General features: G+C 45.8%; 2 protein-coding genes across 4 annotated transcripts; one reads left to right on the plus strand and one right to left on the minus strand.

The window, feature by feature from the left end:
• The first annotated feature begins 2322 nt into the window (after positions 1 to 2322).
• On the plus strand, positions 2323 to 38778 carry Cep72 (centrosomal protein 72). Of its 3 annotated transcripts, XR_009382001.1 has the most exons (13): positions 2323 to 2426; positions 4280 to 4407; positions 6469 to 6661; positions 10033 to 10138; positions 19507 to 19685; positions 24365 to 24574; positions 26062 to 26366; positions 28505 to 28643; positions 30119 to 30315; positions 33122 to 33248; positions 36290 to 36401; positions 37764 to 37987; positions 38486 to 38778. XR_009382001.1 is itself a non-coding variant. In XM_059276119.1 (12 exons), exons 1-12 carry the CDS (start codon positions 2348 to 2350, stop codon positions 37927 to 37929), a joined length of 1941 nt encoding a protein of 646 aa, XP_059132102.1. In that variant the 5' UTR covers positions 2323 to 2347; the 3' UTR covers positions 37930 to 38778. The 3 variants fall into 3 exon arrangements, 2 of the variants coding, with proteins under 2 accessions (XP_059132102.1, XP_059132103.1); XM_059276119.1 differs by having other exon boundaries at positions 37764 to 38778; XM_059276120.1 differs by lacking the exon at positions 38486 to 38778 and having other exon boundaries at positions 33190 to 33248; positions 37764 to 37875.
• A 6828-nt stretch (positions 38779 to 45606) lies between these two features.
• Tppp (tubulin polymerization promoting protein) lies at positions 45607 to 56499 on the minus strand. The gene is made up of 3 exons (XM_059276608.1): positions 56186 to 56499; positions 46597 to 46750; positions 45607 to 46337 (listed from the first exon to the last, which is right to left on the minus strand). Exons 1-3 carry the CDS (start codon positions 56497 to 56499, stop codon positions 46143 to 46145), a joined length of 663 nt encoding a protein of 220 aa, XP_059132591.1. The 3' UTR covers positions 45607 to 46142.
• Between the last annotated feature and the right edge of the window lie 14396 nt (positions 56500 to 70895).

Here is a 70895-nt window from a genome sequence, read left to right on the forward strand (position 1 = left end):
CATGAGCACGGGAGGGTACCTTTCAGCATTGTTAGCAGGCTGGTGTGGCTCCTGCTTGGCTTTAGGAGGAAGTACTGTTGTGTGCTTCCCTGTGGTAACACACAAGCCCATATTTTGTAACAGGAAAGAAAGACCTAACTCAGCTAACTTGGAGCATACTAGAGTACTGCTCCTATAAGCAGGATGACGGGAGCCAACAGAGCCACCCATTGCTCTATGAGGCCCACAAGGACACAGGGCCAGGGGGGCCTGGATGAGCCCTCCTCCTATCTAAAATCCCCAGTCAACACCACAGCCTCCTCCTGTTAGCATTTAGGCATCTGTACTGGTCTACCTTTAGGGTCCTGACAGGATACATCCTCAGCTACAGCCACTAAGAGCATACCCTGCGCACATTCACTACTTTCCCTTATAAAAGGCAGGCCTTACCCACCTCCTGTCTCTTTCTCTTCCTTAGCTCTGGTCCGCCAGGGACAGGTCTCTGCCCCCTTCTCTGCCCCTGTTCTCCTCTCCCCCAATAAACCTTCCATGTGGCCCTATTGTATGGTGTGACTCCTTCCTGCGGTTTTTAAATTACAACACCTCCTTCTACTCCTATGGCCAAAGACAGTCATGGAGAAAGGCAAAAACCTTCAGAGGCCAGCTTGAACCCACATTTTCTTCTGGCATACATGGGTCACCTGCACATTGCCCTGCTTCCTTACTGGTCTTTTTGAAGATGGCTGTCCCTATATTTTGGAGGCCCACAGGTTCAGGGATTCAGGCTGGGGAGTGAGAGCCTCCATGGAAGATCCTAGAAAACTGCAAGGGGTATCAGGTAGAAAGAGTCAGGGAGGCCTCCTCTATTCCCTACTAATTCAGCTGGCCTCACAAGAGGCAGTCCTCACAAGCCCTATACATAGCTAGAGTGGCTCTCCTTACTCCATCTCAGACATCTAACAAATGCCAAGATTGGAGACAGCATGGGAGAGAGAGTATGTGAGATCGAGAGAATGTTCTGGGTGGAAGAGCTGCCTGCAAATCTCTAGGTGGTAAGGAAGATGAACCTCAGGAGGGAGTGGGGGGAAGGTGAACGGAAGTGGGAGTGGACGCGAATACCTGGGGCACTAGCAGCTGCTACTACAGACACCAGCTAAGGAAGGTTCCTGCTAAGGAAACTTCAGGTCTAGATGGGAAATCTTTATGAGCTAAGAGGCAGAGGAGATAGCTCCTGATGTGGCCCGGCCTGGTTCACCATCTCTGTCTCCATGTCACATCACTGTTCCCTGCTCTGTGTTTTCACCAATATCAAATCCATTTCCAGTGCTGTTGGTTCACTTGAAAACACCTCAGATGGAACTTAAGGACATTATCCAATTAGACATTCACCTGAAAGAAGAAGATTTAGGCACATTAGACAGCTTAAATACATTGGGTTTGGCTCACAATCTAATGTTACCATTGTGGATGGTATTTAATGAACCGCCTTAAAGAGTACTCAGTAGTAGTAACATTAGCATAACCTCCTACTGAGGCTTGTAGGAATCTCTGCAGGATGCATAGCTAACCCTTGTCCTTTCCTCAATGAAGATGCAAAACTTTAGTAAGCAGAAATGTTATTTCCAAAGTTTCTGCTGGCACTTCCATTACTGGAAGAGCTGGTCCCGGATCTCTGTCCCAGACAGACTATTCCTCTCCCAAGGGCCCTCTTGGACTCTGACCTCAGTCACGCAAAATAGGATGAAAGAGGGTGTTTGGAGGTTGTGCTGTGCCCTGAGGTGCCATTCTCAAGGTGGCAACCATAAAAGCTTTTATTTTGCTTCTGAAAAATTTAGGTATCTATCTGTTCACTGCCTGGAAGTCAACTAGATGGACAAAGTTCTACTCAGTAGACCCCATGTTTGATGAAGGGACTTTCAATGTGTCCTAGGCAGGGGAACACTGTGAAACTTTTGCACCCTGCCTGTCTCTCCAACCACAGGGTGAGGACTAATAGAAGCCTCTCTGTGAAGGAAACTGGTGGAAGGCAAGAGCAGCATCCTAGGGTCTGTGTAAGAGGGAATCTCAGGAGAGGGGGCGGGTGGGGGGGGTGAACGGAAGTGGGAGTGGACGCGAATACCCGCGGCACTAGCAGCTGCTACTACAGACCACACTGTGCCCAATGGGGCTGTCTTGGGGAGGGTCCAGAGCAGGGTGAGGTTGCATACAGCCGGTGAGGGTGGCGTGGGTGAAACTGCCTCAGAGAAAGTTTTGGATTCAGCCCATGCTCCGCCCTCCCCCTCCGGGGTCCGCCCCTTGCAGAGTTGGTCCTGGCCATCCACTTCGCCACACTGCGCAGGCGCCGCGCGAGGGCGTCCAGTTTGAAAACATGGCGCCAGGACAGCGGTTGGTTTTGTGTGAGGAGACTGTCCGGGAGCGCAGCGGCCTGGGTCCCCACCGGGACCTGGGTACGTGTGGGACCGACACCTGGGGTTCAGGGTTTCCCGCGGGAGGCCTGCCTGGTCTGGCAGTTGTGCCTCAGTGCGGACGCCGCTTCGCCGAAGACGGTCTTGGCCGGTTGAGGGGGTGGGGTGGGGAGGGCGTGGCTGCGGTCCCTGGGAGCCTGTGGGCCCGGCCCGGTTTGGAGGTGCTGCGGGGCTCAGGCTGGGCTAGCGCCCCGTTTTTCTCAGCAGCTTCCTTCTCTGCCTTCTTGGGTTCCTACGTGGTATTTCGTTGAGGGTTTTTGTATTTGTGTTTCTGAGGGATGCAGGTCTGTTTTTATATGGTTTGGACATCAGGGCCTCATGTTTTGTGCAAGAGTTAGTGTAGAATTTGTGCTGATTTTTTGACTTTTTTTTCATGGACTTTTCCAAAATTCTGTTTTTTAAATTATTGTGGTTTCACCTGAGTGAATTTGTGTTACTTTTTTTTTCTTTTAACTGAATACATGTTTTTTCTTAGTTGTCAAGCATATGTATATAGAGATGTCTGTATTCTCTTACTAGTTTATTAATGCTTGTGGGGGGTCTGTAAGGATATCCCCATTTTCATGAATGAGGCTGGTAATCTGGCTTTGTTTTTCAGTCATGTTGGAGATTTATGATTGTTATTGATTATTTCAATACACTACTTTTGGGTTGGTTGATTTGTCTCCATTGTTTTTAAATTTTTCCCTTTTTTTATTTTTATTTTTATTTTTTTTTAGTTTTTGGTTTTTGAAGACAGGGTTTCTCTGTGTAGCTTTGCGCCTTTCCTGGAACTCACTCTGTAGACCAGGATGGCCTCGAACTCACAGAGATCCGCCTGCCTCTGCCTCCCTGTTCAATGACCCTGAATCTGCTTTCTATTAGAGAGTGTTCCAAGTACACTTGAAAAGTGTGCTGTTGGATGGAATGAGTATCAGGTTGATCTTCTTGGCTGGTAGTGTTCATTTTAGTCAGAGGATTTTCTGTCTAGTGATTTTGTTATTTACTAAGAGAGTATATTAGTTGTTTTTTAAATTTCCTGTATGAAATACCTGATAAGAAGCAACTTAAAAGAGAAAAGGTTTATTTTGACTCACAGTTGGAGGAGATAAAAGTCAAGTGAGGAAGGCCTAGTGGCTAGAGTGTAAGCCTGCTGCTCACATTTGCATTTGCAGTTAGGAAGCAGACAGTGGAGAATGCTAGTGCTCAGCCTACTTTCCACATTATTTATTATTTATTTATTCATTCATTTGTTGATTCTTTTGGAGACAAAGTCTCTCTATGTAACCCTGGCTGTCCTTGAACCTGCTAAGAAGTAGAGGTGCATACCTGTAATCCTAGCACATAGGAGTCTAAAGCAAGAAGATCTGGCATTAAAGGCCATCCTTGGCTGCCTAGATTTGCCTCAAAAACAAACAAACAAAAAAAATCAAGAACATTAACGAAGACACTATTCAAGGCTGTTGAGATGGGCTCAGGCCCTGTTGCAGTACGGTTTTGCAGTGTGAAGAAAGAAGATTCTGTTCCCAGTATGATATCAGGAAGTAGATGTTTTAGCTGACAAGTGACAGGCAGAGATCCATAGATGGACCATTACTGAGAGGAAAAGAGGGAGCAGAATCTTGCACTGGGGGATGAGGGATGAAGGTGAGCAGACACTGAGGGCAGGGAATTCTTGCTAACCTTTGATTTATAGGAAGTGCACTGGTGGACCTAGGACAGCCTAATCACTTTGGTCAAGCAGAGTGTCTGACAGTATCTGCTGTGTTTCTAAAATAATCCCACCAAATTGAATTTTCTATTATACTATTTTCAATTTTAAAAAGGATTAAAATCTTACAATTTTCTATTTTTAGCTGAGCTTCGATCTCTGTCTATTCCTGGAACATACCAAGAGAAGATTACTCACCTGGGGAACTCTCTGATGCGTTTGACAGCTCTAAAATCCTTAGATCTCTCACGTAACTCCTTAGTTAGTCTTGAGGTGCGTTTTAGGCTTGTTAAAATTTATCACTATCAGTATCAGAGGAACATACTTTAATGGTTAAAAAAATGCAACATGTTTTGAAGCTGTAAAAGAATGCTTATAAACTGTACATTTAGAATGATTGTGTTAATGTTGTCACTACTGTTCATCTAAAGCTAAGTGCCTTACCCATCCCATTCTATCTTTAACCTACTTTGAATACCAAAGTAATGGATTTCTAAAGAAGATGGATTATCGATGACTATGGGGGTCCAGTCCCTCGATAGTCCCCTCCCAGGGTCTGGGAAGAATCTACAACCAGCTGATAATTAATCTTTAATGAAAGAAAGGAATCTATGTACACGAAACTCCTTAGTCCATACACTTTATTCTTCTGAGTCAGTTCTCTCTCTGTACAGCTTCTATTCTGCTCTCATGTCTAGCTCCTTTCTTGCTTGATTTCTCCCTACATTAACCTGCTGTCCCCTCTAAGGTCTATCTTAATTCTCTCATCTTAGTTCTGCCCCATCTAGGTTCTCATCCACCTAGTTCTTTCCCATCTTAGCTCCTCTCTCATCTCCTTCTTTCTATCTTGTCTTCCTCATCTTGTTCTTCCCCATCTGGCTGTTCCTCATCTTCCATCTTGTTCCTCTATTACTCTCTTCTCGCCCTTCAGTCTAGTTCTTCCCCAACTCAGTTTGTTCCTCTCAAGTTCTTACCCATCTAGTTCTTCTCTTTTCTTCTCTGTCTCCTAATTTTCTCAGTTCTCTCTAAGTCTCTCTAGAATCCAGTTATAAACCCAAGCAATAGCAATCCTCTGGCCTAGCAAAGTCACCAGGTTTGAATTCTATGGGGTCATAAAGATAGGTAAGAATTTTCCTCAGGTAGTGACTGTCAGGTCTTTTACAACCCAAAATGGGAGTGGTAAAAGAGGAAGTCAACTGAGTGCTAATGACCGGTTAGTATATCAAAAGGGGATCTATGTGCTTAGTCTACATTCTTAGAAGTGGTTAGGTAAGAAGTTAGGGGTCTGTTAGTAAGGTTGTATAAGAAAGGAGGGTCTCATCCTAAATTGCACAAGAAATAAAGCTATCCTCCTGACCTAGGAGACAAGTATTATTTTGTATGGCCTTGGTGGATGCTTGATAGGCACGCAAGAAAATCATTTTAGGAACCAGCTAATACACACACACACACACACACACACACACACACACACACACACACATACACAAAAGCTAAATTATCACCAGACTTGTTAAGCCATGGCTTGACCTTTGGAGAAGTCCTTGACTTTTCCAAGTAGTAGCTTTTGTGATAGTAGCTGAATTCCATTATGTTTTCCTGCAGCTTGCAGCAATGGATTATCTTTAAATGGAGTGAAACAAGATCCCAAAGACTAAAGTGTGCATGCCCATCCCTCTTCATCCTTTCATCTGCTGTGTTTCCTCTTTCTGTACTTTATGTCTATTCATGGCCTGGCATTAGCCTTCAACCCTCAATGGCAAATGTGAATTTGAGGCTCGTTGCAGGTGCCCAGTCATGATGAGAAAGTAAGGAGTCCCCCAAAGTGACGCATGTGGGAAGTTTGTATAAACACTACTTATGGCTCAATTCAGAGAGGAGGGCCTTACCTTGAAAGAAACATGTCATTACCTGGGAAGATGTTACTTGGTAGAGATCATTCTTAACATTGGTTTCAGAGTCTGACTCAGGTACAAGCTCCAGCTTTGGCTAAATCAAGGGTTGGCTCCTCTCTCAAACCCTAAACATTAGCCTCCTGATCTGGGTGTGTGCAGAGTAAATGAAATTGTGTAAATTATATAGCTTGATTCATAACTGAGCACTCAGGAGAGAGTATCTGTGCTTACTGCTATTGGGACTCACAGACCCGTATTCAGACACCCCATATGGTTGCTGTCCTATATGAAACATAGAACTTTACAAAAGAAAACATGTTGCATTGTTAGTTTTTTCTGAGAATAGTATGTGTTCATTTTAAGTGTGTTTAAATTGGTTAGCTCCTACCAATGTTTTATTTTTCATGATGCACTAATTGAGATATTTTCTTATTAATAGGGCATTCAGCATCTGGTCTTCTTAGAGAATCTCAATCTCTACTACAACTGTATTTCTTCATTAGCAGAAGTATTTAGGCTCCACTCCCTGACAGAGCTCCAGGATGTGGACTTCCGGCTTAACCCCGTTGTGAAGAATGAGTCTGACTATCGCCTATTTGTTGTGCATATGCTCCCCAAGCTCCGACAGCTAGGTAGGTGGAGGAGCCATTGTACTCACATCCTCATGCAGTGGAGTCATTTTTATGCTCCTGGATAGGTTTTGCTGTTTTTCCCTGATGGAAACTGAAGCTTTGTTCTTGCACTGATGGCCTAAATCCCTGTTAGCTCTGGGATATCCTTCATCCTCACTGGCTCAGTCTTTCTAGCCAACCAGCCCAGCCTAATCACCAAGTTCCAGGCCTAGTGAGAGGCCTTATGTCAAAAACCAAGATGGATAGCTCCTGAGAAAAGACACCCAAGGGCAGTTTACATTTGACCCCCACATGCACACATACATGTACATGCACTAGCAAGCACATGTAATACACACACACACACACACACACACACACACACACACACTCACACCACCACCACCACCACCACCAACAGCAGCAGCAAAATGCCAAATTTACAGGCCATTCCTGAGTTCATATCTTTAAGTTCCCAGGATAGTTTCTTGTAAGACAAGGAGCTTGTAACCATTTCCTGGCATTTCTGTTGTTATCGGGATCAGACCTCCTGTCATAATGGCCATTGGAAACCTTGCCCTTCTAAACCCAGAGGGTCATCAAAGTAATAGAACCACTGAAGGTCTATTAGAAATATTAGAAAAATAGACTACTTTTCCTTTATAGCAAATGCCTGCAAGCAAAGATGCCATTCAAAGTCTTTTGGAAAAAGTAAAGTTTAGATGCCAGTCTTTGGGTCAGTGGGTAAGGGTGAGTAAAGATACTTGCTACCAAGTCTGATGACCTGATTTAATTCCCAGTAACCACATGGTGGGAAGAGAGAACTGACTGCTGCAAGTTATTTTCTGACCTCCACATATGCACTGTGATACAATTGCACCCACACTCATACACATAAATATATTCATAAATTAGATATAATTTTAAAAAGTAGATGCTATTTTTCAGTTAACAGTAGCAAAAAGAGACTGGTGTGGCTTGAGTGTCTACAAGCTTCTCTAGGTAATTCTGCCTGACCCTTGTATGTAGACAGGCATGGGTTGGCCAGATCTGAGTCAGCCTCGGTTTTATACCCAGTACATAAATGCAGGAGAGACATTGTCAGTCAACCTTCCCATAGATAGTCTGCATGCCAGCCTTGCACAGCCACTCTTCAGCCCTGGGAGATGGGCACTATGTAAACCCTGTCCTGTGGGTTTATCAGTAGGTCAAGAGCGTTTATGAGGAAACATCAAATTGAATTCATCCATACAATCTGGGCTGTCATGTCTTAGTGCCAAGGACTAGAATGTTTTGGTCATGAACTAGTCTTTCATGTGTAAATGGTGTTCTGATACCTTAAACTCCCTTTCTCTGTATCTTGAAGATGTTTCTAGAGATAACAGAAGAATTTAGCAGCATGAAAGCACATGTTCCTTTTATTTCATCCTTCTGTAACAGTATAAATTATTGGGGACGCATTAGTCCTTGCAAAGCAGTCCTTTCTCTGGTCAGCTATAATTTAGCTATTACCAGAAGTCACCTGTTTAGTAACTCAGTTGGAAGTGTATTCTTCAATCCTCTGAAGGTGATTTGAGGACCTCACGTAATAGCCCTGAGTAAATGAGCTAGCCTTTCCTAGCCCAGCAGGTTTCATTTCCATAAGAGCTCAGCTCCTAGGGCAGAATGGGCCGGTAGCAATGGTGGGCAGACCTGTCTCATTTGTGGCTGGTAGTCCATTGCCCCTGCAGTGGCGACCATGTGTCTCTAGCCTCAAAGTACAGTTGTTGGTCAAAGGCTGGAGAGTGCTTAGTGCCTGCACCTTCTGTGTATTGATCCAGAGAGCCCAGCTCCAGCACATTGTGAGCACTGACACTAATGTTCCAGTCCTCATGAGAAACCCCATGTCCTACATACAGTTCAGTTTTGACAAAAGCACAGGTGTGTACTGTAGACCTTTTGAGGGCATGGACACTGTTAGACCACAAGTGCTGAGCAGATGGGCTATGTGCCCAGAGCACACTGTTTAGTTAAAACATACTTGGAATTTCTATGTTTAATCTGAAGACAGTTGGGAGGGATAAGTGCCTATGCTCTATTCTTTATTTGACTGTTTAAGTAACTTATAAACAGTTGAGTTTGGCTTTGTTTTTAGAAGCATTACAACTATGAGTAATCTTGAGATTCTTCAGTTTTAACTCACTGCCTTCCCCTTGCCAAGAAAGTTTAGATCAGAATCATAAAGAGTTTATATGGAGAAAGAATGTAAGAGGTATTTTCATACAGCAAAGGGATGTTACTGAAGTCATAGTCATTGAGAAAATCCTGTCTAAAGGCTCTGGATCAGCAGATGCTAGAAGAGGAGCTTCTTGATCCTATACAGGGCCTGCAGAGGGGCTTGGTTCTGGTTGTAGGTGGGAATTTGGAAGGCTCTGGATAGGTTGTAGAGGAAGTAGCAAAAGAGTAGCCTGGGGGTTATAGGATACATTAATCCTATACATTTCCTGCTGCAGGAAAGGATGTGGAAGGGGATGAACTTTATTGGCTTTAGAAGTTTTGCGTTTGAGTTCTGGTGGAATAGTCCAGGATTTGTACTGCCTCTGAGGGGAAGGTAGCTCAGCTTAGATGCATCCTGCTAGTCTAGAGAAAAGACATGTAATGATACAACATTGTGAGGTTTTCCCTCACTTTTTACTATTTTCTATAATTTTATTCCATAGGGTAAATACCGTTTAGGAGATAGCATGGGAACTTAACCACATGTCTAACATGAATGATGTGATAAAATGGGAAAGTTCCAAGAGCGAGGGCCTCCTCATCCTCAGGTATTTATGTAAGAGGTTCCAGGAACTCTTGATCAAGGCCTTCTGAGGCCTCAGATCTCTATTTGGGACATTTGGAATTTCTCCTCTGTCTTTGCGTTCCAGCATTAAGATTCTGAGGACTTAGTTCCCCCTGAAGAGCAAACTCACGTAGTCTCAGTCTTCTTCAGTATGTTTCAGACTCATCTATGCAGACCCTTTAGTTTGCTTATGTGACAAGACTCATCCAGTGTCTGGCATGCACATGTTTAATAAACATTTAAGAAGCACGTCTCAAATGTGTGTGCACCTCACATGTGTCCTACTTTTACAAGGGCATCCGCCTATTACAGTAGTAGCTCATGGACAGTAAGCTTTGAGGGCATAGGATAGCCTCTTGGCATTGCACTTGGTATTGTTGGGAAGCTAAGTGTAGCCACCAGAGCTCATCATTCCAGGAAGATGCATGCCATTTGCTGATGAGAGTGTGTGGTCTGAGTCAGCCCTGTATTATGAACTCTAGAGTTGGGGAACTAGGTGTGTCCACACTCATGAAGAACATGGCAATCATCTGGCCCTGTTCTCTATAGTTCTTGGGAATTTTCTCTTTAGATGACCGTCCTGTGAGAGAGAGTGAGCGGAAGGCTTCTCAACTTCATTTTGCTTCAGAGGATTCACTGGACTCAAAGCAGAGCTGCTCAGCTTTAACAGTTGGAAGGTATGGACTGATGTGGTTCTACTCAGATGGATTTCAAACTTGCCTGTTGACAGGACATTCAGCCATCAGGCATGAGTGTCTATGTGCCAACTGTCCCTGAGCGACAAGTGTGCGTAGCAGATGGAAGAAGTCCGCAGTACTGATTGGGGCTCTGGTGGGTGGTGGTAGGTACAGTCTGTCTCTTGGTTTCTTCAGATGTTCCTTCAATACTGCCAGTCCATTTCGAGCAAGATAGCTGCTGTGTAGACAGCCATACCACAGAACATTGCATTTTGGATCTCTTGGTGTCTCTTGGGTCGTTTTTCCCTTTATTTTGCTGTTCACATTACGGCACTAAGGGAGAACATTAGCATATCAGCCTCATGTCTTGACCTCAATCTGTAGTTTATGGAGAAAATATTTTCTTTTTGTTTTTAAAATTTGCTTTCCTTTCATATATGTATATTGCCATAGTTAGAGTTTCTGTTGCTGTGATGAAGCACTATGTCCAAGGCAACTTGGGGAGGAAAAGGTTTATTTCAGTTTATACTTGCAGGTGACAGTCGATTGACAAAGGAAGTCAAGGCAAAAACTTAAACAGGGCAGGAACCTGGAGACAGGAGCTGATGCAAAGGCCATGAAGAGTGCTGCTTACTGGTTCCCTTCTCAGCCTGTTTTCTTATAGAACCAGGACCACCAGCTCAGGGATGGCACCACCCACAGTGGGCTGGGCCCTCCCCTATCAATCACTAATAAAGAAAATGCCCTACAGGCTAGCCTACACCCCTGATCTTGTGGAGGCATATTCTTTATTGAGGTTCCCTCCTCTCAGATGACTTACGCTTGTGTCAAGTGGACATAAAGCTATCCAACACACATATATTTCAGAAAACTTCTTCAGTAGCAGATTTTCATACAGCTCCTCAAATGGCTTTTAGTGTTAGTTGTCCCTCCTTTACCCTTCCCTTCTATCACCAGGCCTGTTTAATCCTCCCACTCCAGTCTTCTCCCTGTCTTCCCATAACAATGTGTTCTATTTCATCTTTGGGAGATCCTCTCTTCCCTTCTCATCCCTTATTGGTTTCCTAACCTCTGTGATCATGTGGGTTGTAGGATACATATCAAGGGCTTACAAGCTAACATCCACATTTAAGAGAAAGCATACAGTATTTGCCTTTTGGGGTTTGAATTACTTTACTTAGGGTGATTTTTTTTTTTTTGCACTATCCATTTACCTGCAAATTTCATTTTCTTAACAGCTAATAATACTCCTTTGTGTCGATGTACCACATTTTCTTTATTCATTTTTCAGTTGATGGACATTTAGGCTGTTTCCAATTTCTGCCTATTATAGATAAGCAGCAATGAACATGATAAGCAAATATCTCTGTAGTAGGATGTAGAGTCTTTTGTGTGTATGCCCAAGAGTGATATAATGGGTAGATCTATTCCCAGCTTCCCGAAGAACCACCACACTGATTTCCATAGTGGCTGTATAAGTTTGCAATCCCACCATTGGACATGTTAGGACACGTCTTCTGTACGTAACACCCCTTCTGGCACTGCTTATGTTACAGGTGAGAACTTGAGTCACTGGGTACTTCCAGTGTACAAATCCTCACATTTTGGTTGTGAGCCTAGCCTTTAATGGCTGAGCCATCTCTCTTCAGCCCTGTACAGATTCTTATACCCTAGTGCAAGGAATTATACCAGAACACATGGTTAGAAATAGGGAGTTTATTATGAAAGAAAAGTAGGCTCATGAGCATGAGGAAAGCATGCACTCCAGAAGAAGAGTCCCATGACCCCTTATCTGACATTTACATAGTACCTACCTCTACCAGGTTTTACATCGCAGACCTTTCTTGCATATGATGTATTCATTATATATGATGTATTCATTACATGAAGCCCAGGCAAGAAAGGACTTCCAGCCTTTCTCTGCAAATTTTCATCTTTTATATATTTTAATCTTGATGTTTCAGTTGTAGCCCCTACTCTCTTATCATACTCCTTGCTGAACTCTGTGTCTGGGATATCCAACTTCCTTTTCACTGGTTTAAGGCTGTTTCCCTTTTGTTTTTTTTCTTTTTGAAGATATTCTCAGTTTATCAGTGGCAGTAGAAATCCATAAAAAAGAAAAATAAAACTACACAAATTACTAAATGAATGATATTCCATCGTGTCGATGGGCCACATTTTCATTATTCTGACACTGCTTATGGTACTTGCCAATATTAATTGCCTATAACATCTGGTAGATATGGCTAAGAAGTCAACAATATTTGCTCTGCAAATAATTAAAAAACTATAACTGATTAATCAATCTCCATTAAAAGTACAATGTAAGTTAAATTAGTAAGGTTCAAGGAACCGCCTACCACATGTAACAAAATAGTCTTAAAAACAAATATCATTTACAAATTGTTCATTTGGTAGCTCCTTGGATAAAGGTGGTTACTGCAAAAACTGACAGCTTGAGTTCCATCTCTGGAATGCACAAGGTAGAAGAGAGAAACAGATTCCTGAAAGTCATTTTGTCACTTCCATATGTATGCTGTGGCAAATAAGTGCTCACAGATACACACAAAATAAAATTGCTTAATTTCCTTTGCAGCATTTTGTATATAAAATTTTTAAGGTAGCACATATTTTCTGGGACATATATAAATGTTATTTTATATATGTCTTTCCTATCAAATGCCTGATGTTTCTTCATTGTCAAAGTCTTAATTTGTACTCCTGGCTTGATTCTTCCTCTCCACTTTGATGGTCTGTATCTATGGGTAAATTTACTTGTAGGCTGTTTGTCTCTTTATCTTTGAAGTAGGTTTCTTTGAGACAATGTGTGCGCACAATTTGTCAGAAACATAGAACATGTTTATGTCTTTCCATAATGTTAGAATTTATTGAATAACAATAAACTTATAAGATATAACAGCAATTTGTGAAGTAGTCCCATTTTCTCAAGTAGGCTAGCCAAGGAAAACACAAATTCTTTTATTCACCCTTAATTACTAATATTAGTTGTCAAGGCACACATCACACAGTAAATATCTCTCTTTCTGTGTGTGTGTGTATGTGTGTGTGTGTGTGTGTGTGTGCATCTGTATATATATATAAATAAATGTAGGTTACAGAATGGCTACAAAGAGTTAAAGATGCTACTACATCAGAGATTAGTTTTGAAGAGGCTGGAGAGGCAGAAGGTAGGAAGCCAGTAGAGATGCAGAAAGAGTCTCTGTGGGAATAAGATAATGCACCCTGCTGGAGGTGCTATGTAGAGTCAGGCTGCAAGGTCAGAGTTTTATGAAGTTCTAGAAATGAGCTGGGAGTGGTGGCACACGCCTTTAATCCCAGCACTTCAGAGGCACAGGCAGGTGAGCTCTGTAAGTTCAAGGCTGCCCTGATCTACATAGTGAGTTCGAGGGTAGCTAGGGCTATGTAGAAAGACCGTGTCCCTCTACAACAACAAAAGACTTTATTAAAATGAGATGTGGGATTGTAGGAGTTATAGAAGCAAAGAGCAGGACCATAGACTATGTAACATTACAATTTGTGTAGGTCACATTTATAATGGGATTGAGCTAAGCTAAAGTTCCTAGGAAAGTTGGGAGTTCTCTGCCTGTCAGTCACTTAACTCATCATCCAGAGGAGTCATGGCAGGTCAGTGGACCATTGCTGTCTGTTAGGTGTCCTCCTCCGTGTGTGGTTCAGCTGGAGTGTGTTGCACCCTTTCTTCAGTCTGGTAAGTTCTTGGGCCTAGCTTTCCTGATAGTATTATCATATGCCAATGTGTTCCTACTGTCCCAATTTGCTTTGATAATTTATGGGTGGTAATAAATTTATAGGTGGTACCCTTTCTACTTTTAGGGATGAATTATTTATAGATCTGTGTCTTGTGGGTGGCACCAGACAGATGGTATTGTTTATGTGTGCATCAAGGTGTAGAATCCTCCTTCATCTTCAAAATGGAGAAAAATGCTACTTATAAAACAGAGTCTCAGGGCAAGGCACAGCCTGAGGGAATGACAAGAAATCTCTATAACAACATATAAGTGGATCTTTTTTGTTGGTCTTTGTATGTGTGTGTGTGTGTGTATAAATCTATTATTTTAAATCTGTTTCTCTTAATTGGTATGTTTAGACTATTGGTATTTAAAGTGTTTTATTAACATCTTTGGACTAATTACTACTGTAAGTAAACTGCAAAAACTCTGGGCTTGGTGTCCCCGGTTTCGGCACCAAAATGTTAGTAAATTGATGGCTGAAACTGCAAGGACACAGTTCAGCCCTAGAGGGCGAGGTATCCCGGACACCTCGAACTACTTAGAACAAGAGCTCTTGCCCTGAAGATGTCCTGGACACCTGGAGCTGTTTAGCACAGCTCTGATGGCTGGGACTGCAAAGAAACAGCCCAGCCTTGGAAAGGAAGGTTTTCTGACTTCTCGGGAGAGTCAGGCCTGAAACTGCTTCAGCAAGGAAGGGTATCCTGACTGTTCGGGAAAGTCAGGATATACCTGGTGTAATGGGGGATGGTCTCCCCGCAGGACACAGCAATCCTGCTCCTCTCCTGGAGAGCCACAATCTTTGGCTCAGTGTTACCAGCTCTTTCTCACTCAGTCCACTATGGGACATCCCAGCAAGGTTCTTCTGTTCAGCTCCCCCTTGCTCAGTCCACTATGGGACGTTCCAGCAAGGTTCTTCTGTTCAGCTGTCAATGAAGGTCTTCACCCAAGACTCTTTTGAGAAAGACGTTTATTTGGGAAGGAGGAGTCCAGGAGAGTAGTTGCTTCTACCAGGGTGGAGAGAACAGCTCACAACTGACCTGGCAGGGCAGTTTATATAGGATGTCTAGGGGGCAGAGTCAACTGTGATTGGTTAGTTTATTTTCTGCCCAGGGATTTGGGCCAAACTGTGTTTCTTTCACTGGCCTTTCTTGGCTTTTTGACACTACCTCTAAGGCCAGGGCACATTTCATTCACTGACTCTGATTCTAGGGGCCAAGGGTGTTATTTTGTTACTAGTTTCAGATTCAGGGCATATTTCCTGGGTTCTGGGTTTGGGGATAAAGTGTTCATTTCTCTGGCTCAGGTCCCAAACACAGGCTGTGTTTCTTTCCCTGGTCGTGGGCCCTGGGGCCAGGATTCTACTGTCCTGCTCTGTGATTGGTTGATTTCACAAGTCAGTTGGACAGGGGCAGAGATGGCTCTGATCTGAGCTAAACTGTGTTTCTCTCACTGGCTTTATCTGAGCCATCCTTCCCTAATTCTACGCTCCAGGGTCAGGGTGGGTTTCTCTAGCCAGCCCCTTTTCCCTACACATTTGACTGGAAAAACTTTTCCCAACCCTTTACTTTGAGTTATGTCTGTTTTTGAAGTTGAGGTATGTTTCTTGTATGCAGCAGAAGGATGGATTCTGTTTTTATATCCATTGTGTTAGCTTTTGTCTCTTTATGGGCAAATTGAGTCCATTGATATTAAGAGATATTAATGACCAGTGATTGTTAATTATTGTTATTTGTTGTTGCTGCTGGTGGTGGTAGTGTGCATTTATGTGTGTTTCCCTTCTTTGGGTTTTACTGGTATGTGATTATCTATTACATGTGTTTTCATGGGTGCAGCTAACTTCTTTCGGTTGGAGTTTTCTTCTAGTACCTTCTCTAGGGCTAGATTTGTGGATAGGTATTGTTTAAATCTGGTTTTGTCATGAAATATCTTGTTTTTTCCATCTGTGGTGATTGAAAGTTTTGCTGGGTATGGTAGTCTGTGCTGGCTGGTATCCATGGTCTCTTAGTGTCTGTATGATGTCTGTCCAGGCCCTTCTGGCTTTTAGAGCTTCCATTGAGAAGTCAGATGTAATATTGATAGGTCTGCCTTTATATGTTACCTGGCCTTTTACTTTTGTAGCTCTTAATATTCTTTCTTTATTCTGTGTATTTAGTGGTTTGATTATTATGTGGCAGGAGGACTGGTGGGGTTTTTTTGTTTTTGTTTTTGGTCCCACCTGTTTGGTGTTCTGTAAGCTTCTTGTACCTTTATAGGCATGTCCTTCTTTAGGTTGGGAAAGTTTTCTTCTGTGATTTTGTTGTATATATTTTCTGTGTCTCTAAGCTAGGATTCTTCTTCTATTCCTATTATTCTTAGGTTGGTCTTTTCATAGTGTCCCAGATTTCCTGGATGTTATGTTAGGAATCTTTTAGATTTAACATTTTTTTTGACCAATGAATCTATTTCCTCTAGCGTATCTACAACGCCTGAAAGTCTCTCTTCCATCTCTTATATTCTGTTGGTGATGCTTACATCTGTAGTTCCTGTTTGCTTACCAAGGTTTTCCATTTCCAGAATTCCCTCTGTTTGTGTTTTCTTTATTGCTTCTATTTCATTTTCAGGTCTTGAACCATTTCCTTCACTTGTTTGATTGTTTTTTTGTTTTTTTTTTTTTTTTCTTGGCTTTCTTGGCATTCTTTAGGGGATTTATTGATTTCTTCCAACTTTTTGTTTGTCTTTTCCTCGATTTCGTTAAGGGAGTTTTTAATTTCCTCTTTAAGGACCTCTATCATCTTTTTTTTTTTTTTCCCCTGAGACAGGGTTTCTCTGTGTAGTTTTGGTGCCTGTCCTGAATCTCGCTCTATAGATCAGGCTGGCCTCAAACTCACAGAGATCTGCTTGGCTCTGCCTCCTGAGTACGGGGATTAAAGGCGTTAGCCACCGCCACCCGGCTATCATCTTCTTAAACTTACTTTTAAGGTCATTTTCTTGTGCTTCAGCTGTGTTAGAATGTTTAGGTCTTACTGTATGTTTTCACTCCTTGACCTATCCTTCTTCACTCTTCCCTGCCCCCTCCCTCCTAGCCCCTGGGAATCACTACTTTCTCATTTTTAAAAAAGATTTATTTATTTACTATGTATACAGTGTTCTGCCTGCATGCTACAAAGGAGCACCAGATTTCATTGTAAATGGTAGTGAACCACCATGTAGTTGCTGGGAATTGAACTCAGGACCTCTGGAAGATCTGCCAGTGCTCTTAACCTCAGAGCCATCTCTCCAGCCCCACTACTCTCTAACTCTGTAAGAGCAATTTAATAATAATTTACACAGCAAAAAGGTACAGCAGGGGAACTGCAAGGAGGCAGAAGGAAAGAGACAGTCATCTGGGCAGACATAAATAAACAACTCAATGAATTAAGAAATCATAGTGTATGTTTCCATCAGTACACATAAAAAAAGAAATACTTGTGTATAAACCTAACAAAAAAATGTACTATGAAAAAGAACCACAAAACTGATGGATGGGCTTGGTTGACTACAGTGATTAAAACCAGAAAGAGCAAAGCCACAGGTAAGAGGAAACTACTGGATAGTGAACGATCAGCTCCCCCAGTATTCCTTTAATGAACAGCTTGGAGAGCTACTTTCTAAACCCAGGCAACTTGTCCCTTGGCTGAACCATTTTCAAAGTGAACTGCGTGTGTTTGGAGGTCTTTTCCAAGTTGCAGTCCACCTGTGAGCTAAAGAGATGAATCAGCAGCTAAGTGCTGCTCTTGCAGAAGAGCTGAGTTGGGTTCCCAGGACCCATGTTAAGCAGCTCCCAACCACCTCTAACTACAGCTCCATGGAATCCAATTCAACACTTTCTTCTACACTCCATGGTACTTGCACACAGGCACGCATACCCAACACACATATTAAAGGAATAAATCTCTTTATTTTATTTATTAATAAAAAAAAAAAGAACATTCAGGTCTTGCTGTTGTAGGATCACTGGATTCTGGTGGTGCCATATTGCCCTTTCTGTTATTGAGTGTGTTCTTACACTGGCATTTAGGCATCTGGATTTGGGATGGTTATAGGTCTAGGTATTGATTCTTGCATTTTTCTTTGTTGGATGGGTGTTTTGTTCTTTTGTTTTCTGTTTCCTCTCTTGACTTCTGGCCTAAGTGGCCAAGAGTTCTGGTGATTATCAAGTCTTGGGGTCAGTAAGGTGTCTCTGCTGATGTTTTTGGGGCCTTGGGTGCCCAGATCCAGCTTGGCCTCCTGTAAAGATAAAGTCTTCTGGGCCTATAGAGTCTGCTCTTCTGACTAGTGTGGGCTGTACCTGTGCCTATGGAGTCTGCTGGAGTTGTAGGGCAGGGCTGGCCACAGGAAGGATGATGAGGTAGGTAGAGTTGGGCAGTAGAGTGGGTCTTGGGGGAACAGAATCCAGTGGGTGGTGGTGGTTCAGCTGGCAGGCAGGTCACTCACCTGCTAGCTGGTTGGTGGGGACTGTACCAGAGCAGTGGAGTTGCACCAGAGTTGGGGGCAAGGCCAAGCAGTCTTGCTGGTGCTGAGATGGGGGGGGGGGGGGGAGGAGCCACAGGATTTGCCCTGAGGTTTAGGGTCTGGAGATTGGGACACCTTAGGTGAGAGGCCAGTCACTCACCTGTTCTTCAGACTGATATGGGCTGTACCTGTGCCTATGGAGTTTGTTGGAGTTGCAGGGAAAGGCTGGCCATGGGGAGGATAATGAGATGGGGTTGGGTGGCTGAGTAGGTCTCGGGGGAGCAGAATCCAGTGGATGGCAGCGGTCCAGCCTGCAGGCAGGTCACTTACCTGTTTGCCTGTTGGTGAGGACTGCAGCAGAGTAGTGGAGATCCACCAGAGTTCGGATGTATTGTTTTTGCTCATTGAGGTTGTCATTGTTTGGTGGCAATTCTGAACCATTTCTTTGAATTCTCTTCTTTGTCATATGTGATCCCTGAAGTCTCTGTTCAGTTAGTTTAATGCCTTACATATATGGAACCCAAAAATTAAAGGCCCTGTTAGTCATGCCTCACTCAGCTGTGGGTAAATATAAGCATCAGGAACATGTAGTCTTTTAACTTTCTTGATCACATGTATTTCTTGTGGATGTTCCAAGGAAAGAACAAATTGATTTTGTTTGTTTGTTTGTTTGTTTGTTTGTTTGTTTGTTTTGAGACAGAGTTTCTCTGTGTAGCTTTGGTGCCTGTCCTGGATCTCACTCTGTAGCCCAGGCTGGCCCTGAACTCACAGAGATCCGCCTGCCTCTGCCTCGAAGTGCTGGGGTTAAAGGCGTGTGCCACCACTGCCCAGCGAACAAGTTGAATTTTACTCTGTTAGAAGATTATAGGAACAGAGGAATATTCTAGAACTTTTGTTTTCATAGCTAATTCTAGTGGACTTCTGTTTAATGCTGGGATAATACGATTGGTGGCAGCTCATGACTTCGCTATTGGTTGTCAGTTGTGCTAGGTAAGTCCCTCTTCCAGGTTACTTCGTAATGAGAGCCATCCTACCACTAAACTCTTCCCAAGAGATGTGTGAGGGTCTCCTGCAGGCTGTAATACACATAGGCCTGCTGACACTGAAGACTTCTCTTTTTCCTTGCAGACCACACCACTCCAGAACCAGATGTGCTGGTACTTCGGCTAAGAAATGCTTGGTTATGGATGCTGATGATGAGGCTGTCTTGAACCTCATTGCTGAGTGTGAGTGGGACCTAAGCAATCCTCCTGGGAGCACGAACTCCAGCCAAAAGGAACATGAGGCTGACCTTCATTATTCCCAAGGTGCGCTGCTCAGCACAGTGAAGGCTCCATGGTTTAGGCAGGCTCTGGCTTCAGCATGGACTTGTGATGCTTATAGTATTGGCTTTGAATACTGTGTATTTGGACTATGGAATTACAAAAGGAAAAGTTAATGGATCTAAGTTGAGTCTAGCCATAATTGCAGTTTGAATTTCATTTTTTCTCAGAGCATAGGAAAAAAATCAGATATAAACAAGAAAGCTAGACATCCACAGCACCTGTGAGGAGGAGCAGTCAGTCACTTGGCTCTTATGATATGCCAGTGCTCAGGAGCCTGATTAGGCCACTATACCTACCAGGATGTCAGAACTTCTCACACTGTGTGAACTTAATATGCACCAGAGACTTGCTTATAAGTTTTAATTCGATGTCTTCTACTCCACGATGAGCTTCCTAGAACCATTCATGCTGGGGCCAGCAGCTCCTGAGCCATATCTTCCCAATCCTGGTATCCTCAGTCCTCTTAATCCTAATTCCTCTCATGGGTATGTTTATAACTTTACCTTGCCTCTTCCTTAAGGGTTTTGATACAGTGTTGGCCATTTGTGTATCTTCTCTTGAGGTACTTTAAAGCCTGCCCATCCTGTTGTTTAATGGGCTGGTCTCCCTTTTTGGTGTTGTATCATACAAATTATATGTGGATTTTAGATCTAAGACCTTCCTCTCAATCCATTGATTGATTGCCTTTTCACTTTCATAACAGTGCTTCAAAGAACAAATAAGTTCAATTAGTCATTTTTTTCTATAATAGAATGTGCTTTATTGTGTCCTAATATGAGACCTTTTTCTCCTTCATGCTATAGAAAGACTGCCCAGGTTTGCACACAGTCCACAATTTGAAGTCAGTGCTGAGTGACAAAAGTACTGCATTACTGGTTAAGACCTCTCTCTGTAGTTGTTTTTTGTTGTTGTTGTTGTTTTTCACTCTTATTCTTTGCTCTTTGGGGGCCCACCACCCAGCTCCCAGATAATCACATAGAGACTTATTCTTCCTTATGAATGTCTGGCCTTAGCTTGGCTTGTTGCCAGCCAGATTTTCTTAATTTAAATTATCCCATCTACCTTTTGCCTCTGGGCTTTTACCTTTTTCTATTTCTGTATAACTTTTCTTTATTTCTTACTCTGTGGCTTGCTGTGTAGCTGGGTGGCTGGCACCTGGTGTTCTCACTCCTCCCTCACATTGTTTTCCTTCTATTTATTCTCTCTGCCTGCCATCCCCACCTATCCTTTCTCCTGCCTAGTTGTTGGCTGTTCAACTCTTTATTAGATCAAAACTCAGGTGTTTTAGGCAGGCAAAGTAGCACAGCTTCACATTGTTAAACAAATACAACATGAAAGAATGCAACACATACTTGCATCATTAAACATATATTCCACAGCATAAATGAATGTAACACATCTTCAACTAATATTCCACAATATTTCCCCCTTCTTTTCTAAATACAAATTAAAGGTTTTACCTTTAACATAGTAAAATTATATACAATAAGAACAATTATCAAGGATTACATTCACAATGTCCAGTCTATTTGTGTCTGGCAAATTTAGAGAAAATACTCCATTATCTATCCTATCTTAGTGAATCCAAAGTTTTATACATAATTTACTTTCTATCATAACTAAAGTTAAGGCATTCTTAATCTATCTAGGTTGGATTATTTCAGCAGTCCCTTTCAGAAATTATTTAGGTCCAGCCTCTTTAATTTCCTTCCCAGGGCCCAGAAAAGATGTTACTAACGGCAGGGGTATTCTTTGGGAAAATGATCTAAGTACACCATGTGCCTTCATCTGTCTACTTTATTCCTCTGAGATTATAGCTACACAGCTTCAATTCTATTCGATTTAGCTCCTTTCTGTCTCTTCTCCTTCTGTCTTCTTATAACTAACCCTTTTCTATCCTCGTCCTCATCTTCAACCTCATTCTTCTCCATCTTGGTTCCTTCCCTCCTCATCTGAAACTGGTCTCTCTCCTACCAGCAGCTTGACCTGACAATATAGTGCAAAGCTTCCAAGGTATCTACAAGAGCTGTGATAGCCAGCTTAATTTGCAATCCAAAAGGAGAGTGAATAGAGGAGGTGAGGTTAGATAAGGCCTGGAATAAATCAGGAAGGGAATTTATGTGCTCAAAATATATTCTTATAAGTGGTTAGGTAAAAAATTACTAGTTTATAATAAATGTGCTCAAACTACAATATTACAGGTGGTTAGGTAAAAGAGTCTATAAGTCATTAAAATAAAACTGCTTTTATTGTCCTATGCAGCCAAATACTGGCAGGGTGGGGTGACTCTGCTCAGAGCTAGGAAACCTGTCTCAAAGCTACTTTGCACCTTGTATGCAAAAAACCAAAAAAACAAAAACAAAAAAAAACAACAAAAAAACCCTTTTATTCTGAGTCAGTTGCTCTGGAATGCCATTTGGGCTGTGAGAGAAAGGAGGCTCTCAGCTTCATTTGCACAAGAAACAAAGCTATGTCTAGGATGCTAGAGAAGAATTTTAGGTAAATGCACTGTTAGAAATTCTTGGAAGCATATATAGCACACAAGAAAATTATTGCAGGAACTGGCTAATATATATACAAAAGCTAAAATATCACCAAGACTTCTTAAGCCATGGCCTGACCTTCAGAAAAGTCCTTGACCTTTCTAAGTAGTAGCTTTTGTGATAGTAGCTGAATTCCATTCATTTTCCTGTAGCTTGCAGCAAGTCCCTCTTTCAATTCCATGTCTCTTAGCAGCCATCATTTGCTTATCAGCAATCAAAAAAATTCAAGGTCAATACAGCAACATACAGGATCCAGACTCCCTGTGTATATCCCATCTCTATGTGGCTTATTTGTTTTTTATTATTTTACTTCTTGATTTAAAGACTTTATTTATTTATTTATTTATTTATTTATTTTTGGTTTTTGTTTTTTGTTTTTCCAAGACAGAGTTTCTCTGTGTAGCTTTGGAGCCTGTCCTGGAACCCATTTTGTAGCCCAGGCTGGCCTGGAACTCACGGAGATCCACCTGGCTCTGCCTCCCGAGTGCTGGGATTAAAGGCGTGCGCCACCACTGTCTGGCAAGACTTTATTATTTTTAAACTATTTCTTTCTTTCTACGACTGTCTATATCCATTTTTCTTTTCTTAAGCCTACACACATTGTTAAACATACTGTAACCTGTTTAGAAGTTTTTTTCGTCTGGATCTGTCTTTACTGCATATCTCTAGTCTTTTTGGACCGCATTAATCTTTAAACTGCTAAGTGGCTCAGCTAGGACCTCTGCACAGCTTAGATGGCTGTTTCAGCCTGCTTCAAGGGTCATGAGAGCCTAGCCTAAAGTTCAGGGCCCAGTTGGAGGTGTGTTTGACTAGGAACTGCATTCAACCCCCCAACTCTGTAATTGATAGGAATTCCAACCACGCCCCATGGTCATGCATGCCCAGCGGGACACTTAGTCATCTCCGCCTTGTCATTTTTGGGTCATACGTCCTGTGTGACCCATGCCCCGTGGTAATGCGGTCATGTAGTCGCGCAGACAACCACGTGATCTCTGCGTGTGAGCCTGTGTGCTCGGGCACTCTCTCCCCCCACCCCACCCCACCTTCCCCTCCTAATAAAGCTCTAAACCACTGGGTTCTGTCATGATCGTGGCCTTCCCACGCAGTAACCAGCGCCAGCCACCAGCGCCGTTTTTCCTTTCAGGAATGCCAGTGCACTGCACTGTGGCAGGCATTTTTCACTTAGAGTGGAAAAGGCTGTTTCCGTGTTCTGCTGTAAGGCAGAGTTTCTTAAGGGAGTCATATCTGTGTTTTTATTTTGGTTTTTTTTTTCAGCTTTCTCAGGCCCTAGGGATATTCAAGCCCCAAGTTAGGTGTCAAAATGTGGTTGACTTTTTTCTTTTTTTTTTAATCTCTTACTTTGCTCTTTGGGGGTCCACCACCCAGCTCCCAAATAATCACACGAAGGAGACTTATTCTTTCTTCTGAATGCCCGGCCTTAGCTGAGCTTGTTGCTAGCCAGCTTTTTCTTAAATTATCCTGTCTACCTTTTGCCTCTGGGCTTTTGTCTTTTTCTATTTTTTTTTCCGCTCCTCTTTATTCTATTCTCTCTGCCTGGCAACTCTACCTATCCCTCTCCTGCCTAGATAATGGCCATTCTGCTCTTTATTAGACCAATCAGGTGTTTTAGGCAAAGTGACACAGCTTCACAGAATTAAACAAATGCAACACATTTGAATGCGACACGTCTTTGCATCATTAAACAAAATATTCCACAACATAAATGAATGTAACACATCTTTAACTAATATTCCACAACATCTCCCACTTCTAGTTATTCTGAGCATCTGTTGAAAAGAGTAATCATATATCACTGGATATTTGTTGAGGCAGTTGGCCTGCATCTGTTTCCTGATCTGTAAATCCTGTCTTTCCATACACTGCCGCTCCATCTTGATTACTTGGGATTGAGTCTTGTCACCCTTGAGCACTTCCATTTTCCTACCTGTAGAACTACCTGGAATTCACTGCAGTGTTGACTGCTATATTAACCTACTAGACTTCCTTGTCTTATTTAATTGATTTAAGGAAGGTATATTTTATAGATTTCAAATACTCTCACAAACTTAAAATGTAATTTTTAATGAAGTAAGACTTAAAATGTTTTTAATAAAATAGACTCTGGACATCTGTTGAGTCCTTTGTCCATCCAGCATCAATGTGGGGACTCAGTGAGGAGAGGCCACGAGAAGAAGAAAGGCACCTCCAGAGGGTGCTGTCCAGGTCATTCACCACAGGACCAGCTCTGTGGGGAGCTCACCCAACAGCACGGAGTGCCAGAGGCCTGCCATGTGCATGTGCCGCACACCCGCTTCACTTCACACCCAGGTAATCGCCAAATCCTGCCAGGGCCTTTCTAAGTAGTTATACATTATTCACAGTGTTTGCTATAACTCTGAAAATTTTCCTGATATCTTTATACTTATATATGAAGTTCTAAAATATCTTTGGAAAGGATTTGGCACATTGGAATTTATTATACACCCATATTTTAGATTGCAAGTTTGAAATTTCTTGGTATTTTCCCACTGTGAACACATACTCTTACTCTGCCTCTCACATTTTTCTCTATCCTTGTCTAGCCCCATAGGCACATGCTTTCTTCTAAATACACAGGCCAAGCTCATTACAGTAGCTACATTTTTAATACCAAAGATGAGGAAGATTGAATAAGTTAATTGAGAGTACCATGAGCATCTATAGTATAAGTATGAAAACTTCCCACATAAATAAACCTGTTATCTTGAGGCTTCTTGTTTTAGTCACATTTGTGAGACCTTCAGAAGTACAATGGTCCGGTAATGTGGCTTTCTAGAATTCTGGGCTGTGGTTAAGCCAGGGTTATGCTCTTGTACCTGTTTCACGAAACCCCCAGAGACCACCAAGGAGCCGGTTTCCGATGCAAACACATAAGGGTCCTTTTATTCAGGTTTAACCTGGGCCACCGCACAGCACATGGAAGGAAGTGTGGTGGCAGCCACGAGCCCAGGTGTAGAGGGTTTTTATAGGGAAAAACCACAAGCCGGGAATTGGCAACTTGGGTTTGGGTAGAAGGGGCAAGGTAATTTTTTGAAACTATTGGTCTGGACTTTGGGTGCGAAACCTCATTTGAAACCATTGGGCTAGACTTTTGGCGGGGAACCACAACCTGCTAAACAGGATTATCTGGACTGCTCAGCAGGATTATCTAGATATCTTCAAGGGCCTAAACTGCAGATAGGATGTCTGCAGGAGGATGCTGCTCTGTATCTGTTGCAGTTGTCATGGCACATTCCTGAGCCTGTAAAGCTAAATCTAGGCCTTCACAATGCCCCTGTGCAGTGCCTTCCCTGTGCAGTTCCCTAGACAAGAATGTCTGCCCCTCCAAGAGGGCTAGTGAGCAAGTGCATAGGATATCCCGTGTCATATGGTCATCCTGGCCCATTTAATCTCTTGGAAATGCACATATGTGATGTTGTATAGAGAACTTTGTTGACCTGATTCCGTTGACATGATGCAGAGCAAGTACTCACAGAAGACTGCTACTTAATAAAGATGGAGTCTGTCTACTTCATCCAGGCTTTCCTCAAAATCCATGTTTTGTGACATTGCTCCCTTGTGTGCCTCCATCCTTTCACCTCCTACTTGTTCCTCTTGTGTGTCTTTATGTGTATGTGTGTGCATAGATACTCTTGTGTTGGTTGCATATGCCTGTGTTTGATGGACACACATTCACATTTGTGGATGTATTTTTTTAATTATAATAGCAGCCTCTATATCTATATCCCAGAGAATTCAGTCTAATGAGGACTCTGCTCACTTTCTCTGTATTACAGACTCTATGGATGTTGAAGACTGTGGTTCTTCTTCTCAGAAATCAAGTTTGACATCACAGAATATATTAAATTCTTTGCCTGTTCCTGAAAAGTACAGGAAGCGAAGGATGCCTGGTGGGAGATTCCAGGTGCCTTCAGACCGGGAGTGTCTGAGCTGCCTAGAGAGGGCTGATGTGCCCTCTGGCCTCAAGGACAGTCTGAGCAGACAGGATGGCATGGAGAGCCACAGTCAGATGGCCATGTCTCATCCTGAGTCTTTGGAGGCTGAAGAGCAGACATCTCATGGCACAAGTGACCCCAGAGTGGTGAGCAGCTGGAGCAGAGGGGTCAGCAGCTAGAGACATGCCTGCAGTGATATGTTGTGTATCAAATAAAGCTTGCCTGAGGATCAGAGGACAGAGCCAGCCACTAGATTAAACATAAAGGCCAGGCAGTGGTGGCACACACCTTTAATCCTAGCACTCAGGAGACAGAGATCTGTCTGGATCTCTGTGAGTTCAAAGCCACCCTAGACTATGTGAGATTGATCCAGTGTAGGAGAAAAACAGAGCCAGGCAGTGGTGGCACACACCTTTAACTCCAGTACTTGAGATTTCATGCCTTTGCTACCAGTATTTGGGAAGCACACACACCAGTAATCCTAGCACTAGGAAGGTTGATACAGGAAGTGATATGGCTGGGCAGAGAAAGGCATGTAAGGCAGAGGAGACAGGAACTGGAGACCCCCTTTCGACTGAGGACTCAGGGTCATTCAGTAAGAGGTTTTATGGAGTTGGTGAGGTGAGAAGTGTCTGTGGCTTGTTTCCTCTGATCTTTCATCATTTACCCCAATATCTGGCTCTAGGTTTTTATTAAGACGAATGAGAACACATGCCTCATTCCCAGTAAGTGTGTTTTAGCAACACAATTGTCTTGCTTGCCATGTCTTATATTTCAGTACTAATTGTGACCCCACAGTGAAAGTTGCTTTTAAATAATTTCTTTGGTGCTTAATCACATGCATGCCTATACTAGTGCTCTGGTTCTGAGAGGCAAGTACAGCCACACAGTAGAGGTGATTTTCCCATATTTACATTTGTCTCAAAAGTTGGAATCAGGGTTTATGGCAAGTGAATCATCAGTAACTCTATTATGAAGGGAGAATCCTGGAAATATATTTTATGGTTTCCAAAGAATACATTCCTGCTGAGGGAATTAAGAATTCTCACACCCTCAAAGACACAGAGGCTTCCTAGAGGGGCTTCAAGGTGGTTGAGTCTTTGATTGGTCCTAAGCTGGACCTGAGGAAAAGTAAGGGAAGCATGTTCCAGGCTTTTACTTTGGGGCCACCACTCAGCTCCCAGATCATGACACAGAAACTAATTAGTTATAAATGCTCAGCCTAGCTTAGGTTCATTATGGCTAGCTCTTTTAACTTAAATTAATCTGTTTCTCTTTATCTACCTTTTGCCTTGGGTCTTTTTCTTTCCTTTTCTGTGTCTTACTTTGACTGCTTCTGGTGTCTGGCTGGCTGCTGGCTGGCTTCTTGCCCTGGGTGTGCCCCTCGTTCTCTCTTTTCTTCTCTCCTTTTCGAGCCTAGAGTTCTCCTCCTATTTATTCTCTCTTCCTGCCAGCCCCATCTACCCTTTCTCTGCTAAGCTATTGGCTGTCCAGCTCTTTATTAGCCTGGTCAGGTGCCTTAGGCAGGCAAGGTGAAATAAATGCAACACATCTTTACATAATTAAACACACATCCTTACATCATTAAACAAATACAGCATAAAGGCCAGGCAGTGGTGGCACACTCCTTTAATCCCAGCACTCGGGAGGCAGAGGCAGGTGGATCTCTGTGAGTTCAAGGCCAGCTTGGTCTACAGAGCTAGCTCCAGGACAGCTAGGGCTGTTAAACAGAGAAACCCTGTCTCAAAAAAAAAAAAAAAAAGACAAAAAACAAATGCAGCATAAACAAGTGTAATACATCTTTACACAGTTAATATAATATTCTGCAGCATAAACAAATGTAACACATCTTTGCCCAATTAAAATAATATTCCACAACAGAGGATGGCTATTTGGAGCCATAGTTAAGGTCACTTCTGGAATTTCTGGGCCATGTTAGAAACAGTAGTTAGTTGACTACAGTGTTAGTTCTGGGGGCTGTTTTCATATGTGATGTGACCATGTCGATTTGCAGCCTCTGTTTCTCGGGTTCTGGATTGGGGAAAAGAAGGGAAATGGGGTAGGGGAGTGCTATGCTGTCACAGCCTTATGAGGAGCTAGCATCACAAATGGGTGTCTCCACAGAAGGTGTCTCTTGTTCTCAGCCCAAGGTTGTGACCCTGGACATGGGTTTCTTCCATTATGGAGACAAGCATTTTATACTCCGGCATGTTGTGTTAGAGACTTAGCTTTTGCAGTGAGCTGCCACTGTAAAGCCAGTCTTAAGCTTCTGTCTTCATTGTAGCTGTCTCCTAAACTTGGCGTGGCCACAGTGCCTGAGCAGAGGCCTGCTCTGGAAGTGGCACTCCTGGAGGCACTCCTCGACCTAATAGACAGGTGCTCAAGCGGCAGTGGATCCCTGCATGGCAACGAGGCATTCCTTGGTGAGTTCTGGCAGCATCTATTGGTAGATGCTGCTCAACTGCTAGGTTTGGGGCTCTCAGTGTTCACATAACCTGGGATTCCAGAGAAATGGATAATTATTCCCATGCTAGATAATAGACATCCTCTGATGAGTATTGCATGTTTGTTACTTGTCCTACCTACTGTCACTGCCCTTCTTGGTGGCTGGAGGGCTTTGTTTCTGTGGGCTACCACCTGCTATGCTACAAATGCTGTACCCATTGTTGGTCTCTAATTACTCTGTCATCTTATGGGCATTTGGAAGGCTGGGAAACTATCTGCTGTCTTCTGATTTTCTAGGTATGTCTGGTTGAGTACAGGACCCTGGATTCACAAAGCTTCAGATATGTGATAGGAACCCAACAAGATTGTTTTCCCTAGTGAGTCTCAAATATTATTAATGGAACAGCCTTGGGTCTATTTGCTTCTGCAGACTGGAGATTCAGGATGAGAATGTGCTAGGGTTCCTCATGCAGTGTTGTGATCTGAGCCTAGGCAATGGCTGCTTTCTCCAGAAGCCTGGGCTACATGTGAGTGTCCTTTGCGAGCTAGGCCCATCAGCACTGAGCTGCCTAAGCTCCTTCCTGCCATGGCTCCTGTCTTAATCAGGGTTAGTATTGCTGTGATGAAACACCATGGCCAAAGCAACTCAGAGAGGAAAAGGTTTATTTGGCATACTCTTCCACATCACAGTTCATCATCAAAGGAAGTCAGGACAGGAACTCAGAGTAGGAATCTGGAAGTAGGAGCTGATACAGAGACCATGGAGGGATACTGCTTACTGCCCTGCTCCTCATGGCTTGCTCAGTCTGCTTTGTTACAGAATCAGGACCACCATCCCAGAGATGTCCACCCGTCACCCCCATCATGGGCTGAGCCCTCCCCCATTAATCATTAATTAAGAAAATGCCCTACAGACTTGCCTGCAGCCCCATCTTATAGGGCATTTTCCTAATTGAGGTTCCCTCAGATGACTTTAGCTTGTGTCAGGTTGACTTAAAGTAGCCAACAGTTCCTGACCACTACCCTCAGGGGTCGGGGCTATGACCCTTTTAGTTATTCCTGGATCAGAATCTTGGGAACTGCAGTACTGGATCCTGGTGACTGTACATCTATCCTTTAATCAGGGCCAGTGTCTTGCTGCAGCAGAAGTGGTCTGTGGTAGCTGTGATGGTCATGATGCTGTTGCCACCTTGGAGTTTTCAGGCCAGGTTACCACATACTCACCACATCTTCCTGATGTGGCTACGTGGCATATGCAGCCTTCTCTCGAGGGTTGCCTTTTTGTAAATTAAAAGCCATGTCCATTATTCTCATAGAGAAGCAAGCAAGGTGGTTTCAAGGTACCAGCGTCTATTTTTTTCTGTGCTCTGCTTTCAAGTCACATAGCATTTTTGTTTTTTAATGTTCCATCTTTAGCTGTGATATGGTAACTGTACTTCCTTTTGACTTCCAGCTCAGGCCAGGCATGTTTTGTCATCTCTTCAAGACTTCACAGCAGCTCGGGACAGTTCAGCACTTGAAAAGGAAGAAATTAGTTACCTATCTCTTGAAAATAAGTCTCTGCAAAGCCGCCTCGCTGAGCAGCAGCAACAGTACACTGCTGCAGTGAGTAAGGTGACGGCGGAACTCAGCAGTTCCAGGAAGGAGCTGGTGAGCAATGCTCTGTGTTGTTTGCATTTGTTCACGGGATGAGGGAAAGACAGATCCGGCCCACAGACCAAGGGCAGTGCTGACTGTTCTGCTCCACAGCCACTCATGGGCTCCCTCTTGCTGCTCCAGACCAAGCAGTTTCCCTATTAGCAGTTGTTGCCTCCAGGGATCCACCTGACTGTTTCACACCCAGGTCCCAGAAAACAGTGAACCTGTGATGGTGTTGCTGCTGATTGCCAAAATTCTGCCTAGTGCTCTCTTAGAGAGTCTGGATGGAAGAGATGGGGGGAAAAGAAATGAACCAGACTCATTCTGTCCCAGACATAGGCTTCTCAGTCCTGCTGCATGAGGTTCCAATTATCTGGGTCATCTGTGGTCTTTGCTCTGTTGTACACCAACCAGGCAACATTAGAAGGTTGTGTCTGAGTCTAGGGGACTCTCTAACACCAGATGGTACCCAGAAAGAACCATATAAACTTGGACCTGGCCTCTAAGTTGATCCTTATGGGGTGTATTGTGTTTAAAGTATTGGGGTGCCCTCACTTCTTTTAAGTTTATGTTGATGGTTGAAGGGTTGGACCACAGAGCCACCTACCAATGCATCCACCAGAGCAAGTACTAATCTTCTACTTAGCTCTGTGGCTTTGTAGTACATAACCTCAAAATGATCCATGGACCAACATGGCTGTGGCCAGCTTCTGCAATAGACTGAGATTAACCAAGCACAAATCAGTTGCCAAAACTCAAGACTCTCATCTGAAAGCCCAACAGGTCAGGATCTTCTTCAGGCTTGTTCACATAACGTCTTGATGACATGTGAGCCTCTGTATGGGCTGCAGGAGTCTTCATGATACCAAGAAGAGTCTGTCCCCTCTCTGCCAGTGGATTGGTTCACCCCTGGCAAGGTCAGCACCTAGGAACCATGTTAGGTTCTGGGTTAGTGGGTCCCTGCAGCAGCTGCCTGGCTTGTCTCCTGCATTAGTCACCTGTTTTGTAAAATAGATGAATATACAACAGTATTTCTGGGGAAAATTTAAAGTTGCCTGACAAATAATATCTTCATTTTGGAAAGATCTACACAAGAGATGACACTCGGAATCTCATTTTAGAGAAAACCAAAGAATAGTGAAATGACACAGATGGTCTCTGGTATTGAAAGCACTGTGGATCTCCTGCATGTGCACAGAGCTCTTGCATCTGGAGAGGGCTAGAGCCCAGTGTGCCTGGGCTGCAGTGCTAGGCAGAGTATTGTCTATGTGGGATTGTTGGCCCCATGGGACACAGTATAGTCTTACAAGAAAACAATTAGTAGTACCTGTTAAGGCAGACACAGTGAGTATGCATCACCCTGCTGGGTGTGGAACAGCGGCACCCAGAAAGACAGAGTCCAGAAGTCAGCATTGCCCTGCTGCAGTGTGGAAGTAACGCACAGAAGTATCTGTGCTGAAGGGCAGCCTTAAGTGCCAAGACAGGAACAGGCTAAAGTTCCTTGTCTTTTTGAGTGAGCTGAGCCATGCTTCTGGTTATCAAGCCTTAGAGAAGAAGGAGGAGTAGCCTAGCAAGTGGATCAGGAGTTTGTATGGTAAAAACCACCTCCTTGGACAGCTGGTATGTAAAGGACCAACAAGAGCCACTGTCCAGAGTGACTATTAACAAGTCCTAGTGAGCTTCACAGGGTAGAGACATTAGTCTGCATGGAGCTTCCTGCGACATCTGGAATTATGTCTTGAGGCAGAGGCTCTGCCCCTAACCTGGTATCCTAAATAGTTTCCAAGGCAGATGTACCTGCCCAGTCTGGATGTGTTCAGTCCCCTGCTGCCTTTGCCCCATCACATGATTGAGAGGTCGGAGCCAGCACAGCCCAGCACTGAGAGCTAGTGCCAGAAGGAAGAGCCTGTGTGGGGACCTCATTGCAGGAGGTGCTTTGAAAGGAAGACTTAAAGTTGTGGCTGAGTTTTATTAGGGTATTTTGTTGAATAATAAGAGTTCTTTATTTTCTTTTTTTTAAGTTAGAGGGGATTTTTGGTTTTTGTTTTGTTTAAGGGATGTCATTCCTCAGCTTAAAGTGCTGGTTCTCACTCCTCTTTTCCTGGTGGGAGGCATGGGGTCCTGTCTAGAGCCTAGAACTTTATGAGTGTGTCTGCTGGTACCTGAGCTGCAAGTGGGTGAGTACAGATCTGTGGGAGCCCTGACTTCACAGGCAGCTTGCATGGCTCCTGTCGAGAAGCCTGGTGACTTTTGGCACCATTGCAACAGCTGTCATTACTGGCTCTGATGGTGGTCCTGTTCTCTGTCTTATGTTTCAGTCTTAACACCCCAGCTTATGTTCAGCATTTTCCCTGCTTGTGGAGATGCTCAATTCCTACTTGTGATAGGGGATGACTGATGGAATTCCCCACATTTGTAGACTGAGAAGCCAGATCATAATGGAGTTCTCATAGGAAGGATACCAGTAATACTGAATAGTATAGAAGCCCTGGGGATCTCTGTGACAATGGGATCCTCATGGAGGGAGAGGACCCACCAGCTATCAGTCATTGCTCTTCTAGTATCGCACCTGAATTCCTCTGATGCATATCCCACCTCCCCTCTCCCCTTTCCTCATGTCCTTCCCCTTCCAGTGGGGAGTTAGGGTAGCCTGCTGGTGGGAGAATATGCTTGAGTGTGATTTTTGCTTTGTGTTGTGATTCAGAATTATACTATGGAAAGGGAAACTTGAGTCTATGGTGAGTGTCCAAAATTTATTCCATTCGTTAAATATATTGACTGAACTTGACTTGTCTACATTTGTTTTCTATGCTTCTAGGACACATTGAGGCAACATTTAGACAAATCTTTGGAAGAGAATAGTAACTTAAAATCTCTTCTATTCAGTGTGAAAAAAGAAGTAAAAAATTCAGACACATCAACTGCATTAACTTTGCAGATCACTGGTAAGTGTACAGTTTATTTGGTAACACTACTTGGTAAAATTTGAGTGCTCATGCATGCATAGGGAGACATTGTTCTAAATCACTTTATGCCAGGAGTTGGAATCATTAAATACTGTCTGAGTGGGTCTAGAGATCCAGTCCAGTTGTTAAAGGCTGCCTATAGCAGCTAGTCTGGGGCAATGTGTGGAGGTAACTTCTTTGGCTCTTTCCACCACCATCTAGATCTTGACTCTTCTGCTTCCTGAGAAAGCAGGTGTCTTGATGGCTGTTTGTGATCACTGTTTCTTTCAGGTCCAGATAATTTTTATTTCTTTCTGCACTTTTTGGGGTGTTTTCTTTTTCCATTTCAACTGTGTTTCAGAAGGGCAGACTGTTGAGCACACATTGCTCTTGTTTCAAAGAGCCAGGAGGTAACTGCCTCCTGCCTGATCCTTTGCACCTCAGCCTTTGCAACACAAAGCGCCACAGTTGAGTGCCACCAGGTCTGATTCTTGAACCAAGTGTCTCCTCAGATTTCTTGCTGCTTGCTATTATTAGGGTGTTTTGTTGAATAATAAGAGTTCTTTATTTCCTTTTTTTTAAGTTAGAGGGGATTTTTATTTTTGTTTTGTTTGGGGGATGTCATTCCTCAGGTGCCATCCCATTGTATTTATTTCTTTTCTTTTTGAGATTATATCATTTTTCCATTCCCCTTCCTCCCTCTAGACCCTCCCATATACCACTTTCTTTCAAATTTATAGCCTCCTTTTTCATTAATTGTTGTTATATGCATAGATGCATATGTATATATATGTGTATGTGTATATATTCCTACATATAACCTGCTCAGTCTATATAATGTTACTTGTATGTATGTTTTCAGGACTGACCATTTGGTATTAAGTAAACTGTTAGTGTACTCTTCCCTAGGAAAGACTATTTTTTCTCGCTCCTAGAATTCCTTAGTTGGCTATAGTTCTTTGTGTAAGGTTGAAGCTTCATGGTCTTTCCCTGTCCACTTAGGCATGTCTGTTGTACAGCTCATGTTTAAGCAGTCGTGTTGACAAGATTTTATGGGTGTAGCTTCTGACATTACCAGGAGACACAGTCTTACAGCCAGCCCCATGATCCTCTGGCTCTTACAGTCTTCCCTACCCTCCCCCCCCCCTTCCACAATGTTTCCTGAAACTTAAGTGTGGTGAATTGTTTGTAGATGTATCCATTGGGACTGAGCTCCACAATTTTGCATTTTGATTGATTGTTGTTTTCTATAATCTGTTGCAAAGAGACATTTCCTTGATGAGGGATGAGGACTATACTTATCTGTGGATGTAAGGACAAATATAATTTAAAGTGTAGTTAGGGATTATGCTGATTTGGTAAAGTGGTGGTTGTATGTTTTCCTCCAAGATCCATGACTTCACTAGCCCTAGGTAGTTGGCTAGGTTTCCAGTACCAGGCATGATTTCCCTCTTGTTGAGTGGGTCTTAGGTCCATAATGAAAGCTGTTGGTTATTGCCAAGGTATGCATGCCACTCTGCATCCTTAGGGTTAATCCTGCCATGCTGGTTGTTTGTATGAGACATTACTTGTATTGTCTTGGCTCTATTCCTTCTAGCCTTGCCCTCACTTCTTATGTGATACTCTCTATTGCTAATCTAGCATGAGTTTTCTGACATTCTGTAATTCTGGTTCAGGTTGCTCTTCATTTCTTGTGTCGTTTTATGTTTGTCTTTACTCATTTTGAAATGGTGGGTGGGGAGTGGGGGTGGACCTGCTTTGTAACCTGGCTCTCAGGAGCTAAGATTCCTCACACTCCTGCTGTGGCTGCAGGACTTTTCTGTCATTCATTTTACTTGACACTTGTCCTTTAAGGAGATAAGCCATGACACCTTTTCTGAATATATGGATTAGAAATACAGCTGCCTCCTTTTGGGAATTTCTTGGTCCTCCCCTCCCTTCTCTCTGTTGTCATGATTTGCTTAGCTTTTTCCAGTAGCAGCTGTTTTTCCCAATGAGGACCCTGTTCTAAAAGGGACTGGGATGGCCAACTCCTTAGACTAAGTGGAACACCTGGTCTCCCCCTCACTAGCAACGTGAAACCTTCACTTAATCTACCATAGTCCTGTCACTGGCCCAGGAAAATGGGTCTTTTGGGTCACTTCCACATTGTATCTGTCAGATGCCCCACTAATGACAAATACCCCCATAGACGTAGACATCTTGCACTTCCATACCTCTGGGGCTTGGCCTAGTCCCTTGGATTAGGGACTTGACGCTCCTCTGGGGTTTGGGTTTTCATCTAGTATCTCTTGAAGTTTGGTTAATGTGGGGCTCTTGGGGGGCCCTGAGACCAGGCCGCCACTGCTGTCTTCCCTAGAACCCCTTCCACCTGTGCTGTCGTCACAGACACCCCAGATGTTTGCACACTGCTGATTGCTGAGAAGTGTATGCCAGTGTCATTGCCAGCCTCTGCCACGCTGTCCTTTCTGGTTTTCTTGATGTTACTGATACTTTATAGTTTCACAGCCTTGTGTCTTCATACGGCTTTATCTGTATCCTTTGTTCAGATGTGGGGAGCCAATAAATGAGGTATCTCTTTCCCCCTTGAGTTGGAAACTCAGAAATAAATAAGAGTCACATAGATTGAAAGAGAACACCCACAAATGTAATCAGTGGATACCTCAGCTATATGGCCACCACAGACTTCATAATGCTTCTCCCTAAGCCATAGGCTCCCTCATGGGTGCAGGTTGATTCCTGAAGGAGACTCTGCAGGCAGATCCAGTGGAGGAGTCTTCTGCTGGTGCCAGGTCTGTATCTGTCTTCGCCTTCTGCTTCCACGTAGGGATGTGACTTCTCAGGCTTACCAGCTTTAGGGTATCAGTTATGGGTAGCAGGGGTATTAGTTCCCATAGAGGGAGACAGATGTTGCCTTGATACTCTTCACCCCCATCTTTGTGTCTCTGATACTCCTTTTCTGGCTTTAATTTAAACCAGAATGGTCAAAATGTGTGAATGAACATCACTACACAATACTACTTCCTCTCTTCCTCCCTCAGGACTTCAGGCAAGTATGAAACAGCTCTCAGGGGAAGTTGTGGAGCTGAAGCAGCACTTGGAGCACTATGACAAGATCCAGGAGCTCACACAGATGCTGCAAGAGAGTCACAGGTCCATGTCTGTGTGGGCCACAGGGGTGGGGTGGGGGCTGAGGCACAGGGTGTGGGGCACCGAGAAACAGCTGGCAGTATCTCTCAGGAGTTGGTGTTCAGGACCCACATGCATTGCCATGTTAACTTTGCACATCTGAGGGCTAAGTACATGAGTGGCATGTACTTTCCCTTTCACTGCAGTCCATGGCTGTTCACTTAGAAAAATGGAAATTATATTTCTACTTCTTCTGTGTGGGTAGTCAAGGGGGACTAGGAATGTTGGGTTGGGCAAGGCAGACCCTCGCTTTATTGAGGAAGTTTCTTCTGGGAAGGAGGCAACAGGTCATCAGAGCAGCCCTGTTCCTGGAGCCTCCAGTGGGGAGGGCTGGCCTGTAGTTGTCACCACTCTTCCCTCCTTCTCATTGTTTCCTACTCCCTTCACAGGCCTGAGTTACAGTAGTTGGAGGGAAAGGCTTTTGGCAGAGAAGACGGAGCTGAGACTCAGTAGGGAGGAATGGAAGGAAGGAATCTGAGCTACTCATTTAGGGGCGAAAGCAATAGCAGGCAAAACAGTATACTCTTGGGATCCAATGGGCCATCTGTGGTACATCCAGTGACATTCATGGTTGAGCTCTCAGCATCCGGGCCCAGATGAGGGCAGAACTCTGAAGACAGTGGGATCACGCCTTGGTCCACTCATGTGCGTGCTGATGTTATTCAGCAGCCATTTCTGTGATTTAAGCAAACAGGGCCAGCACCTGCTTAGTAGATTATTCAATGGGGTGACTGTCTTCAAAAGTGGCAGAGGTTAGTATTGCCTTGCTTTATCTAAACTTGTGATGCTGCTCACTGTGGACACCTTGGGGAACTGAGCAGTGTTGAGGAATTGTGAAAAATGCACTAGCATTCTGAATCCAGCTCTACACTGTACGGTTGCCGCAGCACAATTAACCATGTATGACTAGGAATTAGAAACATTGTAGAATTGGGTCTTTCTAGAGCAGAATATGGTTTTATTACCCATAAAGGTTATCATTGTCTTGTCAGGAAGACATTACCATTCACTCCTTCAGCTTGTTCCCAAGCTCAGCTCACAGTGACCAGAAGTGCCTTTAGGAGGCTTGCTCAAGCCAAGGGGTCGGGTTGTACCCCATCATGGTATGGAAAAGTCACAGACAGGGACAGTAGTCAGTAAGAGGGGAGATAACAGAGCGTGAACAAGTGGAGGCCTTGGCACTGTGCGGTCAGGAAAACCCGTCCAGAACAAGGACTGGAGATGCCTTCATGCTGGTGGGTTTTGAGCTAGGCTGTGGCAGTTGGGACACAACAGCAGGCTGGGTACTGGGAGGGACTCAGCAGTTATTCTCCTTTTATCCTCCAGTTCCCTAGTCAGCACCAATGAACATCTCCTGCAGGAGCTGAGCCGTACGCGGGCACAACATAGAGCTGAGGTAGAGCAGATGCACTGGAGCTTCCAGGAGTTTAAGAAGACTGCTGCCCTCTTCCCACACCATAGCTCCCGACTCGGTGACCGCCAGTCCTGCTAGCTCCTGCTGAGCTATGCTCTCCTCCAGCAGTTATAGCTCCAGAGTTGTGCCTGGGCAGGTATCTATCTGAATACCCTGGTGAGACTGTAATTACTTTAGAATATTCAAAATGTGTTCATGGTCTGAAGTTCAGCTTGCTTATATGTCCTAAATTGATCTTTGACCCTGGGGCTTTGCCGAATTTGAAATGCTTGTTTGTCATTACACATCCTGTCATAAAGTACCTGTAGTATTTTTTCCTCCCAATTCATGAAAGTTTTGTATAATTAAAATGTTTTCATGTGACAAGCAGTCTTTATTTAAAGAACTAATATATTGTTATGTCTAAAGAGTAAACCTTTTAAGTGGCTCTTTATAAATTATAACTGACTTTCTCTTTAAATTCTTCTATAAAAACCAGTTACACATAGTAAGTAAGCAGGAAGAAGTAAGTTCCAAGTTGTAATAAAAAAATAACATTTATAAATGTGAAAAACATTTTAAGAATTTGTATGTTACCGTGTCATAGTAAAAAAACAAACAACTCCCCACTCCCTGCCTCTCCCTTTGCTTGCAGTAACTCCTGCAAATAAACAGACTGCTCAGCCGAAACCAGGGGAAGGCTTAAATGCAGTATACAAATGAAACCCGGATGACTGCATATGTAAAAAGTGCTCATTAGAATAGGCAGATTTAATCCACCAGGAAGATACTCCTTGTAGAGTGAAGCCCATGCAGACAGATGCTCTTATGCACCAGTGCACCGCTCCAGAGTCCCTCTGGAGACTGCCTGGGATTGTCTAGAAAGCTGTTGTGAATATGTTGAAGGAAACATGAACATAATGGAAATAAAACCTTACTAACAAAGGACTGAATATCTGAAACTTTTTGAGCATCGTGTTGGTGTCCGAATAGTCACACTTGGACTAGGAGTGCATCTCCGTGTAGAACTCTTGCCAGACATACACGAGCCTCAATTCCATCTCTAGCCTGAAGTGGGGGGGATGAAAAAAAAAACTTGATACCCAGAAAGATCTACATTTTTCTGATTAGGAATGCTCACCTAGAAGTCTGTAAATTCAAAAAAAAAAATGAAGAAAATTTGAAATCTAGAACACTTGTCCCAAGCATGGATATGGGAAATAGCCTAAGATTCTGGGATTTGGGGATCATATTTATAAACAGTGGCTTTCCTTTTTATTTTTTAATAATATTTCTGAGGGAACTTTCAAACTTTATTCTGGTTCCGTGTATCAATCTTTTTATTAATTCATTCTGGGTACTAATTTTTTTTTCAAATTTCCTTTTGTGGTCATTGTGATATTGTAAAATAAATATTTGGGTTTTGTTGGTTTCCAAGCACACAGCACCTAGAACCTTTAGACTCTCTGAAGGGACGGTATCATTGTGTGCTTGGCTTCAGGATGTGGCCGACCACTGGAAAGATATAGGCAGTGTGATCCCCAACCCTAAGCTCCCAGAAGTGAAGGGGATGATGGTTAAATTGACCACCAATGACCAGAGTTAATAATGCCTACATAATACAGTTTTGTAGTGATGTATTTAAGGAGGCGGTGCTTCCTGCCATTGTATGTGACCTCTTAGAAGGAGTTGGAGAAGGGTCACATGCCCCATCTCCCTGCTCCTGCCTGTGAGGTGGATTTGCTCCTGGTCAGATCAGAGGACAACTTCTGCTGTCTACTCCGTTCTGTATTCATGAGTGTTTCCTCAATTTATATCTTAATAAATTCTGTTGCCCATTTAATAGACTCACGTGGATTGATCATAAGTGGCGCCCACATTACAAAAAGACTCTACACTCCCTGTAGCTCCTGCTTGCAGCCTCTGGGGCAGCAGCGGCAGGTTGGCTCAGAGGCTTGTGTGCTTGCTACAGGAACTTTCTTTGTGAGTAGAGTTTTTGTACCAATTCAGTATGATTGTTTTAAAATGTGGCAGAGCCTGTTCTCACCAACAGCCCAGTCTCTCCTGAGTTGATTTTGGGCCACAGTGTGTGAGGAACTGAGGTGTGTCCTGGCAGGACTAGACAGGAAGAGCCAGCTGCTGAGCCACTTCAGTAATTGTCCTAATGGACCTTGGTCTCGGCCTCACAAGGTCAGAAAGATTCTCCCGCCCAAGCCCTGCATTGGCCCAGGTAGATTTTGTGTTCAGGGCAGTGAGTGAGTTTCAAGCCTCAACTTTGAGGCTTTTGGGGCATTCAGCTGTGTTCTGTAGCTCCTAACCCCCAAGTCAGGAGTTGTATAATAACTGTCTATTTCTGTTTGAGTTTTTGTAAGCCCTGTATGTCTATGAATTAATATATATTGCCTTTGTTTTCAGGTTATTTTTCACATAAAACTGATAATCTTTTATTAGTGCTTTAATAGCTTCAGTATTTGAAGTTGTACCAATGTGTAGACATGTTGCGACACTTGAGCTTTTAAATAAGAAGACCCCACTATCTGGGTAAGAAGATAGCCTCTGGCCATTAGCTCCACCTCAGATTCCACACCACAGACATGCTCATCAAGCCAGTGAACAAGTAGGCCTGGTGTTCCCATCTTCAGTGAGTCACTGGCGGGTGAACTCTAGAACGCTCATTCTGTCCTTTACCTTTTCAGCATGTATCTGCTGAACCAGCCTCCTGTCTGTCCTTCCTCCTGATGCCAGTCATGGCATTAGACATTTCCCACAATTACAAATGTGTTTGGGTTTATTGTTTCATCAGTTTTCCTATTTTGTATTTCTTTGCTTTTGTTCTATCTGCCATTTCATTTTGTATATTTGTTCTAGTGTGATTTTTCTTTTTCTGGCTCCAGTATTGTCATTTTTTGTTTGTTTAGTTGGTGGTTGGTTTTTCTGGGTTTTTTGTTCTGTTTTGAGACACAGTCCTGACTATGTAGCCTTGGCTGGCCTGGAGCTCACCATGTAGACCAGGCTGACCTTGAACTCACAGAGATCCTCTAGCCTCTGCCTTCTGAGTGCTGGGATTAGAGGTATGCACCACCACTTCTGGCCACTTTTCGATTGTGTCTTTTCAGCCCCTGCTAATCAGGAAGCTGGTTAGCACTCTCGATACCTCCAAGGTACACCAGAGCCTGTGAGCACTAGCCTCTCTTTTCACCTTTGGGTTTGTGTGTGATTGTTCCCAAAGTATCTTAATGAAACATTTTTAGTTTCACAAAATATTTGCATAGCTACTATTAATCTGAAGCCACCTGCCTACTTATTCTTTGTTTTACTTTATGTCAAAGACATTTCCTTGTGATCACTTTCTGCATTTAGGTTTTTTTTTTTTTTTTTTTTTTGGTCTACTGGTAGCAAATTATTACATTTGTAAAAAACCTTTTTTCCCCTCCTCTTAGCAGCAATCTTCCTGGACTAGTATTTGAGGTTGACCTGAATTTTACTCATCAGATTGATGATGTGCCACCTTTGGAGTGCTGGTATGCAAGTTTATGGGTCCGCCTTAAGTCTGGACCTCACCTAAGGGCCAGACCTGGCCTTGAGTATGACAGATGGCTGGTGTATGTGCCCTCGAAGTCCTGCCTAAGCTAGGAAGCAGAAAGCCCCTTGAGTTAAGAGTAACATGAGGCTCTCTGCTGGTGAGCTCTGCTGAAGGAAAGACTCTAGGCACCTCCATGTTAGTACCCAGGTATCAAGGCCCTGCTGGCCAGAGGATGTGACAACTAGTATAGATAGCATGTACTTTGAGGAAAATAGAAATCCACATTTTAACACCTTTATTCATCACTTTACCAACTTGACACACAATGTTAATAACAGCAAACACAATGAACAAAATGTTGATAGACACAAGCTGTTTCACTAAAGCAATACGAGCCAGGCCATGATATGTCCAACAGGTGACTAGAGATGCCTTGCACTCTATAGGAGGGGCAGGAGGGCCGTCCTGACCTGACAGACATTCTGAGCAAGTGTGGTTTAGATGTCAGCATAAGTGTCTTTCTGAGTCTGAACACCCATGACGTCAACATTACCCATCACACTGATAAAGTGATATACTCCATATTCCGTAACATTAATAAAATAGTGTAAAAATATATATCACACATATATATATAAACTTAACTCCCTTTCTTGAAAAAAACTTAGTACAAACTAGTAGTAGTAGCATATTATTCCTTTCAAGTTTAAGTTGTACAGGCTTCCTTTGTTGTTTGGCTTGTTTTAGTTTAAGAGGTCTAAAGGAAGAGATAATTTAAGCGTCCCAAGATGGCCACACCCCTGAACTGTAAAGTTCAGAATGGTCAGTAGTATGTTGGTGAAGAAGAGCAGTTTGGCTCAGTGTTGGAAGGATATTCTGTCTTCACAGTACAGCTAAATTGTCACCCTTGCCATTTAAAAAGGTGTTGGCCGGGCTTTCCCAATGTGCCCATGCTGTAGCCAGGTAGTATACAAGTCTGCAGATGGAGAGATAGCCAGGCAGACAGACAGGCAGTTTTCTCTGAAAGGGGACAGGTGGCAAATGTCATAAGTGTCTGTGCCATGGCATTTGTCTGAATCCTCTCAGCCAGTTCTAATGCCAAAGCAGCTACAGAACAGTTTGTAAACACCTGGTACAGCTGTGTGCTAGTAAAACTATTCATTAAAATGAACTGGAGCAGCCCAGGGCCTCTGGGAGTGGGAAGGTTGAGTCTTGGCCCAGGGCAGGCACCTGTCATCTCCCTAGAAGAAACTGCAGGAAAGTGGCAGAGGCCGCTGTGCAGCCCATTTCAGAACTCTGTCCATCTGTCATAATGTCCCTATGCCCCTATGTAAGAGAGGATACTGAAAGGTGTAAAAATACTCCAGTATAAATATAGACTTTCAACAATATTTAAACATGTAATTTGAACTTTGATTTTTGGTAAAACATTCCCACTAACTAGTTGCTTATCTTATAGCATTAAATAGAAATAAATAAGAATTCTTCTAGAGTCAGTGTTCTCAAACACCCTACCTACCTACCTTCATTCCCATCTATATTGTTCTTCCTGCAACCTGTACCTTTCTCCTGAATGTCACCTCCAACATAATGTGTCCCTGTATATAACACCCCCACACAGAGCATGTTCCTGAGTGTCACCCCCAGCAGAACATGTCCCAAGTGTCACCTGCAACAGAACTTCTCTGTCACTCCAACCCATGTCCCTGAGTGTTGCCCCTGACAGAACCTCTCCTTGTTTTCTGGCTGTCACACCTTAAGAGAACCTGTCTTTGTCTCCTGAGTGTCTTCCCCTGATAAGAATGTATCTTTTTTGTCTCCTGGGTATAAGCCCACAACAGAGTATGTCTCTGTCTCCTGGGTATCCCCTCCAGAAAAAAATGTCATTTCCTAGTTGCCATCACCTGAGAGAACCTGTAACTGTCTCTTGTATGTCTATCACCTAATAGCACATGGCTCTGGGTCTCGGTTTGCATGCTATGCAGGTTTGTTTTTTTTATTCACAGATAGATACTGAATTCTATTTATCCATGATTAGTAAAAGCTAATTGGTATCGCATAAAACATGCAACAGAGACAAACACCCTACCTGTGTGTTCAAATCAGAAACTGAGGAAAATGCACATCTGTTTTGTGCAGAAGAGTTGGAGTCCAACCAGTTTCTGTGTTGAGAGGGTACACAGATGCCACAACGAATTCCATAGACACTTTAAACTGACAGTATGGAGACACTAAGTCTTCGTGATCTAATTGTTACTACCCTTTCCTTGCTAGATGATATATCATCTAGAGAGAGGGTGTATTTTCAAAGTTAAACTTAACACTGAGGAAGGTGCTGTGTGAGGAAACTCTGGGAGTAAGAAGGGACACAATGAAGACCACTTGTCTGGCATACTTCTGGGTGCTGCTGAGGAACTACATGGGAGGGCCTAGGACTGTCCCTCGGGAGCCCAAGGTTGTTCAGTTTCTGTGCTAGGACAGTGAGGACCAGCAAGGCAGTGACCCAGTTTTCATTTACAGAGCCCAAGTTATGTTAGAGCAAAAGCTCCCATCTCACACTGATGGGACAACTGCCCAGGCCTGGTCTGGACCAAATGCTTTCTGAAGTTTTTATCTTCTCCTGCTGAGGCTTTTACCTGGGAGCTGAGATAGCAGTTCTGGTCCTCTGCTGCCCAGAACCTATATGGGCTCACCACTCTGAGCTGTTCTGTTCAATCTCCAGCACATGGGCAAGGTGGCCAGTTGATAATGAAGCTTCTCCATGAGTCTGGGTGGTCCTGTGAAGGTGGACACTTACATCGTTTCCTAGATGCTCATAGGCAACACTGTTTTCTAGGTGCTCCCAGGCAGCTAACCCTGGACTTTGCCTGGGTCTTCATCTGGACATCAATCTTTCATCTTGGTCCTTTGAATGGGAGACTGTGTCCAGGGTCCTTAGACTACTATGGGGTCAGGGAAACATCTGACCCACTGCCTGATATGAGGATTCTCAGACACCACCCTAGCCTGCCCTGACCCATATGCAGTCACCTCCTGATGAGTTTGTGTGTGTTCCATTTCACTCAGCTATGATGGTGGCAACTGGGCTGTTCATAGGCAGTAGAAAAGAACAGCATCAGACCAAGACACTGCCAGCCACATGGGGACTAGGGGTTCTGGAGGAGAGTATGAGAAATGCCAGTGTTCTTTTTGTTTCTCCAGACCAGCGAGGTCAGATTTCAGAACGGAGGCTCCACTACTTGGCTTTGAATGCCAGGTACTGCAGACTCTCAGAACCTTGAGAAGAAGCTGACTACAGGACCATCTCCATCCTCCAGTTGTAGCTGTGTTGAGGGGCTTGGTAACTTTGGACCTTCAGAGGGCCTTGTGGGAGGAGGTCTGGTATTGAGGCCCCTGCTTTTCTCTCTCAGGCTAGTAGGCAGTCTTCCCTCATGCTGCCGTGAAGATATGCTCTCTGGGCCCCAAAGGAGTAGATAATGTTACTGTGTGCTATGGCAGTGAGGAAGACAGCTTTGCTGTCTACCTGTGCTGTGCCAGGGCATGTAAGATGTCCCACCCTCAACAACCACCTGCTCTGGGAGCCATGTCCTGAGACCACTGTGGGTTCTTTCTAGGAACAAGAACACATAGTCCAGCAAGTTGCATGCAAAGAAACAATTGCTATGGGGCTGTAATGATGGCCGCTCATGCCTTTGGGCCTGCCTAAGTGGTGCCCTTACATATGGATAATCTGAGTCATGTGTTCTCTCCTATGGCAGTAAAAGAAACCCTAGTAGATGCTGCAAGTCTTTTTTGGGGGGGAGGGGGTTAGTTCTGGTGTCCAGGGTCCTGGACTTGCACTTGAGAGAAAAGTTAGGAAATTGAACCCCGAAGTGGCTTCACAGAGCTGAAAACACATACTTTTGAGCAAAACACAGCATAACTTGCCCTGGCAGAAGCTCCCATCTCACACTGGTGGAGTAACTGCCCAGGCTTGGTCTGGATCGAATGTCTCAGCATCATGTGTGTCCCAACATGGTGATGGGATAGAGCAAGGAGAAGTCATGGCAGCTTCATGTTCTGGATCTCCCTGGACCACTCTTGAGACCAAGCACATAGTCTTGCCATTTCTTAGACCAGCACTGAAGAAACTTCCAGCTTCATGCTCCATGTCACTCCCCCGGTAACCAGGGGGCTTCCATTGTCTCTTGGCCACCCTCAGCACAGACTTGGTTGATAAGCATGAGTCTCGTGTGTGTGTGTGTGTGTGTGTGTGTGTGTGTGTGTGTGTACACATGTGTACTGATGTGAGCTGTTACACACACACACACTGGCACAACAACCAGATAGCCTCAGTCTTGTCCTATGGTCAGGAAAGATGAATTACTCTATGCAGTTGGTTAGTTCCTTAGCTCCTACTGCCCTAGAAGTGCCTGGATAAGTCAGTGAGTTCTGATGTCTGCTTTGCTCATCCTTATACCTACCAGCGCTCAAAACACCCCTTTTTACCTGCAGATCAAGTGGACAATGTGGTATGATTCTGGGAGACAGTTTGGAAGTAGCAGTCCACTTCCCAGCTGTGGACAGAGCAGGTATGTTAGGAAAGGACAATGAATGATGGCCCAAACCTGGGGTCTGAGAGAGAAGTGTCAAAGCACCCAGCAGGAGGAGGCCTGGGCATTGCCCCTACCATTGCCTAGTGGAGGTGCATTTTGAGTTCTGCCCAGTTGAACATAGGAATGTAATGAAGTGCAATGGGTGTAAGTCCTGTGCCTGGCACCTGCAGTGTCCAGAGCTTCGGCCTGTCAGGCTACTTGCCCCCCTGCACCTTCTGGTCATAGGTGCCTGCATGCTTGTAGCCAGGCACATAACCTGACTCATCCACCAGGTCCACACGGCCAGCTTTGCCCTTGCCCTTTCCTGATTGGTCAAAGCGCTCTTTGTGGGAGCCTGTGAACTTGGTTGTGTCTGTGAGCCGGGACACCGTAGGTGAGGACACAGCTTTCTGAAAGAGAACAGAAGAGGGTGTTATCACAAGCCAAGTGAGGGGGCTGGGTAAAAACTGCCACCATCTATTGCAGCATTTCAGTGGGAGGAGCTGGCAAGGAATGTGAGTCTGCCAGGCCACATGTTCAGACAAGGGATTACCTCTCCTGGCTCCAGGTGAGCCCCAGACTTATGGGGCTAAGTCAACTGGGCCATGGTCTCCCCAAGGGCAGATACAATCAAGAGTACTAAGCCCCACCCTTGCCTCACCCCCTCACCGTGACACCGGAGATGACGGGTGCTCGTCCCTCAATGAGCCGGTGCACCTCACGCACAGCCTCCTCGCTGCTCTTGTCCTTGAACCGCTTCTTGGCCAGCTCCTCCAGTGCCTCCTGGAACTGCTCAAAGGTGATGGTCCTGCAGGACTTCCCTCTGTGGGTGATAAGCCTGTAAGTCCAGGTAGCGGTCCTCTGGGACCAACCCACATGTATACCATCCCTCCCTTCATTCTGCAATGATTCCCTGCTGGTCACAGGCAAAAATCACCAGCAACCGCCAGCAGCTCTTTAAGAACTTCCACAACAGGCAGTGTGGGCTCTCCTGGGTGGGAGGGCAGAGGAAAAACCAGGAAAGAAGATCCCTTTATCTCCTCCAGGAACACCTAGCCAGTCAAGGAGCAAGAGGGAGCCCAGGCCTAAACCCGGGTCAGAAGTGGCTCAGGAGGGGCCTAAGATCCTGGTTATCAAAGTAGGCAAGATTAGGAGGAGGCATAACACCTGTCCCTATCAGGATCCTAAGCTGGAGTGGTGATGAGCAGCCTGGTCAGCAGGATGGGGCTTGAAGCTGATGCTCTCACCTACCGTGTGTACCCCACCATCAGGGAGCATCCCAGATACTGTCGTTTCACAAAATCCTTCCTCCAAGGCTGTTCAGGTAGTATTTTTTAAAGTTATGAAATTATTTGTAGTAATTTTACTTCAAACCATTTTCAACTTGGCATTCACCCCCAACTAATCCAGATCAGTGAAGTTTTCAAAGTTTTGACATAATGTGAATGAGGCACAAGGCTGCAAGTCCTGCATGTTGCTGGGGAGTTTAGTCAAATGGCCTGAGATAAGCTACCTCTTATGGCCAAGCATGCCACTGACCCCAGCTGCCGTGCTAAGAGTTCAGGGCTTTAATACAGCTGACTGACAAAATCCCAGTGCGGCTCTTATGGCTGCCCATCAGCACAGGATCCAGAGCAGCCAAGATGAGTTTAAGAAAACAGTTGCAGGCCTGAGACCACACTATTCGAATACACCTTACAAAAAGACAGTATGAGAGATAAAAGGTCTGAGACATACAGATCAGTGTATCTGGAGTCCAGAAATGTCCACACAGGTGCCTAACTTGAGCAAGGTCAAGGAGAAAGGCATGTTTCAAAAAATAACTGGAACAGCTGCTACCTCTTCAAAATAAACCAACTAGGATCCACAGTTCACACCACATGCAGAGTTTACTCAGAGCATGACCCCAGAGCCAACTTTCTCAAGTACATTTGGTAGATAACCTGGGTGGCCTTAAGGTGGGCAAGGTTTTCTTAGAAATGATGCCAGATCATCATGTTCAATAATAGAAAATGGGAAGACTGAACTTCAGAATATTGAAAACCATGCTCTTTCAAATAGCATTGAAGATAAATACCACAGAGCTGCAAAAAATACTAGGACACACAAACTTGAAAAGGAGCTTGTATCTGAAATGTACCAAGAAAAGAGTAAGAAGAGAACATTTCAAATGAGCCAAGTATTTGGACCAGACACCTCACCAAAGAAAACCCCTGGATAGGGAGCCAGCACACACAGGAAGTCACCCATGGGAACAGCAGAAGTAATGAGGGTAATGTCTGCTGCATGATAAGGAGGAAGGACCAGGAGCCAGACTTTCTGGGAGGGAGGGGAGGGTGCTTGAAGAGAAATGAAGATTTAAGCTCATGTTAAACCCATGTGTGAATATTGTACAGATTTTCTTCAGGCATTCAAACTTGAAAACCACCCAAATACCCTTTAGCAGTGGCCTGATGAAGCATTCTGTGGACAGCATTGTGAGGATACACAGTGACAACATAATAACAAAGTGGACCCCTAGTAGCTGGGCTAAGGAACCAGACCTGAAAATACTACTGTTCCCCCACACCCTGAATTTTTACTGGTGTCTAAAAGAGTCTCAAACTTTACACTTGTCTCAAACACATAGGAGAGCTGAGCCAAACATCCTTTGAGAAATGCACAGAACTCCATGGTGTGGGCCACCCATACTTCTCAGGAGACTGGGGAAGCCACTGGGGTATTACACTTGGATCAAGAATACAACATAGGAGCTAGAGCCCCACAGTGGGACTGTGTGATACTAGAACATTGTAGAACTGCCTGTGATACAGGTAATGGAGCCTCAGTAGATGCCTTGTGTCTTAGAGGGTGGGTTCTAGTCCTTCAGTGCTCTCAGCCCCAGCACTTACCAACTACCTTTGGAATACTGGGTGATCCAGGGCACTTGAGCAGCTTGGCCTCATAGTCCAGTGGTGCCTGGGGCTGACAGCTTTTCCCTCTCTACTAGGACCTTGGGGGTGTGTGTTGATCTAAGGCCCCTTGGGGCTGCTCTGTTTGTCCTGAGAAGTCAATGGCACTCTTGTCTCCTACTCACAACCCTTCCTGGGCTGACATGAGGATGCCAGGCCTAATGGCCAGCCTAGCAACCCGCTGCTGGGGCACACAGCCCTTTCTGGGCAGCCTCAGCACCAGGCACCACCAGCATGAGTCACCGGGGGATGGAGTAACTGGAGGGGCTCTTCCATCACAGGCCACATTCAGATAGAGCTGGATGTTTGCCCCACTGGTACCAAGAATCCCTTTCTGGCCTGTATTGTTGGGGAAAGGAGGCCCTGTCTTGGTGCCCAGTTCACAGGGAACTCTTCAGGAGACCCAGGCAGAATCCCCAACTAGCTCTGGGAAGACAATGCCCATTTCTTCCTTACGATGAGAAAACCTCTTCAGGATTCTCCTACACAATAAGTCTATATCTAGAGCTCCCAGGACTGAGGACTCTTCCTGGGGCTTGGCCTTCCCTGCCTTTGGCTCCCAAGCTGTCCAAAGCTAGCCTACAAGTGGGAGTCTGTTCAAATGTACTCCAGGAGCCTGGGATTGCTTCCCAGACCCTGTCCCCATATGTGCAGGGCACTTTCTCAGTCTCTTGGGAACCCTGGGACCTGGCTAGGGGGGTCAGGACCCAGTGTCAGGCAACAGAGTCCTCTGAGGAAGGTCTACTCCTCTATGGCCAATACCACAAACACTACCACTCCCCACCTCAGCTTTGAGCTTTCACAGAGCCCCTAGTCTAGCCTATTCATCACCTTTGTGAAGGGGTCCCTGTCAAAGCTTGAGTAATAAGAAAACTCTTAAGTGGTGAAAGATGGGGTACAGAGGACAAGACAGGGATGCCTGGCTTCTTAGTTCCTAGAATTTACAGAAGCTGTTGCTTCTGAAGTAACCACTAGGGAGTATCCTTGTCAGCGAGATACTTGTCAGCAGGCAGAGAAGGTGTTTCTGGGGTGGAAAGATATACCCTCCCTATACATGTGGTGGTCTGAGGGCAGTTGAAGGACCTGGAAAGGACCCCTGGGCAGTGAGGACCTCTAGTCCAGGATCTTACCTTGCAGGCATACTTCCTTGTAGGAAGCCCTTCTGGAGGCTTTCTGTAGAAGTAATATGGGTGTTGACCTGAGCCTGTTGAACCACAGAGCAGCCTCAGCTGCCATGGGCCTCAAGTTGGCCGTTGCTACCAATGTCTCTGACTCTTTAGATGTGTTCAAGGGGGGTGCAGAAATCTGGTCATTCTCTTCAGACACCAGTCTCTTGTTTCTTTCTCAGTTCTCTCCCATGCCCACTGACTAACCATCTACCTCAAGATCCAGCCTTAGGCTCTGTGCTGATGCTGTTGAAAATCTAGGCCTGTCAGTTCTTTGTACCCTCAGCAGGTCACTGGACCCAGGAAATCCCTTGGGAGCAGGCAGTGTGCTCTCTGCCCAGAGGGGCCTGGATGCTGGTTAGCCACAAGGATTCTGCCTGTTCCAGGAAATCAGAGGCCAGCAGCAACACTGCTGTAGCCCTGCTCTGGGCACATTCCAGATGTTTGTTTATAGGCAGGCACCAGCTTGCCTAGAGGGGACATCTGTAACCTGCAGCATCATTACTTCCCTCTGTTGGGGACAAGTCATCCTTAAAGCCTCTTCTCAGTTGTCACTTTGTGTTTTCTAAGGGGCTGGAGGTTGTGGGATAAACATTCTCCAGGTGACTCCAAATGAGCACCCCATCTGCCCACCCCCACCTTATGGCTCTGGCCTGGACTGAGTAGGGGTAAGCCACGAGGACAGATGTTCCTGCAGTTGTTCAGACAAGTTATGGATATTCATTCTCTTACATGTCCTTTATACACTGGCCAGCCAACTTCCCAAGGCTAGATGGAGGAGCTGAGGAGCAGGAAGGTGCCTCTCATCATAGCGGCCTGATCCTTACCTGGTTACTGAAGACTCACCAGAGCAGATGGAGCCTTGACCACAAAGCCACAGGGTCCACTAGCTCAATGATTATCAGGCAAAAAAAAAAGTCTACAGGTCCTGTCTATCCCCCAACAGAGGTCAGAACCCCGAGTTTCCCTGCAGGCGTCTGAGGGGGTCACACTGCACTGCCATATGTAGCCACTAGAGGGCCATGCAGAAGCAAGAATAGTAGCAAGGCTTCACACACTGGGACATCTGAAGACTCAGATGCATGCTGGATCTTGCTCCATTCAAGGCCTGCAGGGTTAGGCCACTTTCCCCTGGAGCATGTGACTGTTAGTCTTACCCAAGACCCAGGAAGTAGAGCCTGAAGGAGGAGCTCCAGGGACATGTGTGCCATAGGTGAATGGAACTGGGTGGGTTCCACAGTCAGGAACAGAAGCTGCCTCCAAGAGTCCTCACATGTCCAGATTGAATGGAACTGGGTGGGTTCCACAGACAGGAACAGAAGCTGCTTCCAAGAGTCCTCACATGTCCAGATTCCTGGATCTCTGGGATGTTTGGGTGGGTACACACAGAACCCTGTCCTTCCCATGGGTTCCCAAAACTCTTGCCAGGACTCTCCAGACCTAGAGCCTGTTCCTAGGAGTAATGGTACATTAGCCCAGGTAGCTGCTTTTCTGAGCCTCCTCAGCAGCATACAGATGTCAGAAGAATCCCAACAGTCCTTGCTGACTAGCTGTGGCATGTAAGGAACACCAAGCGACTCATATACTCAGCAGTGGCTGACAAATCTCAGGCTAGACAAATCTAGACCCTGCTTTCTACATGTAGGGACTGGCCTTGCTTCCTTCTGACTTGTATCCAGACATAATGGACACCCAGCCCCGATACCCTAGCCAAATTACTTTCTGACTCTACACAGTGTCGGCAGGAATCCATGCATTTACTCTGGAGGGTACCCAGCACCCAATTCTGGCCCAGGGAGGCCAAAGATCTCTGGGCCTCCTCATCTGGTAGTATGGTGGTCACAGTAAGTAGGCAGTAGGTAAGCTCAGCCCAACTCCGAGGCTCCTACACCTCTTCTTCCACAAGCATAGGCAGGTCACACCAGAGACTCAGGCACATAGACCCATTACAGACAGTCCCACAAGGACACGATCCCGAGGGCCCCCAGGTGCCTCTCAAGCTGCACTCCTGGCCTTGCTTCAGTGTCAGGCCTCTGTTAACTGTGTGGAGACTGACCATGCTGAGCCTTTTGCAAGATGGAGAGTCTAGGTTAACAGTAGTCCACAATAAAAGTTGGTATAGAGCTTCAAGAAATTTGTTTAAAATTTAACACATAGTAACATCAAAACAAACAAGCGCTGCCATGGTGACAGGGACCTAAACAAAGGCTGCAGATACCCCAGCTGGCGCCACGCCTGCAGAGCCATGGCAACCTGCCCCAAAACAGAAATAGTTGAACTTTTTTTCTCTCTAGTCCTGTCAGAGTCAGCAACTTCCTGGAGGTACCTAAGCAATTTCCTCCCAGGCCCCAAATTCCCACAGGAGGCAAAGGCCTCTGCAGCTGCCATTGCTGTCCCTCAGGGACCACAAACACCCAGCTCTCATAATACAAACAGTGCCACTACAGCCACAATTTTCCTGGAAATCTCAATCCCAGAGTTACTCAGTCCTTCTTGTGAAGCCCTTTCAGTATTCTCCCACCACCCTGGTACTCAGAATACTGTCCCCTTACACTCGAGGACGGCATGAGTCTGAGTCCAAATCTTCTGTTCACACATGCCTGTGAGGTGAGGCTCTTCCTCAAGAACAGAGATGTTCCAAGTGGGACATAGGTCATAACCCCAATAGAGTTCAGGTTCTGAGAGGGAAGGAGAATTCAAAGATGGTAGAAGTGAGGGGATGGCAGCCTCTAGGTTCTCAAAGATCCAGGTGTGAGGACAAAAGGGACATCAGAATTTCTGGGCCTCTACTTAGTGCAGGATCCTCACCTGGGCTCCCCCAGCCACCCAGCTAGACACCTGCCCCAGTGTGTGCCCACAGTGTCAGCAAGCGCAGCTTTAGAAGATAGCACTTACAGCTTGTCTGCCTAGACCATCACAGCCTTGAGCCTTTTTTGGTCTTCTGCATACACTTGCTTTCCAGAACTTGGACTTGCAAGGCAGGGAGGGACCCTCCAAGGTTTCCAGGCAGCCCAGAGTCTACAGTGAAGAATGGCTGTGTCCTGGAGTCTGAGCATCTGAAGTTCTACATTCTGGAAATAAGCATTCCCTTCGCATGGCTCACTCATATGGGTCTAGTGCCCCACTCCCACCCCCACCCACCCCGAGTGTGCATGCCACATGGCAGGGAGGACGTGGAGCTGGGGTTCTCAGTCCTCTGTGGCCCACATCATCCAAAAGACCCATGACCACATAGTACCACCCACTGAGAGGCTGTAAAAACACAAGTCCTACATGGGGTGGGGTGCACATATAAAGGCACATAACAGCTGGAAAGTAGCCTTCTTCAGAAGAAACTGGAGAAGCTGACTAACCTCTGGGCAGATCACTTCTTCCTACCTTCCAACAATCCCTTCTAGAAGCTTCCTCAGACACAAGTCGCTGGGTCTCCTTGTTCTTGGGTTAGTTCTTGATTATCTTGAGGACATGGTATCATGAGGGACATGTCTAAGAAAAGCATGATGAGCTCACTGGCCTTGCTTAAAAGACACCCCATGTGCTCTCAGTGTAGGAACAGCTTCCAGGGGTTCTGGTAAGCTCAGGGTTGGGTCTGTAAGGGACACCTGCTGGTGAAAGAACATGGGGAAAGATAAGGTGAGGAGCTGTCCAAGTTCATTGCCAGCTTAGACATGGTGGTGAGCTCCATAAAGCAATCAGCTTTAACTGTATGCACATACTAGACACAGCTAACTTAGTTTTTCTAGGTCTTAGTGTTGCAGGGCATGTCTACAGGCCTAACACAAGCTCTTGGCCCCATGATGAGAAAACTGTCTATATCAGAGGCTCTAGTGCTGATCATTTTTGTAGCCTGAGTCAGTGCCCCTCACTCATGGCTGTCCAACCTACCAGAGCACCTTTGTTTACCAGGACCTACCTGTCTGTCCCTGCCTGGAATTTCCAGTGGAACCCATAAGGCCAGTTTCTCTGAGGAGGCTGCACATTTCCCAGCAGGTGATAGCCGGGGCAGGCCATGTGATGAGCACAGTAAATTCTACCAAGTCTGGGAAAGCCCCCAACAGACAAGGCCCATAGTGGTGTCAGTACCCAAATTCAGGGACAGTCACTTTGATGAAATTTAGAGAATCTCAGGGACTATAAGCAACAAGATTTCTTGGTCAGCTATGGAGGAGCAGGAGCAGTATGGAGATCCTTCGAGCTGATAGACGTCTTGCTGCATGCATATGCCTGTGTCCTTATGACCTGTTCTATCTCCAGTGAGTATGCAGTCCTATTTAGGGACTTGAGGGAAAAGCCATCTTCCTTCTTATAAAAGCAATAGAATGGGGTCCTTCTTATAAAAGCAATAGAATGAATATATGATGTTCAGTAGACCCTCCTCTGCGGGAGTCACATAGGGGCCAGTGCTACTCAACAGCATTGCACATAGAAGAATCTGTGGAGAAAGAAGGGTTTAGAAACCCAAGAACCACAGTCTAGAAGTTCATAGGATCCCTGGCCAAGTGCCTCCCAGATAGGCTTGGAAAGAACTGGTGCCAGTATTATCACAGTGGAACCTGGCCAGAATAGAGATGAGAGCTTTCACAGTGAGCATCAGGGTAAAGTGATCACATCTGAGCCACTGGCCATAATTTTTTCTTACATCCTAACTCACAACAATTGTACTTCAGGACAAGGTAGGTCTGAGTCATCATAGGAACAGGATCTGAGATGGATGGGAAAGGGGGGCTAGGGGTAACTCTGTACACACAGCATCTGCATTCAGAGATTGAGGCTGCATGGAGAGTCTCTTCTTCAGCTTCTCATTGGAGTTGAAAGCCACAAGGAAACAGAGCAAGCAGAATGGAATAGCTCAGACTTCTCTTTGAAGTCCTCTGGGGTCAGTGGGGCCTGGAGAAGGTCAGGATGCAGAGCCCCTTTGGGATACATTTCTCAGTCTTTCCAGTACAACTTTTCAAATCTAAGATACTCCGGACACACTCTCATGTACTACAATAGGAAGTTCACCGGGGGCATGGGATTCAGATTTTCTTGCTTTGTAGAATCTCAAACTCCTAGTACACAGCAAAGTTGATATCAGCATTGGGATGGTGGAGACAGCTAGACTCTGGCTCAGTAATCTCCACAGAGCCCCTTCCTAGGAGCCAGGACCTTGAAAATTCTGACTCAGCCTTCTTTAATCTCTCTCAACCAAGATCTAGGGGAAGCTACAGCTGGCTTCATCTGGAACAGAAAGATATCAGTATCCCAAATCCCCTGGTCACGGTGCCCTGCATCTAGTAATGGTTTACTTCACCTCTTCCCACTGAGACACAGGTTAAATCCCTCCATCTTGCCAGGAATGTCTAAATTCCTGGCATGAGATACTTGTTGAAGCTCTCGTGAGCCATCTGCCATGCCACCTCTACCTTTCTGCCTGTTGCTCAGAGACTCCTCCAGGCACAAGTGCACAACCTGGGGGCAGGGAAGCCTTACTATGCCTAGAGAACACCAACAATTCCACAATCAAAATGGTGATCAACAACCACAGTTATGAAGACCACATCACCTACCCAAAGCCAGAGGAGGAAGTAATGCTCAGCTAGTAGCATCTATAGAGATCAACCACAGGACCTGACAGCACATAGATGTTTGACAACACAGGAGATGAATGGCCATTCTCTGTATCAATTTGTCAGCACGTGTGAGCATTTCTCAAGTGAAAAATCAATAGAGATGGACAAGGAACTGGAAGAGGGTGTCATGAGCCACTGCCATATCCTGGAAACAAGGCCAAACAGGCCTGGCCCCCACACTAACTAACCTCATAGACTCAGCCCACAGTGGGGGGTCTCTGTTCACCTAAGCAGATCCTGATCATGTCTAGCAACAGCTCACTGACCTGGGTATTGGTTAGAGTTAACTAAGTTTTCTCAAGTCCAGAAAGCCCCCACCCAAGGCCTAACAGACGGAGGCTAAGACCACAGTTCAGGACACGGCCAAGGAGTTCCAAGGCACTTGGGGCCAATGTACTCCTCAGACCATCCCAGACACTTCTGGAGGCTTGAAGCTAAGAAGTGGGCACAGAATCTGCAAGCAAGATACTTCAGGGACCCTCACAGCTACTGCTATGAGCTGTGCTACCTAAGCCTGCATGACACTTACTTGATCTTGCTGAAGACAATATCCACATCAGTGACGGTCACATTCTTCCCATCGATCACGTGGCAGTCCTTGCACAGTTTCGACCAGTTCTTGCCGTGCATCTCCTTCCCTGTTGCCCTGGTGTCCCCATGTACGGCAAACCGCCGGAAGGCCTCCTCCAGGGCACTGAGCTCAGGGGCTGCAGCTGCCCCCTCATTTGCACCCTCTGACTCCAGTGACAGCCTCTTAGCAGCCTTGTCCTTGGCTGGGTCTCCTGGGGACTTGGGTGGTGTCTTGTTGGCAGCTTTGGCAGGCTTGGCCTTGCTGTCAGCCATGGTGCTAGGGAAGAAGAAGAAAAGGGTCATTCTGCTTCACACAGCCCATCTGTGTCCCTGGTTCTAGCTGCAGTATGTGGTACCAGGCAACAAGATATGGCAAGAGCTCTATGCTGGGCGGCGGTGGCACACGCCTTTAATCTCACCACTCGGGAGGCAGAGCCAGGCAGATCTCTGCGAGTTTGAGGCCAGCCTGGTCTACAGAGCGAGATCCAGGACAGGCCCAAAAACTACACAGAGAAACTCTGTCTCAGAAAAACAAAAACAAAACAAACAAACAAACAAAAGATATGGCAAGAGCTGAAGAACATGCTCTCTAGGCGCTGGGACCCCTCTGAGCTGAATTCCCAGCAGGTCAGTGTTGGACCTGGAACTGACCCTGCCAGCCTGACACATGCAGGCTCTGGACAAAAGAGACAGAGTCTGACTCAGCAACAGTGGGTTCTACCTTGATCCCCCCAGCTGCATTTCCATAGCCTCCTCCCTGGGCCTCACCTGCTGTGGCTGACTGCCTGGAGGGATACTTAGAGTCTATAAAATGATGCCATCCTTAGGACCCAGGCCAGTCATGCCATGCTTGCTGTCCCTCTGACCTGAGTCTTCTGATCAGAAGATGAGCCATGCCCGGGAGTTGAGTGACCCTGGAGACACACAATAAGGGCCCACCCTGGGATCCTAGAACATGCAGTTGGCCCTTGGGCTCAGAGGAGGGAACCCATAGGGAAGCCTGAAGTATAGCCATAGTCTTTGGGGTTTTTTTGGGCTGTTGATTCTCAAGACAGGCAGACATCCCTGAAGGCTAAAAAGAGCGAGGAGATGGTGTCACCTCCCAGCAAGACTCAGGAGCACAAGGATAAGCAGATGATCCCAACATGGCCACTCTTGTTCCAGCAAGAGCAGGAACATGCCATTTCCAGCTTGGGAAACAGAGATGATGAGCTCCCAGTTAGCATCTCTCAGGGAACTGAGTGCCTAACAGTTCAATGCAAGAAGAGCTCTTGGTATAGGCACACACTCCATAGAGGGTCGGTGACAAAGTTGAAATGTGCAGGCCCTGTCCAGACTGGAGATCTCAATGTCAATGTGACCAAGGCATATCTCACCCTAAGGGATGTGAAATGTGGTCCCTGCTGAGCTCACAATGGTATGAGTTCCATAAACAGCCAGAATGACACAGATAACAGTCAGTCACAGGGCCAGGTCCCCTTCTTGCTCACCCCCTTTGAAAATGGTAATAAAGGCATAGCAGAAAGGTTCAACCTTTTTGATGAGAGACTCTTCTTAAGGCACTCCAATGCACCCCCAAATGGAACTTCTTGGGGGCCCCAAACTGGGCAGATGAGGATATCAAAGGTTAAATGGGAAGCTCAAGCTGAGTGTGACGCTCAGGAGTTCCTGTATCCCCACAAGACATGACTCAAGGTGAATCAACTCCATCTACCTGATCAGTTACCTGAGCTTCTGCCCTGGGCCCTCACAGGATATTGAAACACAAGATGGGCCCTGACCTTCTGAGGACTGCAGGACACTAAGGCAGGTCAGATCCTGGCAAGCAACAAATTCAAGCCAAGCGAAAGAACTCTGAGCAAACCAGCAGCAGGGAAATGGCACATTAGGAAAGTGATGGCATATGTCTCCCACTGATGTGGCCACTCCTCATCAGGCAGGTGTCAGCTGTGTTCTGTCCAGGTTCCTACAGCACATTGGCCCCACAAGCCAGTGAACAGGTACCAGGGAGGGGAGGGTCCTCGTGGGAAAGAGTCAGAACCACAGGGGGAGCGGACGACCCTCACTTGCAGCCCACACTGTTCATCTGCTGTAGGAGAAAGGCTTCTGGGCAGGACTCCTACCCACATCCAGGGGACTAGGGATTGCAGAGGGAGCTCAGAGAGCTTTTTAGTTGCTGTGACACTCTAGGAAGATGAATGATCATGAGTCGGGGCAGCAGTGAAGGCTGAAAGGCATCTGCACAAAACAAAAGGAGGATGAAGTAACATCCAAGTTGCTGCTAGTCTAGGAAGCAGAACCCATCTCAACTCAACCCTGGAATAAGACATCCAGGAGCTTTTTTGGACCCTGTGGCAAAGCAGCTGACATCTATGGTTTCACTGAGTAGCTGACAGCATGGCCACACTATTTTATAGCCCCAGTGCCAAGATTTTTCAGCAGGATCAGCCCAGTATGAGATCTACATAGCAACCACTGAAGGGCACCAGCAACACACTTGCACAAAGGACAGGCTGACACAGGAGGGTTGAGACCCTTCCCTGGGTGGTGCTCAGGATGCACCTTGGCGCTGTAGTCAGGCCTCCAGACTTTGCTTCCATCTTTGATGTGTTTTAACCTTAACATGTATTAGCTGAATAGCACCTCAAAAAAGGTCTTTAAAATAAAAGTAGCAGTGGGTTAGGTCCTAACTTTGTGGCTACACAAAGACCACTAGACTATTATTTGTTCTGTGAAAGAAAGAGGAAGGGTCCTGTGCTATCAGAGCACACCCAGGAGTAGGCTGTGAGGACACAGAGCTCTTATCCACAGGCTGTCTTTTCTAGTGTGAACTGCTCCATTAGCTCACAGTGATAGCAGTGAGAAAAAAGTATGAATCTAAAGAGAATCGAAGCTGAACCCAAGGTATCCTGGAATATGGAGGTACCTACAGGCCTAATTCTCTCCCTCACTCCTCCACTGTTGTGGGATGGCCAGCTGCAGCCTTTGCCCATCTCCATGTAAAGGCCCTGGCCTCCTGGTTTTCCTCTCCACAGCATCTGAGGCAAAGTTAAAATTTAAAGAGACCTTGGTGTGTCCCACTAAAATTTCCATCAGGGAAGTTAGGCTTTAGAAGAGGTTCCAGGAAGGTACCTGATCCACCAAGTATGGTGGTGAAGGGATGATAACCTCTCAGGTGTGAGTCCTGTACCTCAAATACGTATCCTAGATATGCATTGTATCCCTAGGATATGTCTTTCTTGATAGCCTGTAATTCATTGTCTCTCAGCCAGAAGGATGTACGCCAAACTTCATCCTATGGAGTCTGCCTATCAGCAGTGTCCTTTCCTGGACCAGCCTCCTTCAGCAGTGATTGCCCTGGGAGCCAAGAGAGAAGGTATTGTGGAGGAGGGGAGTGGCGCCAGCTGGTGACCCAGCGATGGCTGCTTATGTTCCCTGAGGGGCCAAGAGGACAGGAGATGGTAACTTATCCACAGCAGCACTGAGTGTAGGGACAGACTATGTTACCAGATTTGCATCTTCAGACCAGGCCTGAGGAGGGCAGGGGAGGCCAGCTAAAGGTAGAATTACAGATCTTGCAGTGGGAGGGAACATGGTCAGATGCCAGAGACAGGCCTTTCTGCAAACCTTGAGGGCCCCCTTAGCTCAGGCAGGATTTCTTGCATCCCATATACCCCGTCTTCCTTGCCAACTCCAAAGGATTGACTTGTTCCCAACAAAGCCCATAGGAAATCAATTGAACCCGATTTTTAGAGTGAAAAATACTGAAGCAAATCCTAAAAATAAAATAAACCAGTTTCTTGAAGAAAACTATAACAGTATATTTGGAAAAGAGATCAGTTGGTGCCAAGGTGAATTTGATTCCTAGAACCCATGTTTAAAAAAAAAAAAAAACAGGCATGGTGGTATGTATTTATAATCCCCCATACACTGGGGAGATGGAGACAGAGCAATAGCCAGCCAGCTCAATTAGTGAGTTCTGAGAAATGACAGTGAGGTTGCTTTCTGGCTGCCACATGTACACACACACACACACACACACACACACACACACACACACACATCCATACATGGTATACCTGAGCACATACCAACATGTACACATGTACCTCCACCATCAAAAAAGAAGGAAAGAAAAACCTAAAGGTGACAAAGGAGAGACTTTGTCACTAAGTTCAACTGCTACGTAACTCAGGGCACAGCCCCATTACAGGAGAGTAGAAATGAGGGGATCAGTAAATTTTCTGTAAGCAGGGCAAGGAACCTGCTGCTACAACCAGATGCCTACAAGGAAAAGGTGTCCGTGAGCAGAGAAGGAATCTGTGAATGTGACGAGTGTCCATGAATAAAATAGGTGTCGTGACTAGGACAGGTGCCCGTGAGTGGACAGGTATCTGTGTGGGCAAGCGTCTGTAAGCAGAAGAGAATATGGAAAGGAAGAAGAAAGCACTTCTGCCTCTCTGGAGAATCCCCACAGGAGCACACAGGGCAGGGATAGCTCTTTCTTTAGAATGTTCCATGAACGCCATTTCATCCTGATCACTGGAGGTTGATAGGGCATGGGGAATCATAGGGCACGAAATAAGCAATCTCCAGATAAATCTAGGGAGGTGAGACTTCTATCCACTTGCAAGACACATGCCACTCAATCCCTGACCACCAGACAAGCTGTTTTCAGTTCCACAGGCCTCAGCAGCAAAAGTGAGGCTAGGGACAGCTAATTAGAAACTGTGCCCTGAAGTTCAAGAGAGAGAAGTCTGTCTAAGATGAGAAGAAGAAGAAATGGACAATATCCACTTGGAGCTCACTTCCTCCTCCTCACTACATCCCACCAAGGCTTGAGTCCTATGGGACCCCATGTAAAACCAGGGTGAGGCTGACTGTGTGGGATCTAGACACATCCAGCTAGCCCCAGAGAGTGTTCATCTGAGGATGGGTCACAGGCAGCCTGCCCTACACAAGCTCTGTACTTTAGAGTGTACTTATACACAACACATCCTTTGATAATTGTTTTTCATTAATAATACAGCCATACACCCTGCTTCTCATCAGGATACTCCATGTGAGTGGCCTCTTATCTCAATGGGAACTTCTATCCTGTGCAAAGTGAGCTCCCACAAAGTGGGCATTTTCTGAATGTGTATATCCTGCAGGCACACAGAGGCAATACCAGAAGCCCAAATCTATCAGGAAACCCAGCCAGGGAGGCCCCTTGTCATCCATGTCACATCTACACAGTGCATCCAGAAGCCTACATCCCAGAGTATGACTAGGGCTGGCTGGGATGGTACACAGTCTCAGTCACTGCTCCAGAACAGTCACCAGGACTGGAGTCCCAAGGCCAGGGTGCTGCCTACAAGGTGACCTGAGAACCAAACCCTGTGCTTCTCACTGTGTCTAGGTCAAACAGAACACAATTCTCCTAGGTGTTATAGGGAAAGGGGAGCCCAGTATCCATATCCACTCATTTCCTATACCTGAGGCCTGAGCAGTACTGTAGGCAGAGCAGGACTATATGCTCCAGAAAACCCCCACACTTTTAGGAAGTAGGTATTCTGGGCAAGGAGAATGGGAAACCACAGAAGATAAGAAACTGAGGAAAGTCCTACACCCCTCTATCCACCTATGTCCTTCTTTGTATTCAACATCTATGGCAACAGAAGTGGGCCCAGAACTCCCCAAAGTCACTGGCTGCTCTCTCCAGCTACCTAGTGTCCCTACCTTCCTGGAATTCACATATCAAGTCTTGCTTACAATGTTGCCCTGACTGCCCCTCCATAGGGAATACAAGGGTACAACCACTTTCAGGAGTGACCATTTGAACTTCTGGCTTACAGTTCTAGAACAAGAGAATGAGGATAGCCACCATTCTTGGTTATGGGAGTCACATAAATATCTTCTAAAACTAACGAATGCAACAAACCCCTGTCATTAAGTGGAAGCCTAACATTGAGCATGTAGAAGAACCATGAGATATTCCAGAGTGTTTAGTGACTCCTTAAGGTGTCCCCACTGTCCAGCCAGAGACCAGGTTTCCCCAGAACCCTGGATGGCTGTAGAAATGTGAGCGAAGAGTAAGAGAGTGGTAGCCCCCTCATATCCAGCATTTAGTATGAAATCCAGGCTCTAGAAAATTGTCTAAGGCCAGTAGTGAGTACTAAAATCAAATCCCATCACACATCATATAATCAAACACTCTTTCTAAACCATCCTCCAAAATATTTGCCAATACAGCATTCTACATGAGTCCAAATGGATAAAAATCAAGATCAAGAGATGTGCTTACGTGGGTCCATGTTCTGGGGTTAAGTTACAGCAGAGATGCTATATGACCATTCCTTCAAGTGTCTACCTCACAGTTGCATGCCAAGGTCCGCCATCATGCTCCCTTTAGAAGCTCCATGGGGCAGGTTCTGAGGATGCTGATGAACCGGTAGATGACTGATTCCTAATTCAGCATCAACATGGCTTCATGATCACCAAATAAAACAAGTATCTACACCTTAATGCCAGGACCTCTGCATGGAACCTGGTTTGGAAACAGGGTCTTGACATGAAGTCAACCTAGATTATCCACAATTGGAAGGTAAATTGTATGCCAATCTCTGCCCTTTTCCCCCTGCAAGACAGAGACCAGGCAGTGTCTGCATGCATCCCTCCAAAAGTATGAGGCCTTTGGGGGAGGGACTAAATCCGGTTCCTGGGCTCTCATGAGTGGAGTAAGACCTCTCAAGAGTGCTTTAAGGAATTGGCTGAGGCCTTTCTACAATGTGGTGACATAGGGTCTGACCTCTCCTCTGGAGTATGTTCCAAGAAGGCACTATCTTGGAAGCAGCCACCCTTATCAGACTGTGACCCTGTAGCGCCTTGATCCTGGACTTCAGCCCCCAGAACTGTGAGAATTACATTTCTGTTCTATATAAATTCCCCATCCTTGGCATTTTGTTAGAGTAGCATAGGTAGACTTGAGAGAGAATTACAAGACCTCTAGACTGTCAGAGTGTCAAGGCACAAGGCCAGGAATGCCCGAGTAACCTGAAGCTGGGGGGCAGGAAGGACCTACCAGAGCCAAGGCAGGAACACAGCTTACTTGATACATTGAACTTCTGGCTTCCAGAACTGTAGGAGAATGAGTTTATGTTATGTTAAGTCATTCAGTGTGTCATTGTCATCACACAGCTTCTAAACTCTGACCAGAAGAGGAAGCAGGACTCAGAGACAGAGCAACTTAAGCAGAGGCCTCATGAGGGCAAAGCCAAGTGAGGGGGTCAGAGGGTCAGATGGGGCTAGACCAAGAGGTCTTGGGAAGTCAACCCAAGTTGAGTTTTGCATGGAACTACATATGGCACTGTCTTCTGTGATACCCATCTCACCTTCAATTGTTATGTGCTGGGGCAGAAAAAGGGAGGTGCACAGACAAGGTGAGCAAAGATGTAGAATAATCACATGACACACCTACAGGGAACTTGAGGAAGATAAGCTCCTGTGCCCAGCCAAATTCTCTTGTGTAGGGAAGATTTGCCACAGTACATACAATACATACTCCCAAAAGGAAAAGATTCTAAACAGCGCCAGACTGGAATTAAGAACTTCTGCTTATCAAAGAGTATTAAGAGACTAAAAGAGTATTAAGAGACAAAGCTCAAATAAGGAAAGATTGTTGTATACAACAAACACTGACTTGTCCAATATACAAAAAGCCTCTATAGTCAATAAGGGGGAAAAGGGCGATTACTCAACAGAACAAGACAGTCCAGGGGAGAGCCAGAGAACACAAGAAATGCCAAGCTTCATTAGTATAATCAGGAAAGTGCAGACACAACCCCAAACCAGATACCAGACACACCTTGCAAGGTGGGGACATTTAAGACTGACCTAGGCAGTTGGTGGAATGTGGAGCACAGAGCACTGTACGGGAAGGTAACTGGTGGGACACCCCCTGCTCACTAAATCTGAAGGTTCACATAATCTGAGGCCCAACAACTTCAGTTCTTCAGGAGCCTTTCAGTTTGTAGGAGAGTCCAAGGCAGCTGTATTCTTGATCTCCCAACAGGGAAGCAACCAAAGACAGTTGAAAGAAGAGGTTCACAGAACAGAAAACTAGAGCTATGAGTGAGTCTGCTTAGACTAAAACTAGTCAAGACAGTCCAATAGGATTGTTGCTGTGTGATTGCATATGTGTAAAGGTCAAAAAACACAGGCAAGAGCTAAGCCAGTCTTCAGGGATATATGTTCATGAAACTAATAAGACCCTTCCACCCCCACACTTTCCACCACGGGACAAAGGGCAGTGGGAATGGCTGCCAGGAGGAAATTGAAATTACAGCACTGAAGCAGGGTCCCTATGGGAGGGACCTTGAGGGGCCAGCCATCTGGCAGAGCTCACTAAGCCTGGCAGGTGGGAGAGGAGCCTGAGATACGAGTCATGAACCATGACTGCTCACACTTGCCTGAAAGACCAAAGAAAGCCTTACATTTGGGCATCCAAGGCAGCTGTATTCTTGATCTCCCAACAGGGAAGCAACCAAAGACAGGTGAAACCACAACTTACAGCTGAGATGCATCACTGTACAGCTAAGAGAGACCATGGACTTAAAAAGGTTTCATTCTTCATCAGGAAGTGGCATTCTGTCCACGGACTTTACTCTGATAACAGTAAGTCATCTATGGGGCACACAAGTACAGGCTTCAGGTCACAGAAACCATATCCTCTGGGACCCCAGCAGGGCCGTTCCTGGGACTGGCATAGGACATTAGGAGCAGGCTCCCCAAGTGCTCCAGAGGTAAGATGGGGTACGGATCTGAAGGTGCTGTGGGAGGATGATGTGGGTCCTCGGTGGGGCTGCCCTAGGTGGGGAATGCCCTATGTGAGTGATGCCATTGGTGAAGGATGCCATAAGGAGATTCCTGTGGGTCATGGATGGGGCCACCATGCCATGGGTGGTGGCTGCCATGAGTGGGGTTGCTTTGATTGGGAGGTGTTGTAGGTAGTGGGATGCTGTGGACAAAGGAAGCCCTGTCCATAAATAGAGGATGCTAGGGTTGAAACACTGTTCCTACTCTATGAGGAAGCTGGTCTTACCAGGTTGAAGGGTGGTAGGGGCTGGGCACCATGTCTGAACCCAGCCTGTGGCTGAGCAGCAGCTCCAACCCTTCCTTCCAGTAGGAAGTAAGAAGCTCCATTCTCCTGCATGGGGTCTCTGGGCACAGCCTTGCTGGGCAAGGGGGAAGGGCTGGACAAGACTGCAAGGTCCCCTTTCCTGGCAGAACTGAAATCACACCTCCTACAGGCTCCTCCTTCAGTTGTGCACTATAAATAGGCCAGCAGACTCTGCTGAGGAAGCCAGTTTTCATCCTCTGTGGAACCCAGTAGAGCTGTTTTCAGGGCCCAGAAATTTCCAGAAAAATATAGAGACTTCTCCCAAACCTCCACCTCTCATGAGTGGTTTCAGTTTTCTTAAATGAAAATTTCTAATGCTTATAAAAACTTCCCAACCCTTAGGTGGTAGTTAAAATAGCTATATTCCACAACCTCAAAGAATGGAGAAGGTGGATTCAAGGAGCACCAGGAGGAAAAGGTGCCGCTGCGCGTTATCCTCACTTCACCATCGGTTAAGACAAGGATTTTCAATACGCCACTTGAATTAGGCCACCTTTTCTAATGGTGGGTCCCTGTGGCAATCACGAGCTTTTCTGAATAGAGGAGTCCTTTAGAGACGCTAAGCTCAGATTGTGCCCCTCCCCCTCGCCAGGCCTCTAGGGTCACGTGATGGGAGAGGGGCTGGCACGCGAGCAGAAACAGCAGCCCGCCGCCAGAGAACCCAGCTGAAAGCTAATCAAGCTGGGTCCCCCACCCCCACACCACCCCCATTGCTCCAGTCCTGGGGGGCTCACACCGCCTAAGCAGGCCACCTACGCGACCAAGAGAGTCCAGATACGCAAGTGGGCGCTTGGCCGAACGCCATCAAAAGCCCCAGGACACGCACAGGACCGATCACCAGGACAGCAAAGCCTGTCCAACGCTGCGCCACAAAGGACATTACTCGTCTTCCTCACCTCGTTCAAGGCCTCGTTTACATAACCGAAACCGCCGAGTAAGGGTCGGACCCTCCCTCTCCCGCGCGCAAATATGGGCGTTCAAGATGCAATCCTGACAGAACCCTTGCCACCTCGACTGCGAGATGCAGGCTCCCAAGGAGGGTGGAGGACCGAACAGGCTGTCACCTGCAAGACGCAACGCGGGCTCAGGATTCGAGACCCGTGGACGCGGGGAGCTTCTGCTCCTATATGCGTGGCTTGGGGCAGTGGCTTCTCTTTACACCGTTTGCCACCAGGTTCCACGGGCAGCGACCCAAGGCCCAGCCAGGCCTAGCACCTGGGTCTGGTGGGGAACCATGGGGTGCTTTCGGTCCACCGTATTAAGTGGCGACGCAATGCGCTTGGCTCAGTGTACACGCATACCCATTCTTGACACCACTGCCCCAGGGTCGCGGAGGAACCACTGCTCCAGCAGTGGGAGCTGATCAAGCCGACGCAGAGAGTGGCAGGTGGCCAGCCTCACAAACCGGAGGCGTCCCGAGCCTATGGCCCCGGAGCCGCTCCTCGGACCACGGACAGCGCCCAGCGCTAGCTTACCTCCAAGATGCGTCCACTGGTGCGCCTCCGCGACTAGACTTGCGCCCGGGGGCGCTGAGCTCTCAGAGTCGCCCGCCCGGCCCCGCCCTCCAGCCCCGCCCACGTGCCCCTCCTCCTGCCCTGCCTAGGCGCGCACTGAGGCTCCTCCCGACCGGAGCGCGGCGCACCGAGACAGGAGGCCGCTACTGCCTTACAAGGCTGCCGCAGGCACCGCCAGCCTATGGACGCAGCTCGACCCAGGGCGCGGTCGTCTGTGGAGCTGTGGAGCGTGGGAACCAGGCGGTGGTTGGGGAAGAGCTAGTGGGGCACACCTGGCCCTGGGGCACCGGGGGTGCGGCCAGTCCCAAGAGGGGAAGCTGAGGCTGGTGGCGCAGTCGCAGCCTACACTGAACACAGCCGGTTGCTGATTCCTACATGCCTGGAGAGCTAGATGCACGTGATGAGATGCTGGCCGCTCCGGTTACCTGTATGAGAAAGATCCCGAGAGTCTGCTGATTTTCCTTCCTTCTAGGGATACTTGCCACGGGATCTCTACCCCGCTGACTCTGTGGTGAGGTCATGGCCGCACTGCCTCAGTAGGAGCTGGCTCTGTAGAAGATTATGGGGTTGGTAAGGTGGGGCAGTGGGGCTGGAGGCAGAGGCTTTGGTGCAATAGACCCTCAGCCCTCCAGGTTGGCTCAGGGTTCAGCAGCCTCTGACTTCAACTCAGACTCTAGCCAAGTCAACCCAAAGGGGAGTGTGTGTGTGTGTGTGTGTGTGTGTGTGTACTGATGAGTGTCTGACAAATTAACTCACGTTTGAGGGAACCTTGTTCTGAAACTTAAGAAACAAGACCCACATTGGCACTTGGAGCAGCACCCCTCCCCATGGTGGTCTCTGACTCTCAAGTCCCTCAGACTACCTGCTTTCTTCAGCTACTCAAAAATGACTAAAGTCACTTCTAATTCTTGCTCTCCTGCGAATTCCCACTACGGAAGTCATATGAGTACAGGACCGTGGGGTATGAGGAATGGAGAGCCACACCCTTCTTTATGGGATCCTGGCTTGGCCACTTGTCTTATGTCCCACAAAGCCCCAAGCCCTGTCATCCCCTGGAAATCAAAATGTAAGCAAAGTACTGAAAAACTGGCATTCATGTTTATGTTCCTAATAGCATATTTTCAAAAGATGACTATGTTTTTATTTTATTTTTATTTGTTGTATGTATATATGCCTGTTTGTCAGTATGTGTACCACATGCATGCCAGGTGCCCTCAGGTTCCAGATGGGTATGTTAGATGCCTTAGAACTGGAGTTACAGGTAATTGTGAGATGCCCAATGTGGTTGCTGGGAACCAAACCCAGGTCCTCTGCAGACTTATACCAATACTATAAAGTTCTGGAGGACTTGCTGTTAACACACCTATAGTCCAAGATGTCAGCTTGATGGGCCTTAGGGTTCGGATGATGTCTTCTGACCTGACCCTCCTACAGCATGGCAGCTGCTGAAGCCACAAGCATCTCACCTGCAGACAGCCTGTACAGGGGACCTGCACCAAATCTGGATGGAAGTGCCTCTGGTGAGCATCCCTCCATAGTGACTCAGCAAAACACCTCTGCTGGGGTGATGGTGGGCCCCCAGATTCACATTTAGAACCTCAAAATGTGACCTTATGTGTAAACAGGGTCTTGGTCTGAGGGTATAGTTCAGTGGAAAAGGCTCCTTCCTATCTGGATCCCCAGGACCACAAAAAGTGCATGAGTGGTGTCTGCATATGAAATTAGTGTCTGTTCTTCAGGTGAAACCTTGTCCTAGATTATCCTAGTGGACCCTAAATCCAGTAACAAGCATGTGTCCACATGACCCCTGCAGCATCAGAGTACCTAAGCAGACCACTATGTCCAGGTTTCCAGAGATGCAAATGCGGCAGACCAAGGTAAGGTCCAGTGTGGGCTCCCACAGTCCAGCTGTCTTCTTTGTGACCCAGGCCTAAAGGAGGTACCCACAGCAGAGCAGTAGCCTGGCCAAGATGGGTCCTATTAGAACAGCATGGAGTTCAGGGAGGGCGCAACCTCCAAAGTCTGAGGGCAGTGGCTGGGGGAATGGGAGCTATGCTGAGGCACTGGCAGGTTTCCAGCTGGATTGCACAGGGGTTTCTGAGGGCCTCAGCAGCAATGTCCTAGGAACATGCTACAGGATTCTCCATCAGTGTCACACAGAGACCAGAAGGTGCAGCCTCCTGCAAGGGCCTACTGGGTGTAGTCCTAGAAGGCTTGGAAATGCAGCCCACTGTGGGAGAGCAACTAGTGCCTCAGGGTCTCCAAGAAAACAGTTCCAGAGATTTGTTCCTACCTGGCAGGAGCCTTTGTTGACAGTCTTTGTGTCTCTCTAAAGTCCTGAGGTAGACACATGAAGTCATCTGCTGATGGTGGCAGCCCTAGCCTGGACCTAGCCTGAATTCTAGTGTATCTTCTGGTGGATTCTGTAGGATATATGTCTCCCAAGCCAAATCACATCTCTTTGTAGGTGTGAGCAGCTTGATAAGGTCTGGTAGGCCCTATATAGATAGCTTTCTAGTCCTTCCAAATCTTATGGGGACTAGGCAGACTGGTGACATGAGCAGAAGGGGTCCCAGGCTCAGCAACAAAAGAATGGTACTGCTAAAGGCAAAGGCTGACTCTGCGTGGGTTAGAGCCTTGCCAGCCAGTTAGGTCCTGCTTTGCAAGTGCACACAGGGATGTACACAGGCCTCAAGCCAAGACAGTTCCAGGAAGGTGATAAGGGTAGCTGGAATGTGGGGTATGGGGACTGTTCTGAGGATGAAGGACTGTGAGGATGCTCTTACTGTTGGGAAAACCTTGGCATATTTCAAACCATCATGGACAGATACGGCCAGTTTCTTTTCATACCACTGCTGAAGTTGCCAGGAAGGACCTGCCTATGGCCTTCACTGACAATGAGCCGTGAGCAAATTTCAGCCCCTAAGTGGCTGTCAAACATGACAGCTAGACTGAGACCAGAGGTCTCATAGCTCTGGTCCTGGACCAGAGGTTAAACTCCAAGGGAAGAGAAGAGTACCTAGCCTTGGGGCCTTGCCAGTCCTCTGCTCACCTTGTGAGCTTGCCTTGTGAGCAAGCAGGCCTGAAGATGGCAGTGTCCTCCCTGCATACCCTACATCTTTCTACCCATATGGGGCCAAATTTAGAGACCCTTAAACAAGGATCTGCTTTGGGCCTCAGCTTTATTTCTATCTAGCACTGCTCCATACAGAGAGCTTGTCTCCTAGAATAATCACAGGCAGGGTCAGGTTGTCATTGAGTTACAGTGTAGGCCAGTCAAGGAGTCACAGAAAATTCTATTAATAGGTGAGCTTCTCTAAGCCTGGGGTTCTGGTAACTGAGCCCCTTACCAGCCTTAAGGCTGTGTGGTCAAGAATGTTTTTAGCCAGAAGAAGCAAAACTTTAGGTTCTTAAAACTTGAAACATTTTAATATTAAATTTGTACATTATAGCTGAAAAATAAAATGTGATATTTTAGCTAATGAGATGTATAAATGTTTTTCATAGGTGATAATATAACTTTGTCATGGAGAAGTTCAGTGAGAACTACTGGCCAGGTGAGAAGGGTTTGTTGGGCTGGCTCAGATACCTCCCAGTGGAAAGGGCCACTTGTCCATCTCTGTGCTCTGTGGGCCAAGCTGCCTCCAACATGCTTCTTCTCAGTCTCAGATGGGGATTCTGGGGGTCAAAGTCAACCTGGAGTATTTCCTTAGAAGGAAAAGTGGAAGTGGCTGACAGTGCCCCTCCTTCTACAGTGCCCCTTCCTTAAGGCTGAGCATAGTGTCCCCCTCCACAAGAGATAACTCAGCTTGTGTGAATTGCATTTGTAGCCATGAATGAAACCTATGGATACAAAATGTGGCTCATACTGGCTGCAGACACCCATCCTGCTACAAGAGTTTTTAAGAGCTTCCTTCTTGCCGGGAGCACACACTGAAATTTGCCTATGCAGCCTTGTCCTGGGATTCTAGTCACACTGGTTAACAATGGGAGCT

The sequence above is a fragment of the Peromyscus eremicus genome, chromosome 11 (genome assembly GCF_949786415.1).
Source record: "Peromyscus eremicus chromosome 11, PerEre_H2_v1, whole genome shotgun sequence".
NCBI classification, from domain to species: domain Eukaryota; kingdom Metazoa; phylum Chordata; class Mammalia; order Rodentia; family Cricetidae; genus Peromyscus; species Peromyscus eremicus.

Excerpts from the sequence above, each read along its gene's own strand:
- Cep72 (XM_059276119.1), top strand. The coding sequence starts at position 2,348 with ATGGCGCCAGGACAGCGGTTGGTTTTGTGTGAGGAGACTGTCCGGGAG. Across the intron at positions 19,686-24,364 it reads TGACCTTCATTATTCCCAAG|ACTCTGGACATCTGTTGAGT; the intron begins GTGCGCTGCTCA and ends TTAATAAAATAG. Across the intron at positions 28,644-30,118 it reads TGGCAACGAGGCATTCCTTG|CTCAGGCCAGGCATGTTTTG; the intron begins GTGAGTTCTGGC and ends TTTGACTTCCAG.
- Tppp (XM_059276608.1), bottom strand. The coding sequence starts at position 56,499 with ATGGCTGACAGCAAGGCCAAGCCTGCCAAAGCTGCCAACAAGACACCA. Across the intron at positions 46,751-56,185 it reads ATTGTCTTCAGCAAGATCAA|AGGGAAGTCCTGCAGGACCA; the intron begins GTAAGTGTCATG and ends TATCACCCACAG. Across the intron at positions 46,338-46,596 it reads CCGTCATCTCCGGTGTCACG|AAAGCTGTGTCCTCACCTAC; the intron begins GTGAGGGGGTGA and ends GTTCTCTTTCAG.